The sequence below is a fragment of the Diadema setosum genome, chromosome 10 (assembly GCF_964275005.1).
Source record: "Diadema setosum chromosome 10, eeDiaSeto1, whole genome shotgun sequence".
Taxonomy (NCBI): domain Eukaryota; kingdom Metazoa; phylum Echinodermata; class Echinoidea; order Diadematoida; family Diadematidae; genus Diadema; species Diadema setosum.
The window spans coordinates 24,300,111-24,372,199 of record NC_092694.1 but is presented as its reverse complement, the minus strand read 5'-3'; the positions used below and the strand labels follow the sequence as shown (position 1 = coordinate 24,372,199).

The 72,089-nt window shown below is 38.1% G+C and overlaps 3 protein-coding genes and 1 pseudogene across 3 annotated transcripts; 2 read left to right on the top strand and 2 right to left on the bottom strand.

The window, feature by feature from the left end:
* Positions 1–2,196: 2,196 nt before the first annotated feature.
* LOC140234521 (syntenin-1-like) lies at positions 2,197–22,118 on the bottom strand. The gene is given in 11 exon segments (XM_072314563.1): positions 2,197–2,478; positions 4,322–4,352; positions 4,355–4,412; positions 5,317–5,417; positions 5,420–5,493; positions 6,855–7,030; positions 7,508–7,632; positions 7,635–7,692; positions 10,281–10,454; positions 12,312–12,410; positions 22,023–22,118. Coding segments are annotated over 10 exon segments (903 nt in total). The 5' UTR covers positions 12,363–12,410; positions 22,023–22,118; the 3' UTR covers positions 2,197–2,423.
* A 2,755-nt stretch (positions 22,119–24,873) lies between these two features.
* Positions 24,874–30,328, bottom strand: LOC140233694 (rRNA-processing protein UTP23 homolog). Its single transcript, XM_072313793.1, has 4 exons — positions 29,975–30,328; positions 28,747–28,977; positions 27,955–28,143; positions 24,874–27,125 (listed from the first exon to the last, which is right to left on the bottom strand). The coding sequence occupies exons 2-4, from the start codon at positions 28,918–28,920 to the stop codon at positions 26,706–26,708; spliced, it is 783 nt and encodes a 260-aa protein (XP_072169894.1). The 5' UTR covers positions 28,921–28,977; positions 29,975–30,328; the 3' UTR covers positions 24,874–26,705.
* A 1,361-nt stretch (positions 30,329–31,689) lies between these two features.
* On the top strand, positions 31,690–55,236 carry LOC140234008 (coiled-coil domain-containing protein 25-like). The gene is made up of 7 exons (XM_072314091.1): positions 31,690–31,802; positions 44,920–44,967; positions 45,500–45,539; positions 47,184–47,311; positions 47,979–48,082; positions 49,085–49,287; positions 54,207–55,236. The coding sequence occupies exons 1-7, from the start codon at positions 31,778–31,780 to the stop codon at positions 54,289–54,291; spliced, it is 633 nt and encodes a 210-aa protein (XP_072170192.1). The 5' UTR covers positions 31,690–31,777; the 3' UTR covers positions 54,292–55,236.
* On the top strand, positions 35,775–38,204 carry LOC140234287 (uncharacterized; annotated as a pseudogene).
* Positions 55,237–72,089: the final 16,853 nt, after the last annotated feature.

Below are 72,089 nucleotides of genomic sequence, written 5' to 3'. Positions count from 1 at the left end.
ATACATGGATACAAAAAGACAAAATAAAATTAAAATCATTCTCTGACATAAATCTTCATATGCTTGATGACCAGGCCAAGAATGTACATGTACACTAATTGAGCATACACACCACACAAACCAAAACTCCCAACATCAACGGACAACAAACACCTCCTTTTCAGGTCAGTTATAGCTGTAACAAGATGAAAGCCACATGGCCACTTTAATATTAGTTTCGCTATCATGCACGCTGACAGGCACATAGTAAAGAGGCATTGTCATCAAAATGCATTATCATCCAGAATATTCTCATATTTACATAATCTATCCTCTTTTTTTTTTCTGTTTCACAAAAACAAAGGGTACTACACAGATAACAAAGAGATAACAAATTGTACTGATGACATAAGTTAAGGCTTAATACTATGTTGAAATGAACAGCATTCACTACATCATTAGCAAGCAAAAATATAGATGAAGGAATATTACTGGTATGCGAGCACACAGCAAACCGCCTTCCATAAATCTACAAACATAAGATTTAACAACAGGTAGTCGTGTACTATAATGATTGTACCAGTTTATTTCAAATGATTATTGTATAAAAAAAAGTACTCTTATGCTATCATACAAAAATGTCATGCCACTAGTTAGTCACTGATACACAACATGATGATACATTTGTATGCATTGTGGTACATGTATAAAACTCCAGAATGTACAAGCAGCATTAATATATTCTGACACCAGAGTTATCTACTCACTCTAATGATAAACAAGAGATGGATATTCAAATTCATGAAAGTTGCTAGACTGTGTAGAGAGATTCATCAGTTGCAAGAGATGAATATTCCTCATGGCTTTGTCTAATTATTTTTGCCAATTCTGTGAGCCTCACTCTGCGTATCTTCATCATTTGTGATTAAATGTCTCCTTTAGTACAATGAAATGAAATAAAGCAGAGCAGCATGCACCCCCGATAAATCTCAAAGCATCTGTTATCCACTATAAATCACAGATATGAGTACAGTACACACCTTTTGCTTTCCATCTTTTTCATCCTAATGAAACTTAACACCTTGGACAATATTGCAACTACAAACACACATAAAGAATGTGATCATTGATGGCGATAGGATTCTAGAGAAAAGAAAATCATTCAGGACTTTTTGCATGGACAGGGATGAAAATCACACTAAATCAATTACATTTTGTGGACACGAATGTCATCTAGATTGCAAAGTAGGTGATTAAACAAAGGTGGGAATTACTATCATCTATGACAAAAAAAGAAGAAAGATATTCTCCTTTATTGATTTTGCAGGAGGAGTGCTTCAGTGCATCATTGTGCCAGAAGAATGAGAAAGCCTTCACACTGCTTGAGTCATTATCAAAGAAATTAAATTTGCCACAAACAGTAGGCTTTGGTTACAGGAACAAGGTTAGAAATGAATATATGCACCTTAAAGTAAACTTATGCATGTACACACGTGACAGTTGGCATTAGGTTGGTCAGCAGTGAGGGGGGAAAAAAAATGACGTACCGACACCAATGATAGTTGCACACCCCTTTTTCAATAATTTGTCCTTCAATATGTTTTTTTTTTTTTTTTCCACTACCAAGTGCCATATTGCACTTAAATCTATTTGTCACTGTACATTTTATGCAAATCCTGTGGTGATTAGCCACCCAATAGCAATGCTACAGTGACTTCACTCTCCAGCAGCCAAACCTGATGTGGTTACATCCCAAGTCAGCTTTTCTGCAGTCCCAGCATGCAGTTTTCAAAAACTACACACAAAACCCTGTGCAAAAGCATGTCTACCTGCTTCGGTATCAAATGAAATGTGCCTTCCTTGCCATAATGACAAATTATGTGCAGCAACAACATGAACATGGCATGGTGGAATGTCTTGGCTAAAGGTTAAAAACAAAAATCAAGTTTTGCTTGCTATTTACATATCGCAAAGTTAGTGTGTGTGTTTTCTTTTTCTATGTAAATAACTTTAACCTTTTTATAGCTTTCCCTTCGATTAATCTCGTATTAAGATTGAAAATATTTTAAACAATATACTGTAATTAAATCAAATCTTGTATCTCACAGCCGGATAGACAAATCCTGCACTCCTGTTCCATCCACATGGGCAAAGTTGGCATTACATGTTAATTTGTAATCCATACAGTCTCCTCTTCCTCCTCCTCCTCCTCCTCCTCCATTCCTCTTCTCCATCTTTCATCGGTGTGAGCCTCCCCTGAGAATGCCCTCCTCAAATGGTACACATTTGCGACGATATTCCAGCTCCGTCACCGAATGAGATCTGCATAAAATGTCACTTGTTCATCTTCACATGTTTCATGGGTCCTTTTTTTAAAAATCTCACTCTGTTCCTGCATTTCAATAGTTTCTTGCAATGCGGCATTCTGATGAGATGTTTCATCCTTAGATCTCAGGAACGGAGTGATCCATGGAACTCTTTACGAGTGAGGATGCCAGGCTAAGGGTTGAAAGAGATGGAAGAAAAAAACTAGATATATCGCTACGGCGACTGATATGCCTCCGCCATAATGCATGGTTCTCCTATAGGTCTATAGTACAATGTCTTGACAATGTGTGATGACAGTTTCACACAATTGGCAAAATATTAAAATGACAGGTTTGCCACAAATGTGCTGAATGTTCACTTTCCTAGAACTAGGTTCAATTGGATGAATTATTAAAATGTCAGAGTGCAGGTATTTGGGGAACTGAAGATTTTACTTGACTTTTGACCTTTTATAAGTTTATGCATTGAGTAATTTTCAAGGTATTGAGAAAAAGTATAATATCAGTATCAAACGGGAAATAGCATTATCTAACCTGGCCTTTGACCTTTGACTCACAGCTCCAAAGAGAATCACTGTTAGGTTGAACATGCATAAATATGTAAGTTTCATGATGATACCTTGCGTTACTTTTGAGATATGGAGGAAAAAGTGCAATTCAGCACTTTCACTTGACCTTTTGACCTTTGACATTTTGGCAAGAACTTCCCACAGAATACATATTGGGTAATACATGCATACATCAAGTTAAAACAAAAACAAAAACTTCAGGCATATTGCATTTTAAGGAAAGTAGTGATATTTTGAGGAGTTGACCTTGACCCCTGACCTTAACCCATGACCCCAACTTCCCTAGATAATCACTGCCCATCGGTACAAGCATATATACTAAGTTCCATGAAGATACCTTGAACCATTTGCGAGATATGGAGAAAAACATGAAATTTCAATTTTTTTTCACAAAATAACCTGTGACCTTTGACCTTTGACCCTGTGACCCTAAAATCCACACAAAGTATTATCCCCCAGTGATATACCCCATACCAAGTTTGATGTAAAACCACACGGTTCTTGAGATATCGACAAAAACAAAACGGGACGGACGGACGGACGGACGACCCGAAACATAATGCCTCTGGCCACTTCATTGCGGAGGCATAAAAAAGAGACAATGTCATATTTATGGTTTGAGCTATAAAGGTATATTGTGTAATTTTGAACTGGAGCAGCAGAAAAGTATGTGCTGGTATTTGTCTAGAACAGTTTTCAGCTGAATGTTGCTTGTAGCACATATTGGACTAAGGTGCATAGCAGTTCCTTATTCCATAAACCCCTCTCTCTTTCTCTGAACACCCCCACCCCCCTTACCCCCAATCTTCTGGTATTTATGGCTGCAAGCATTTTTCAACAATAGACATCTAGCAGCCAAAAAAGTATTAACATAAACTAAGGGAAAACAATGAAATAAATGACATAATATCTTTTTGGTAAATATATCACAAATGAAATATGGCTTTAAAAAAAAAAAAAAAAAGGTTTTTTGTTTCATTCAGGCGTGCTTGCACATTTGCTGAAGTGGATGACATTTTGTTTATTAATAACCTGAGAACACAACTCAACAAGGAGAACAGAAACAAAGTATGCTCTTTTCAGATGATGAAAAATCTTCTACACATTTCAGTAACACCATTTCAAAATTATGTATATTTGATTCTGTCTATTTGATTCATTGGTTCTTCTCAGACATGTGAACACATCTTTCTTTCTTTCTTTCTTTTTTCTTGTCATCGTCATTACAACAGTATATACTTGGAATGTCTTGAGATTAACAGAAGGTTCACTTCAAAATGAGTGTGAACACTGCTACCAATGGAATGTATACCTTGGGTAGATAGGTGGATAGCCGGCTGAAAAGACAGAGAGACAGCAAGAGAAAGGGTAGAGAAAAGGGCGGGGGGGGGGGGGGGGGGGGGGGGGAGGGGAGTGTCAACAACTGCTACAACGAAGTTTGCTCACCTCTTCATCATGTGGTCAAAGAACACATTAGCATGATGGTCAGCGTTACTGTCTGGCAAACGCCCTCAAGGATGCTTGAAATCTCCTTGTCCTTGTTTGCGGAAAAAAAATGGAAAATGAAACAAAATTTACAACATCTCATTAATGTATCATGAATCCCAATAGACTGCAAAGAGCACATTATATAGATGATGACTGGCGGGGAGGGAACATACCGAATGTTCCACCCGAAGGGTTTGAAATGCTATTGAGGGACTTATAGCCTCACGAGATAGCATTTCAAACCCTGAGGGCGGAACGTTTGGTACATGTTCCCGACAACAAAAGTCATCATCTGTTATATTACATGGATTAGTCATATATGTCAAATCAAAGATCTTATGATCTTTGGTCAAATACGTCAACATCAACCACCAGCAGCACAACGCACTCGAACCGCTCGCTCGCTTGCGCAGAGCCAAATTCACTGTGCGCGCGGTCCTAGGCCTTCTGTCATTTGTTATGTGAAAATGTTTCCCATGGGAGAACATTACAAGAATGTTGGCCCATGGGCGAACATAACAAATGTACCTCCATCACGTGACTGTGTTTAGCCAATCACTAACCGGTATTTGACTAACCCATTTAATATAAAGGAATGCTCGTTGAAATAGGCAAGTGAGGTAGTGTCTACTGAGTAAATGTACAAATTTCATAGAATTACAACATAATCACAATTATAATCTTCATTGTTAAAGTAGTGGAAAATAGCTGATGTATATCTTCAAAGTCAATTCTGATTGCACTTTGAATAGTTTCCTCAGCCCATATGGAAAAAAAAAAGAAGGGAGAATAATAAAAAGGTGCTGGTTTGGGGCTACATGTTCACAAAAAACAACAAAAACATCTTGCTGATGAGTCAGACCCAGCCTGCAGTATTTTCATGCAACATATTACTTTGCTTCTAGATACCACCAACATTAAACTGATCACAGGGAAAAAATAAAAGAAGTGACTTTACCTGTGAGGCCTACAACGTTCTGACCGTTGACCTCCAGGATGGCATGGTCGATGAGCAGTCCGTTCCTGGCCGCGGACGTATCCTTGGCGATCTTGTGATCTTACCATTCTTGTAGACGAAGCCCACGTAGCCGGCACTATCCTTCTGGAGTGTGATTGTTCTCTCAAATGGCCTGGAGTTTGTAGGAAGAGAAGATTCGAACTATCACCATTTATTGCAATTACCACAAGCTTTTATATTACAGTGGAACCTGATTATAAATGAGGTGGGATTTTAGCGAGATACCTGACATTACACGGTAATTCTGCAGGCCTTTTTCTTTACATATTCTTTTGCTTCTATTCCTGACATAACATGATACCAAAATTTCAGTGGTTCCAAGTAGCTTGTTATACTGAGATTCCCTTGTATTACTTGTAATGCTATGTACAATAGCAGTCATTTTCAATGACTGTGTGAATCCTCACTGTAGGAGAATTGTTAAAGGACAGTTCCATCTTCATGTACATGTGGGTTGTGTAAATGCAACAATATTAGTAGAACACATGAGTGAAAGTTTGGGAAAATCAGACAATCCGTTTAAAAGTTATGAATTTTTAAAGTATATGCGCAGTTACTGCTGGTTGAGAAGACTACTACAGTGTATGATGTCATATGCGTACGATAGAAAGAAAATAAAAAGAAAATTTCACAAAAATTAACTTTTTGAATAAAGTGAACACTTCTTCCACTTGTTACTGACATTATGTTGAGGGTAATATTATTCCCCCTGCCTTCTGAAAGAGAGAAGTTAAATGTTCTTTTGTTTTGCGAGAAAAGTGAAAATATGTGGAATTTTCTATATTCTTTCTTTGTATCATTGTACACATGTGACATCACAAGCTATGTAGTCTTCTCATCCAGCCTTGAGCGAGCAGAAACTTAAAAAATTCATAACTTTTGAACGGATTGTCTGATTTTCCTCAAACTCTCACTGATGTGTTCTACTAATATTGCTGCATCCACTCAACCCACATGTCTATGAAGGTGAACTTGTCCTTTAAATATCACAGCCTACAAGTTTTTTCACAACAACCAGAAAGTTTGCTCGGGCTTACTCAAACCAGCGATAACAACTGGATAGAACAGAGACAACTTGATTAGATAGCTATGGTAGTTACCTTGTTCTTTGCAGACAAAGGCAAAAAGAAGATTCAATAAATCAAATACTTAGCAGTAGATGCACTCGCAAGTTTCATATTGTCTCCGCACTATTACACTCCTAATTAACATTCATCTGACAATAGAAAAAACTTCTGATTAATAAATAGCATAAGTATGAGTGCATATTATACTTTTCTTGTAAACTGACTTAGAAAACGGAATGAACTATAAATATGGCAAGAAATTCAAATGGATAGGAGACAGTCATGGATGGCAATTAAAATAGAAATCAAAGTGAGAGGTACGTGCTGAAAAACTTGCCAGATCTTACAAAGTACAGCATATGTTCTGTACAGGGTTGCTCCCAGGGAAGCTGGGAGGGGTACCCACCTGTCTCTGATGGCCAGTCGAATGCTGTTGGGGCTTGCCTTCTTCAGGATCCCCATGGCTTTATCCTTGCTGTAGCCCGCAACGTTCTCACCGTTGATTTGCAGGATCTGGTCGCCGAACCTGAGCCCGCCCAATGCGGCCGGCGAGCCCTTGTTGAAGAAGGTGATGAATATACCCTGTTGTTGGGGGATGAGGAGAGAAAAAGATTACTACATGACATAGGTGATTTAAGAACTGATAAATTATGACACTACTGTATGCTGCCACTGTTGTAGAAAGTGGGAAAGAAAAAGTGAAAAGATTTGAGATACAACGTAGCAGAAGAGATAGGGAAAGCAAAAGAAAAATTTATGACTGATAACTGAACAGAAACAAAAATAATTCAGCAACAAAAATGTGAAGAAGCAGAAAGATATGGAGCAGGAGAAGGAGGAGAATAATAAACACAAGATTCCTTACATATCTAATCTGCCACACAACGTACAATGTACTTTCTACCTATGATGTCAAAACTCATTAAACAGTAGCATTCCTTCGCTAGGTGTTTGGCATTGATGAGTGGGCGTGACTACCATGAAAACAAGTTGTACAGAGGAACAAACAGAACAGTATCATCTTTATTAGAAAGAAATGACCAACTCTAGAAACTTTACCTTGCTAATGTCTCGCACACGTAGGCCGATTTTGCCGCTTGCGTCCTTGCACACGACGACCTCGCGGACACCCTGCTTGATCTCGGACCTGGCCACGCCCAGATTTTGACTGCCAGTCACCGGGCAACGGCAGTGTTCTGCGAGGGAACGGCAACGGTTCCAGCTGGCCTGGGTACTACTGCTTGCTGTGGGAAAGAAAGGAAGCATTTGACGCTTTGAGTACAGGCCTCTCACTTCTCATCATTCAGTACATATTGTGTGATGAAGATATGGTGTGAAACTATCAGCCCACTGAAACAGTAGGTTAATATCTTGAGTATGCAACATACACATACTTAACCTGTTGAGGACGGGCCTGATTTTGCTACAACACACATTTCCCATTGACACTTGCCCAAGTATACTTGGGACTCGTCCTCAATGGGTTAAGATGTGATACACATATGTGGTTTAAATTATAATGCCCTTTTCAGTGATTTTTTTTTTTCCCCAGACTGCAGTTCCCATTCTTAGACTGTATTAACTACGTACAATGTACTTCTGAAAGTAGCTCACTTGAGTGTCTGATATGCAACTCATACCCCATTATTTGTGTAGCATGTACATTGTACAATGTACATGCACACACAAATAAGGAAATAGCAGGCATGTTCATGTTGTATTTGAGATGGGTGCCCCAACGTGTTATCCCTGTACTCATTGCCACAGCTTCACTGCCATTGACAATAAAAATCTGTTAAATAAATTCCTAGTTCCCGCAGACACTGAATATGACATACATGTAAATGACCCAAATTTGCATAAAACAAGCCTAAAGAAGGCACAACATTGTACATTGTAGATTAGTGCAGGTCTGTACACATGCATAATTGGAGGGTCATCGGCATAATACATGTATATGTGCTGGGTCACACAAAGTTACGTGTATTACGCAGTCATAATTGCACAGTTGATGTGCTACATTATAAATGACGTGCACTGTACCTTGTAAATTTTGGCAAACATTGACAGTTTCACAGTGTATGACAAAAGATATTTCTCCTACTTGCCAAATTAGGATATTGGGCAAATTCCAAATTATGAGGCATGAGCCTCTTGACAAACATTGTATGCAAATGCCCATTCATTTCACTTGCCCAACAGAACATTTGATTGGCCCTGGGCAAGCATGTATAAAGTGGATTTGCAGCACCCTAATTTTGTAAAAATGTGTCAGTCACAGTACAAATGATTTGATCAACAAGACTAATGCCTTGTGCATTATATATACCTGGTAACAATCATTAAACATAATGCACAATAGGACATGTATACAGCTCAGTACAAAATGCGATGTACAAAATTGCAGAAGGGCAGTGCATGCACTTTTAATAAAAGCTAACACATGTAATAACAGAATGTAATTAAAGTAAAAACCAAGTGCCACATAGACAGAGAATACAAGTACAAATTTCAATTCTGCTTTGATTTTTCCAAACTTGTGTTAAAAATGCCCCAAATGTTCATGCTGCAGTATCCACAATTTGCAGCACTTCAAAACCTTTGAGGTGGAACTAATCTGAAGGCTTACATGTACAATGCCACTTGAGATCAAAATTAATTAGATGAAAATCCTGTGTATCAAGGCTACTATACCACATTCTCCTTCACTCCCTCCCTCCCTGAGTATATGCCGTACAATAGATTTAACCTTTACACAGGTAAACCTCAGACAGCCCACATGATTGGGAAGGAATTTTGGCTGCATTTCAAGTCAGCAATTGTCTACATTCTCTCTACAGATGTAGAATAGCAGTCACGCTCACGTGTGCAGTTATCTATTGGGCCCTGCATCAATTATAATGCACGAGTGTCACACTTGTGTGCCATACAACATAATAGACAATTGTACATGCACACTTCAGTGCGACCCTGGAAGACTTTGCCCTCTGTAAACATTGCTTTTCGTCCCATGACCGTGACTTCACTGGCTGGAAATACAGCATGACATTATACATGACGTCATTACTGGTCCAATTTAGAGCATTCGATAATAATTATGCATCGCCATGCCGTGATTACTGCTTGTAAGGAGGGTCCTTGAAGGGTACACACTTGTCAGCAAAACTGAAACCCATACTGCACTTGTTATTCCCAGACAGTGTCCCATGTACAGTGTGCATATAGGAAGAGCATTAGACCTGCTCATATTCAGTTATTCTACTTTTTATGTGAAAATTACATTTGACCACTCCCAACTGAAGAGTTACATGTGTACATGTACAGTGTAATTTAGTACAGAATCCATACAGAAGCCAAGCTAATTTTCAGGTAATCTTGTTGCACAGGCTGCACAAAAATATTGACTAAATGTAACTTTATACAAACACAAGCTGTAAGGGCCAAAAAAGAATTCATTTGCAGACTTTACAAAAGATAACAAAATGGTATTCTGTTTTGAATGCAGAACTTTGAAAAACCTCTTAATTCTTCATTTTATTTGAACAGACTGTTAAAATGGCATAACCTAGAAGATTTAAGTTCCTTTTTCTCTCTCAAATCTAAAAATTTTGTACCCCTAAGTTTCATCCGTTTCATCTTTCTATGAAACCAAATATGCAGCAAATTTCAAGGGTGCCAATTCCGTGACAAGAAGATAGCAATTTTCACTACAAAATTCCCAAACGAGTGGTATAAGGGTGCCAATTCGGTGATGAGAAGATACAATTTTCACTACAAAATTTTCAAACGAGTGGTACAGTTATGTATGAGGGTGCATTTTAATTGTACTTACTGCCTGTGCAGCATAGGCCTGGAGCTCTGCCGGAGGGAGACCCATCCACTCTTCAAGAGATGGGTAGAGGGAGCCCTGCGTCGTCACAACGACTGTGGAGCCGGGAGGAGCCGCTGCGATGGCTGGAGCGGCGGCTGCAGCAGCCTGGGCCTGTTGGTGGAAGTTGGCCTGGGCCTGATTTAGAAGAAAAGTGAGACAAATTTGTGTAACTATTCAGAACTGAAGTCATGAAGTGTTTCTTAGAAACAGTCCACTCAGAATACATTCATTTAGAATACTCTTTTGATGAAACCATTCACTCATTCATTTTTCCACCTAAAAAAAAAAAAAAAAAAAACCACATATCAAAATTCTTCCTCTTTTTTTTTTTTTTTAACATAAGATATAAGTGCATGTACATGTATATCAAAATTAAATTTATGGATACACCACCCTTACAGATTTATGGATACATGTAAAATACCAGAGCAACTTGGTTTCATCTGCTTTGACTGCCTGAATAACATGACTCAACACACCACGCTGGAATTGGCAAATTGATCAACGAGATCATTGTAATCTATATTGCACTTTTGAAATATAAAGCAAGTGAAAGAAAGCTGCTAAAACTCTAATCTCAACTTATATCTTTCCTTTGTCTTCTCAGTTTTTCTTGTCCTTTTTGATATTAAAAAACTAATGATAAAATGGCTTTAATATCAATATATGCTACACTATACAAATTGTATGCATAATGCACAATTGGCAAACTATCACAACAGGTGTATAAAGACATCAAGACTACACAAACTAACAAAATATGAAGGAACAAGAGACCCGTGGGTCTAGCGCTCACCTGAGTATCGCAAGTTCACCTTTCACGCAGTCACTAATCTAAATTATTCACAGCTCTACTAAAATTTGACCAGGCTTCTCAAGTAGAAGATGAAAATGTACAATAAGGGCCGAAATTTTTAAAGATTCCTTCATTTGGGGGGATTGGGGGCCCCCTGGGGCCCTCTGGGTGGGGCATGGTGCCCATTTTGATAAATTGAGATCCTGACCCCCTAGGGATGCTACCTGCCAAGTTTGACGAAAATCCATCATGAGGTTTTCAGGAAGAAGATGAAAATGTACAATTCAGGCCCCCATTTGGACCTTCCCAACCCCCCCCCCCCCCCCCTGCCCCCAAGAGGGGCACCCCTGGATTTGCTATGAACAAACTTGAAACTACAGTCATTAATGTACTCACTCATAGTATTATCTTAGCTCTATAACTTCTGATTCTAGAGAAGATTTTTAAAGATTCCTTCATTTTGGGGGGTTTGGCCCCGCTGGGGCCCCTGGGTGGGGCATGGTGCCCATTTTAACAAATTGAGATCCTAACACCCTAGGGATACTACCTGCCAAGTTTGGTGAAAATTGGTCATGGGGTTCTCAAGAAGAAGATGAAAATGTATAATTTAGGCCCCATTAGGACCCCTCCCCACCCCCCTCCCCTGGGTCCCAAGGGGGGCACCCCTGATTCTGCCATGAACAAACTTGAAACTACAGTCATCAATGTACTAACTCATAGTATTAACTTAGCTCTATCACTTCTGGTTCTAGAGAAGAAGATTTTTACAGATTCCTTAATTTTGGGGGGTTTGGGCCCCCCTGGGGGCCCCCTGGGTGGGGCATGGTGCCCATTTTAACAAATTGAGTTCCTAACCCCCTAGGGATGCTACCTGCCAAGTTTGATGAAAATCGGTCTTGGGGTTTTCAAGAAGAAGATAAAAATGTAAAAGTTTACGCACGACGGACGACGCACGACGGACGACGCACGACGCACGACGGACGCCGGACAAAGGGCGATCGCAATAGCTCACTTGAGCCTTTGGCTCAGGTGAGCTAAAAAGGGAGATCATGCAGAATGAGCACTGCACACCAAATGGCAAATCAAATTAAGTGCTGAAACGTACAGAATGAATTATCAAGAGCACTCAACTAGAATTTATACGTTTAAATACCAAAACGTAACTTGTACATTACAAAGAAATGCAATTTTCATACCTGCGCCATCTGGTCCACCTTCATATCCTCAAGTGATGGATACAGCGACATGGTGAATTCTCTTTGCGGTAGTTCTCTTCAAACGTAGAAATAGATAATCTATAATATGAAAAATGAAGATGAAATATGATTGCACAGCACTAGCGAATCGGATGAAGCTACACATAATTCAGCAATATGAAGACATACACAGGTCTACAAGATTTCAAAAATGCTGTTTAAAAAAAATCCCACACAAAACACACATGCACACACTGAAATAATCTGAAAACACACACCAGGAAGCAGGAAGTAGCCTAAGAATTGACCAGTTTCAGCACAGCCAGGCTAGTTGTGTTCTTTGCCTGAAACACTGCAAACCATAATAACACACTCTTCAAATCTACTTAACAGCTTATATTGCAAGCCGAGAGTGAGCAAGCTAATCTGTTAAATCCATCGTGGGTGGCAGGATTGCAAAAATGACTTAGGCGAAACTAATACATGTACAGCTTCACACTACATACATGTAGTAATCATCTTGTCACTGTTACTTTGCACAGTGACTTTGATGATTTCTCTTCCTGCGTCTTCCCCCCCCCCCCCACACACCAAAAAAAACCCCAACTTATTATACAAATAATGAAAATAATACAGGGGAAAAATTATAAAGGGAAGATAACAGGAAGAGAGGGAGGGGAAAATTATCCACTGGAAATCTCGTCATAATTTGACAGGAAATATCCTGCAGGCAAAATTAGTCTCCTATTCTAGACATGATTTCTTTTTTTTTTTTCTTCTTTTTTTAAAAAACTTTTTAATCTAAACTTTTCTTTGCAGACGTACAGGTTGTACATTAACATCGAGATATGAAAGGAATTTCCTGCTTTGCTCACGTGGCCAAATGCCTCTTCCTGAATTGAAAAAAAAAAAAAAAAATTTAATTCATTGCATTGGGATCAACAACACACTTTCCTATAGATGGTCATGGCTTGCATTACGCAGTACACAATATTTCAATATGTGGGTTTCTCAATGACTGTGTACCAACTGTGAGTCCACAGAATTTGAAGCTTAGAAGTCTGCAAAATAGTGTCAAGTATAGCAACTGTTCAAAATTCAAACATGTACAGTGTACAATTTCTAAAATAAATGAAGCTCATATTTTCCCTTTTCATTTTGCTAATGAAGCAGTTCTATACAAATCCATTACCAATTTGGTTAATTTTATTGTGCCAAGTCATATGAATTACACAGTTTGTATGAATGGACAAAATTACGTGTACATTATAGTTTGAACATTCCAACACATTGTATGCAACTTGGATACATTGTACAAGAGCTACCAAAAAAGTTTGCATATACCCATGCAGACAGGAGAACACAACAACTATTCCCTCAATATCAAACCCTAGTAAACCAAGATGAGAAAACATAGTGTGTACACATGTACATGTATTTCTGAGCTAGTTGTAGTTCATCTTTTTCAATGCCTTATAAAACCATTACACACAAAGAAAATAGTTTTGCTATTTAAAGAATGAAAGTACCAGAAAATGTACATACACTGTAATGTTTCACCCTTGCCCTCCCCCTTCTTGAGATGGCATTTTTTTTCTTCAAAAATAAAAGAGAGAAAAAATAAACAAAGAGCACACAATTGCTACAAATTAACTAGACTCGGAATTTGTCAAGACTGACAAATTAGGTGATCCGATTTTTTTTTTAATCAATGATTCGAGTCCTGATCGCAATTGGCATGACCATATAGGTTTCATCTGTGTTTAGAGACATTGGCCGTGTGATATTTGGATTCTCATTTAGAAAAGGGAGTCAGACCTGCCATCTTGGGTACCGAATTCCGTATACACTATCGAAGATACAGAATGAAGTATATTTGACCTTTGACCCCACTTTGCACCCCCAAGATGGCATCTGAGCAAAAAGTAGTTATTTTGTGAAATGATTCTTGTAACATGGTCTTTGCGTGTGCAAAATATGGGAAAGATAAGACATTGTATTCACCAAGATACAGGATGAAACATTTATGACCTTTGACCCTAATTTACATACACAAGATGGTGTCTGATCAAGTAGTTGTTATTTTATGAAATAATGTACGTAACATGAACTAAATATGTGCAAAATATGGGGGTCATAGGGGCTGTTTTTCTTGAGTTATTGCAAAGAAAGTTGGAAAAAGAAAGAAATATAAAATACATCGAAGATAAGCTTTAATTTCAACCACGTTTTTGGACGTGATCCCGACACCATTTGAAGACAAAGGGCACGCGTACGATAGCGCAAAGTTTCAGCTACAACATATTAAAATCTGGAAGGAATTCACGGAAGGGTAAGTGAGTTAGTGCTCGATAAAGACAATCATGTCAATTTTCACATCTAGAGAAATCCCCTCCCATAGACATAGCACGTCGCAACGAAGATAAAGAAAGAAGTACATATGACCTTTGACCCCACTTTGCACAGAGAAGATGGCATCTGAGCAAAAAGTGGTTATTTTGTGAAATGATCCTTGTAACATGGTCTTTACGTGTGCAAAATATGGGAAAGATAGGACATGTATTTACCAAGATACAGGATCAAACATTTATGACCTTTAACCCTAATTTACATGCCCAAGATGGCGTCTGATAAAGTAGTTGCTATTTTATGAAATAATGTACGTGACATGAACTAAACATGTGCAAAATATGGTGGTGATAGGGTATGTTTTTCTTGAGTTATTGCAAAGAAAGTTGCAGAAAGAAAGAAATATTTCAATACATCGAAGATAAGCTTTAATTTCAACCAAGTTTTTGGACGTGATGCTGACTCCGTATGAAAAAACAGAGGGCACACTTACGATAGCCCAAAGTCTCAGCTACAACATACTAAAATATGAGAGAAATTCACCGAAGCATAAGTGAGCTAGTGCTCGATAAAGATAGTCATGTCAGTTTTCATTTCCAGAAAAACTGCACTCCCATAGAGATAACACGTAAACTGGTCAAATTTGACAAGATTACTTTCAATCCCTTTTTACGAGGTGATGCCGTCATCCAATCAAAATGTTGTTATTATATGAATGAAAGAACATTTAATAAGCTACAACATATTGAAATTTGGATGAAAATCAAAAAAAGAATAAGTGAGATACGCTTGAGTGAACTTGAAATTTGATGACGTCATTTTGAAAATTTACTTTTTTTACTTTATTAAGAAATTCGATATCTTGTAATCAGTTTTTCAGCATTGCCAACCCATGAAATGACATGTTCAACTCATCAGCTTTCAAAATATGTCAAAAAAATGGGGGGTCACCGTTCATCTTGACGAGTAAAATCGGATTGAAAATTGGCGGTTTTTTGGCATAGTTGCACTGTATATCGCCATTGACGTGCGCGCGGAATTTCGACTTCGACGGGCCCGTATGACGTCATATTGAGTCGGATTGACTTGAAACTTGGTAGAAATATTCCTTGACATTTCAGGCATCCGATAAGTGTGCAAAAGCGGGAAATTTCTATTACACATGAGCTGTGCGTGCGTATATGTGCGCGCGCGTACGCGTCCGTCCAATTTTTTCAATTTTTCAAAAAATGCTCTAAATGGTCTGAAACGTGTGCAAAAAAAATTTGAGCTCGATCTGAGCATACAAATATTTCAACGCGCGCGTATGCGCGCGTATTAAGATAAATATGAATTCTGAGAATATGAGTAAAATGCGCATAAATTGAAATGTATTTGACGTAAATTTCATTGCAAAATTCTATTCCATTAATGAGATATGAATGAAAATGTGTTTTCATATAATGACGTCATAGTGACGTCACGGTCGACTGATCACTATGATTTTACAAAATTTGTCGTCTTTGGGACATGATACATATATGGTATAAATTTGAAATTGATAGGAAGAGCACTTTCTGAGCTAATCGATACACAACTTTTGAGGAGAAATAAAGAAGAAGAAAAAGAAGAAGAACACCCAAAGAATCCGTACAGATACAGAAGGTGATCCGAGAGGATACTCGGATCACCTAAAAAAAAAAAGAAAAAAAAAGAAGCAGCTAAGGAACAGACATGAGTTGCATTACATACACATGTTACTTGTAATGCAACTCATCGAGTATGTTCCTGATTACAGTGAATATTTACAAGTTTTCAGAGATTGCAAAGCAAACGAGTGCTTGTTAAGATCACAACAGAAGGTATGCAGGTACTCTTTAATAATGAAAAATTTTGTGCCCCAGCCCCAGTTCTTGCTATCCCAAGTTGATTCTAATGACCAGAAAAAAAAAAAAAAAAGGTCCGCTGAGCCGCTGCTCCCTCTGCACCTGTTGTCTGGACTGATTGCCCACTGTGATTGTGATGAGGTTCAGCGTAGCGCTTGAGACTTCCTACTGCCTCTTGTATAATGACAGAACTGTCAGAGACTATTCAATACACTGTGAAATATGTAGGCCTAGTGACATGACTCTCTTGCTATAGAGAGATCTACGATCGTCCCGAGTGCCTGTACAATGTATATATAAATGATTTTTTTTTTTTTTTTTTGTCTTTGTCTTTTTACCATAGAGTTCCACTTAGGAGAATCTCTGAAACTCTTTAGGCCTACAAGTATGACTTAGATGTACATGTACATGTAGGCAATCTATGAAAGAACATCAGACTATGATACTTTCAACACAGACAGCATAATGACAAGATGTTTAATAATACTTTTGTTTCACTGGTATCATTCTTTTCAAAATGATCATAATTACACTGTATGTGCTACATACATGTAGGTTTACTTCATTCACCTGTATACCTGCAATACATTTACATAAAAAGTACTCCAGGGCCCCGTTGCAAGAAAGTTTCAATCAATTGCAAATAATTGCTAATTTTGAAACAACCATTCTGATTGGCTCAGGGTCTGCCCTATTAAGAAGACATGCATGCAATAATGATTTTGATTGGCCAGTGACAATCAGTTGCAAGTTGCGTTTAAACGCAAAGTTTCTAGCAACGGGGCCCAGGGCCTATATAGTTATTACAGTCAAGTTCTGTGAAAAGCACAGTGGCTCAGCACTTCACAACATGAAGAGACAGAGATAAAAAAACAACAACTGTGGCTTGATGTGCTTTATCTTGAATAGTTTTCTAATCACTAACGTTGACTTACATGTAGATCCATTAACCTATATACTGTATCTGAAATAGATGACTGGCAAGTAAAGGAAACAAAATAATGACCAGGCACAACACGACCCACTGACACTAGTGAGTAGTGGATGTGACAGTCCAACAAAATATGTCCTCCTTTGGCAGCCCGAGGGTTCTGCGGAACCCCCTGAACCCCCCCCCCCCCCCCCCCATTATTGTACGTGCTTGACTGAAAGATCGGTCTGTATCTGGTTGTCAGGGATATTTTCCGCGAAGACTGCGTCTGGCTTCACAGATCCCCTCTGTCTCCGGAGGAGAGTGATAACGTCAAAGAAGTAAAAGACTCCTCCGCACAGACAGATCTTTGTCTATGTATGTGCCTGATGCAGCTTGCTCTGTGATCAAACAGTTCTAATGATAAAGCAGAAATGCCAAGTTTCGACCTCCCCATGCCAAAATTCAACCGCATACAAACGCACAAGTTTTACATGCAGCAGGTAATTTTGGACGGCATCATGGTCAAATCATGGGCAGCTTGCTTTAGATTCTAGTACATTTTTTTTAATTAAATAGACATACTAGAAAAGCTACAATGTAATTATCAATCATTAAAATGAAGATACATCAAGATTAACCTACAGTACAACGTACAACAACATCAGATGTAGACTCAAACTGTTAATGTTATTTCTAACATTTACCAGGTAGATGATTAATGCTAGTGCTCAGTTAGAGGGTCTGATCCAAAAATCAAGGGAGCGCGACGGGACGGAATTTGAATGGGTTTTTTATTTAAAACAAAAAAAGTTTAAGTGTTAGCAGCCATTTATTACTACAAATGTGTTAAGCTTACATGAAGACATCACACTGCACTATGGACAAGATCGGCATCTGTTTTGTTTCCATGGCAACAACAAATTTTATAAGCGCGACGGGACGGACTGAAAAAATCACTGGTTTTTGTGAAGAAAATTCAAAGGAGAATTAATTCAAAGTTAATGAGCAATACAGACCATGTCATGTGGTGTTTGTTTGTCAATGTTCCAAACATTACTTCCACAAATAGAGAAACATCTAGATCTAATAGATTTTATTTTTTAGGTGATTTTCTCAAAAGCTGTTGAAATCCGTCCCGTCGCGCGACGGGACGGACAAAAATGAACTATGTACACAACGAATGGGAAATTCTAGAGAATCGGCTAATTTTCATCAAAATGTATTTAAACTTTGGAAAACACAGTTTTATAACATCTTAGTGTAGATTAAGCACACCAAGATTCAAACTGCTAATGAATGCTGAAAAATTTGATCAACAATTATTATCATAAGGCCAAAAATTCTCATTTTACAAGAATTCTTACACTTTTGGTATGGTAATCCTTGATTTTCTTTCTCGAGGAAAATTACTTTTCATGAATGATAATGTTGCAATGGCATTTCATTTGCCCAAAGATTGAATCTTTCCACCAAGATTTGATCACCAATGCAAAGGCTGTCTTTAATGACGATCTTGGCAACTGTGGATACTCTTCATTTTCTCTTCCATTTTTTTTTTCCAATTTCCAGCGAGAAAAACAAAAATGTACCTCTGAGTCTGATCCAAAAAATCAAGGGACAGCAATGAGATGGAATTTAAGAGAATTTTTTGCTCACAAAAAGAAATGTTAGCATTATAGCAGCCATATGTATCAAGCTTACATGACAGCATGAAAGTGCACTATAAACAAGGCAGACATTTGTTTTGTTTCCATGGAACCAAAAATTTTACTGGCGTGACGGGACAGAATTAAAAAAATCACTGTTTTTTTAAACAAAATTCAAAGGAGAATTGTATCAACGTTGATGAGCCAGACTTGCCATGCTATGTGGCATTGTTTGCTACTATTCCCTACATTACTTCAACAAAAGAGCTAACATACAGATCTAATATATTATAGTTTTTAAGTAATTTCCTCGAAAGGTGTTGAATTCCGTCCCATAGCGCAACGGGACGTAACGATATGCACTATGTACAAAACGAATGGGAAATTTTCAACACTGACTAATTTTCATCAAAATGTGTTCAAACCTGTGGTTAACACAGTTTTATAACATTTTAGTGTAGAGCACCAAGATTTAAACTACTGAGAAATGATTGAAAATTTCAGTAACAGTTATCACTATTATAGTTAAAGATTTCCATCACAAAAAAATCCTTACACTTATGGTATAGTAATCCTTGATTATATTTTTCCCAGAAACATATTTTTTTGTTATGAGTGAAAATGAGACTCATACGTTGCACGTCATTTGCACAAGCTTTGATTCTACCTCCACGATTTGACTGACTGCTATAAAGTCTATACAAGTTTTCAGCAGCAACAACGCCACTCAGAGTAGTGGCAAATCATTTTGGGGAAGTAATTTTGTGATAATCTTAGTATCCAGATGCTGTTTTTTTTTTCAATTTCCATCCACAAGGGGTTGAGCATCATATATTAGGATCACAGTTTTTGACAACCATGCTGTAATTTTTCAGTTTTAAAACTTCACCTCTTTTTTGAGTTGCAGTAATATTGTGGACATTTCTTTTTTACATAAATTGTATTTTTTTTTAGCTTGTATGTCAGAAGTGTCTAAGAATTGAAACAGGTTTACAGTATGTATTTTTTAAAGAATTTTGAATTGTCAATTCCCCATGTGCATTCCAACATGGGCATGCTCAAAATCAATGTTTCAGTATTGAAATGCAAACAATTGTCTAAGAATGCTTTTTTCCCATTTTTCTCATAAACTTTTTGTGGCAATTTTTCTTCCCCATTTCTCAGACATGGTAAGAATGTGCATATTGATACATATGTAAATATTAATCTCAATTAAAAAAAAAAATACAGTTAGAACACATGAACAAGAGACTCAGGTTTATCTAATGCAGTATTGACTACCAGAGTAGACTGTGCATTTGTAATTTACAATTATTTTTTTTCAATGTCTAAATGGGAATTGCCTTACTAAAAATAAGTTGGTGAATTACATCATGGACAAATATGAAACAAAAAGTAAGCATAGATCTTAGTACATTACTCCAAACAGTAAAAGTCTATTCATGTACATGTAAAATGAATGCAACTACAAATCAGCAGAACATCAAACTTTAAGGGAGAGTACAGTATTGGTTGAGATGAAGATTGAGCTTTTACACTGATACCTTCCTTTGACCACATACAATGGTTACTCTTTTCACAAGTTTGCCAATTACATTGTAGTCTTTTTATTCTGTTCCAAGTTACGGACACTCTTTTTCTAGCCCATTATGGTATAAAAATTCTGTCCCGTCGCACCTACCATTGTTTACATGTGCAGTCCGTCCCGTCGCGCCTACCATTATATAAAGTCCGTCCCGTCGCGCGACGGGACGGACATTATGTTGGACAATTATAATTTTCTTATGAATAGAGAATTATTTAATTTAGTGTCATGGATATAGAGCCCCACTAATTCATTGATACATTATGGAATATGAGTGACCAAACTCAAGTCTATCATACAGAAAAAATAATAATTTTGTGTCAAAGTACTGAAAAACATGTTTTTTCAAGAAAAAATGAAGATTTTGACCCAAAATTTAACTATAATGAGAAAAATGAATAACAGATATGAATTGCTCCTAGGAAGGGTACTCTATTATAAGAATTGATGTTTCCCCTACTTTTGTAGTTTTTGTGCAAATTACTTGAAAATGTAAAGTCCGTCCCGTCGCGCAAAGAGGGCGCTTTTCATGTTTTACCGCTAATTTACGGAAAAGTCTGACGTCAAATATATTGGACACGTACTTTTCTGAAAACTGCAGATTCTCAGCTTTTATATGATATATAACATGAAATACAAGTGTCAATATGAAAATTTAGTCCAAGTGAACACTATTTTTGGATCAGACCCTAGATGAAAATAAACTTTAATATTAATAATTCTAACAGTAAGCATGATTCATTGAATCATAAATAACTAGATCTACTGTATTATATATCCCAAACAGATTGATTCTAATAAAGTGTGGGAACCACCTTAATATGATCGCTTTGTTTTACTTTGTTTTTTGGATGCTTCAGTTATTCCAAATCCGATTTTCATCAAATAAACTTTGAATTCCCTTTAAAGCACTCGCACTTGCACACCACCACATTTTCTACACCATTCTCACTCGTCAAAACTCTCTCGGATCACATCGCCATCAAGGACTTCCGCTAGGCGCTACAAACGAATCCTCACCATAAACCACTGCTCACTAACAACGTAAGCTCACGGAATACACACCGTTCCCATCCAGGTAAAACACCACTGTACTGGTCTGTAGATTACGTACTCAAGACGCTACGTAGAATAACCATACACACCATCTCATCAACGCAACCGAGTCGTCTCGCGCTGTAGGCCTACCAGCGGTCTACATCACCGACATCTACATAACGTTACACACTGTTACACACGTCACACTGAGGAGAGGAGTGCGACTTACTTATTATCTTCCTCTGAACAGTCAAATTTTGCAGATATAATTAACAACATATTACACGCGTCGTATCAACCACAGCATATACCAACCTTAATTCGTCAGGATCACAGCCTCTTGTGTTTGGTACCTGCTGGGAATTGGTCTTTTTACACTCACTCACTCGACTCGTATATACTCGTTATCAGATGACCAGTAAGTGTACATGACGTCAGAACATGTGATATGATGATGTCATTTTGTTACTATTTTTCAATCATACAGTAGGTTAGTCTTATATTCGCATACCATTTTGACCCATAACCTTCATCGTCACAGTAACTAATTACGTGATGAACATCATTTTGTTATCAAAATATTTTTATATAATGTACAAAATGGTATGAGTGTTGGAATGTTGTCATGTCTTTGCAGTAAACACACTTACGTCAGACAAACCGAAAAAGGGGACAATGTTCAATGCATTATATCCTAGAGCGGTGGATAGTGTCTAGACTAGTTAAAAACCCAAATTCAAGTGGCGCCGCCCCCAAATAATGACGTCATTATCAGCTGGTGCTAAGCCAAAATGCCACAGTATTTGGTGGTTTACAACGTAGGTCCATGTTTACAATAATGACTAATAAAAGGATCTGAATGATCAAGGTCGATTATGTCTGTCATTCCCATAATCACACATAGCTACCTCACCACTAACACATGCACAGGCCTATTGTTCAAATGAAGTAAAAACAAAAACAACTCAAAAAAGACAATACTGTCACATTTGTATGGTGGGTAAATCTGACATTATTAAGCACACACACACACAATTCAAAACTGCAGCTTTGTCACAAAGCAACATACCCCGTGTGGCATTCTAGGTGGAATTGCGAGTCTTTGGCAAATGAGTTCATCTTGAAATGATAATGCCAATTATTATTTCTTCTTTTGTTTTTAATTTGCCCACGCACCCCCCCCCCCCCTTCCCACAATATGCAGATTATGAACAATGTTCTTGAGATGTTTATAGGAGTCATCGAGGAGAAAACATTCCTGCCATAAAATTTAAGCAGCTTTTTTTTTTTTTTTTTTGTTTCTCATTCACAAATTATGAAAACAAAAACAAAAACAAAATGTGAAGAAAGGACTTTTGAGTACACAATAGGACACGTTTAACATTTTGAGGTCTCTTTGGCCCCTCGACATCACCTCTTCAATGCAGTTCATTCTCTTTTTTTTTGGCTCCTTCTTTTCCCTTTCCTTCTCTCCCCTGCTCTTATTTTGCAAATATTTCTTCTTTTTTTTTAATTGTAGTTTTTCTTTTTTCATTTGCAGAACAGTAGGCCTAAGCATTACAAAGGTAAGTGCATTTGCATTTGTGTGTCATGTACAGGTATTTACTACATATTTTTCTGTTGATAGTTTACTGGGTTATCGGTACTCCACAATCTCTGATTGAATGAGTGAGTTGGGACATCTCTTCTCTAGGCCATGTACAACCTGACATGATCATCACAGTTAGAAAGTGCCTTACTTCTTCTTCTTCTTCTTTTTTTCTGTGGGTTAGATGCTTTGCTCAAAGTTTGCTTTGCGCAAAGTTTGTTTATCTTCATTTAGCAAATATTTACAGAGTATTGATTATAGTGGCTGGGGTGTCTTGCAATGTCTTCTTGCTGAATTCTTGGCAAAAGTGTAAGATTTGTAAGATTTGTAAGATTTTATTGACTCTATCGACCCCCTCTCGGGGTATGAGAGTACAAACATAAGGAAGTGTACAATTTGTGCAAAGAAAAAGTGAACAATTTAACTGGCTGGCATCCATGTGGTAAACAACATTTTGCCTTTCATATCATTCATTTCAGACTGGGAAAAAGACTGCAATATGAAATTCTGGCAGAGGCCAATATACAGCAGACTTCACACAGAAATCCCTTCATATCTTGGAATTTTCCACCTGCTTTTCACTGCAGAGAATCATTCTCACATAGTTCTTGAATGCTTGAATGAATAATACATGTATGACTGCCAAAACAAACACACAAACAACAGAACAGCAATATACTCACATCGAAAGATTGTAACAGTGTAGATATCTTGACATGTTCAGCTGCTTGTCAAATTCAAGAACTCATTCTCAAATAACTGATTGTCAGTGAAATGGAAAACAAAAAGAAAGAAGCGCAGGGTTCAATGTTCAAACCACTCAAATCTTTGAATGTGATATTTCAGTGGCCCAAACTAAGAGCAAATTTAATCACAACTCCTTTTAATATGTAGCTGTCCGATAGGGCCACCAAAAGATAACCTTTTTGGTATTTTGACGGCCTGACATAAGTTTTTAGAAGCAGTGGGCCACCGCTAATGCTGAGTCCTGAAGTGTGCATTAAGTTGTAACCAGTCAAGTCTTTAATTGACATTTCTCTGATTTGTTCGTATCCAGGCAATTACCCCAAGAGGGCAAGGATTAGGTTCAGGATTAGGATTAGGATTAGGATTAGGGCCAGGGGAAGGGTCTGGGGTAATTGCCCAGGGGGTAATTGCCCTTGACCCGATTCGTTGCTGCATCCTGTAATCTTTATCATCCATGGCCAGTATTTCCTAAGGCAGAATGAAAACTTCTGTTTCATTTGGTCCTACTTTGGCTATAAATTGTTTAGTTTGGTTGCAGATTTTTCAAAAGTCTTCCAAGTATAATATCAAACTGCGCAATTCAACAGTTTAATCTTATAGTAAGCTGTGCGCACCAATAGTATAGCTTATGAACATGGGGGAGAGGAGGGAACACAGAGGTGAACAAAGAAAAAAAAATGAGATCCCTATTCATCACACAGTCCCCTTATTACAATTGCCGTCCAAGAAATCATAGGACGATGCATAGATACAATTTTGTATATAGTCATACACACAGTATGCAGCGGTGGATCCAGGAATTTCGTAGAGGAGAGGCACTTTTACAAAATTAAAGGGAGCGCACGCCATTTTTTTGTCTTTTTATTTCTTTTGTTTTAACAATAGGGGGCGCACGCCCGGTGCACCCCCTCTGGATCTGCCACTGGTATGTTACTCTACACAGATTAATATACACTTTGTTTGTTTATTTCCTTACAAAACAGAACATGTTATCCCTAGGCCAATTCAAAACATCCCTGAAGGTTTTTCAGAAGAAGTGGTTGGAGAACGATTACAATTTTCATGAAAAGATTTGTAGATTGAATTTTTATATAGTGATTTCTATTGCAGATACAGCAGTATAATCTACAAGTGAACTGCTACTTAGAAAAAGGTAAATTAGATAAAAATACATGCAGTTTTGATACAGAAACTAGATATATCGCTACGGCTACTGATATGCCTCCTCCATAATGCATGGTTCTCCTAATAGGTCTATAGTACAATATCTTGACAATGTGTGATGACAGTTTCACACAAGTGGTAAAATATTAAAAAGACAGGTTTGACACAAATGCGCTGAATGTTCACTTTCCTAGAACTAGGTTCAATTGGATGAATGATTAAAATGTCAGAGTGCAGGTATTTGGGGAACTGATGATTTTTACTTGACTTTTGACCCTTTTATAAGTTTATGCATTGAGTAATTTTCAAGGTATTGAGAAAAAGCATAATTTCAGTATCAAATGGGAAAATAGCATTATCTAAACCTGGCCTTTGACCTTTGACCTCACAGTTCCAAAGAGAATCACTGTTAGGTTGAACATGCATAAATATGTAAGTTTCATGATGATACCTTGAGTTACTTTCGAGATATGGAGGAAAAAGTGCAATTTAGCACTTTCACTTGACCTTTTACCTTTTGACCTTTGACCTTTCGGCAAGAAACTTCCCAAAAAATATATATTGGGTAATACATGCCATACTTCAAGTTAAAAAAAAAAAAAACCTTCAGGCATATTGCATTTTAAGGAAAGTACTGATATTTTGAGGAGTTGACCTTGACCTTTGACCCCCTGACCTTTGACCCATGACCCCCAACTTCCCTAGATAATCATTGCCCATCGGTGCAAGCATATATACTAAGTTCCATGAAGATACCTTGAACCATTTGCGAGATATGGAGAAAAACATGAAATTTCAATTTTTTTTTTTTCACAAAATAACCTGTGACCTTTGACCTTTGACCCAGTGACCCTAAAATCCACACAAAGTATTATCCCCCAAGGATATACCCTCATACCAAGTTTGATGTAAAACCACCACACGGTTCTTGAGATATCGACAAAAACAAAACGGGACGGACGGACGTACGGACGGACGGACGTACGGACGGACGACCGGACGGACAACCCGAAAACATACGAGGCATAAAAAAAGAAGAAAAGATGTTGATAGAAGAAACTCTAATCTTCAGATGAAAGTCTTTTTTTTTTTGTCAGCTTAAACACAAAGTCATGAATTAAGGCCACAAATGCATATACTCATCTACATATTGGAAACCTGATATACCAGGTTCCTGTATACCAGTATTACAAGTTGATGCTACAGCAGGTGTACATTGTACTAGGATCCCGTAAGAAATGGGTTTGATGGAAGTCAGACATTGTCAAAGGTTGAAACACTTTAGAGAGCTGAAATATCGTCCGAAGGCATTTAATCATGAAATCTATTTACATAATATGCGTCGGCTGTACCATCTTTGCTAGAACAGGGAAATCAAAAACCAAACATCAGAAGTGGCAAGTAGTTCAGACAAAATCCCTGACTATACTTTGGCTGCATGCAAGTCAATATGTTCCCTCCATCACAGCACAAGGGAAATTGTTCACACAATGTAATGGTCATGATGTGATTGCCTGGGCGTGGCTCATGTGTTCCTTCACATGGTGTGCAATCTTGATCCGTTTCCGCCTCCTCGTCCTCTTCTTCCCTCCACTCTCACCATCCTTATCATCCACTGATCCTCCCCCTCCTGAATGAACATCCTTCAACTTTTTCTTCTTCTTTTTTACTGAGAGGGGGTTTGGTCCTTTCGGTCCCTTTCTCTTCCTCTTTTTCTTGGGGTCCTTGTCACCCTCGCCCCCCATGAGTTCTGTCAGCATCTTCCTCTCGCTGTCTGTAGGGTTGACTTTGCGCGTGGTCAGAGCTGTCGCCTGGGTAACGGAGGACTCGGAGGGTTTCTCCAAGACGATGGCATTGAAGTGAATGTAGAGGAGGGGTGTCCCGGCCATCCTGTTCACGGCTCCACTAAGATCAGGATCCTGTGATATACAGCACAAAAAGGACAGAGAGTTCATCTCAAAGAGCATGTTCCAACACCAAAATATTTGTCAAAAGAAGAAATTGGTACTGGAACACCACAGCTCAATAACCAAAGGGTCACTGTGCAATTAAAAGACAGTCTTTTGCATAGCTTTTCCATGATTCAGCCACTACTCTGTGCAGTGAATACCAAAACAGGTGGATTAACTATATGTTACTAATATACACATATACCAAGTATAAGCAGTGCACAGGAATTTTTTTTTTTCTGTGATTCCTGGGTTTTTTCCCTTCGTTCCATGACAGTAATCATTGCAGGAATGCTGTAGGAATACAATGTACGTGATTCATGTTCTAAACTTCAGAATTGTATGCATTTCATAAAGAGGCACTAAATAAGTAATGTTCAGTACTCAGTTTTTCTATATAATCTTTTTTTATCTTTCTTTCGAACCTAAATACAGTGTTTTCCAATGTCATATCACAATTTCTAAATGTGAAGACATGTTATTGTGTTAAAATCTCTAAAATCTGTGCTGTCTGGAGCCCTGTTGCACAATAACCAAACAAAGAAATCTAAATGATAAGCTTGACACACCTGACCCACTGACACCTTGGTAAGATTAGCCCTGTTGGGGAAGTCACTCCACAAACAGGATGGTTTTATTGGAGCTACACTCACTGAAATTTCTAATCATTAAACAAAAACTAAAAAACTAAAAAAAACTTAAAAAAAAAAAAAAAAAGAATACGCAACCCAAATAAAACACCACACAAATGATGACACGACAAAACAAAAAAATAAACAACACTACAACTATGTCTGACCTGTGTGGCAACAAAGTAGTGGTTCTTGTTCTGGTCAGCTATCATGCTCATGATACAGCGAAAGGCAGACACTGGTTTCTCCTTGTGACCGCAGCGTCTCACCTGGTACCGCTTGAGGATGAGGTAGCCTCCGTAGACAGCCTTTCCTAGGGCTTCAACCTCAGAAAGAATGCAGTTTGTAGTTGTCAACTGTCCAGAAGAAACAGAAAAAAAAATCAAACTTACAAAGATTTGGATTACTCTCATTGTGAACAGATCCTTGATGATAACTGTCTGACTATTATAGGATAAAACTACTACAAAGTCTGTGATGTATTTTACAGCTCAGACACGGAAGAGCAGAGATTTAAGAACTCATTGTGATTGTTGTTTTCACCAAAACAATGCAGAATCAGTTATCTAATTATCCACTTAAACTTTATAGATGTGACAGCAGCATGTGGATGACTTCAAAACAGTTGGCTAATCACCACACGCTGAGACCACACAAATTTTAAACAATTACATGCACACATAAATGCTCGTGTACACTGTAGTGTACATACACATGAGTGAACACAGTATTGTGGAGAACTGTTGAAAAGTTATTATTTTCTCCTATTGCATCCCACAAGCATGTTGAAATCCAATGTAAAGGCAATTGTTGTATTAACGTAATCTTTTATTCTCTGCGCCTGACAAGTGAATCTACTAAACACACATTAGAAGCATGTACACACAGACACACACATACACACACACACATAATGCACAACACACACATAATCATGTATATGGACAATATGAACACACCTGAACCTCTCCACCCAAATACTTTGGCATTTGCTCCTTGATGTTGATCTTGCGAAGCAGTGCCATCTGGGTGAACGTCCCATCGACCAGGATCTGATGGGGCTCGCGGAAGTCGAAGTTGTTGCGGTAGAATCCGAGGTACTTGCGGGCATGCTTGTATCTCTTGACCTTCATGGTTACACTGGGGTGTCAGTCTCTTTTCTTCCACTGTTTTTATTGGATTACTTGATCCTGTGATAAAAGATGTGTGTGTGTGATTCCCACTGATATGATTTAAACAATAAAGTTTTCTGAATATTTAATTTTTCAGCTAGCACAATAAACATAGAAATAGAATGCTATACATTTGTATGACAAGTCCACAAATATGACAGGTGACACATGTTACATGGAATCTATGGTTCATTCATGTGCGTCTAATATCAATGTTGCATATTAAATGAATTGTACATCTCACTTGATGAATGAGGCAAAAGGGAGAAAAAGTTGTTGCATGACACAAGGCAATCTGAAATCATCGAGATTGGCTAAATGTCAAAAGGGTGTGAGAAGAGAGAAAAAAAACCCTGAAGGAGTTGAATATAAGTAAAATCATCTCTTGTCATTTCACAGATCCACTCAGCTTTTACTTGCATTGAAAGGACTAGGGCTTTAGGGATATTTTTGAGACGTCATGGGATAAACTGGTGCTACAAGGTATTTCAGAGCATGTGATACTAAAATCAAAGACTCTCCTTACTGCCTTGCACTGATCATAGTTGCAGTATTAAAATTCATGATTCATACAATAGAATTTTGATCAATAATCACATTCACAGCAATTCGACCAACTTAACTGGCATGACTAGGACTCGACTGGTACTGCTGAGAATTCGACATTGCAAGCTTTTTATTGCTAAGAACACAAATTGCTCTCGGCTATCCTGGTTTTTAGGGGTCTAAATTATTTTGGGCTGCTAACTTCAGCACAGGCATAGATACGGACTATGGAAAGCCAAAATGGTTTACTCAAGCTGAAATTAAGAAAAGTAAAACCAAAAACAGTCAAGTAAAGCAAAGTCAAAGAGCTCAATTGATTGTTGATTATACAGTAGTCCGATAATACTCAAGCGCAAGCCTGAGTCGCGAGTGATCCGCCAGTGCCCACACAACGAGGAAGTGTGAAAAACAAACAAACAAACAAAAAACAAAACTGATAATCGTCACAGAACATGAAAGCTTACCGTACCCGTACGACACAGTTTCAGTTGTGGTCGATGAGGGACTTGTGCTTGCGCTTGTGGTGGGCCATGCGATGCGACCAGAACACAGCGGTGTGCTGTAAGGATGGCAAGCCGAAGCACAGGGGCTCTTCTTCGTGAGACTTCCGTTGGTTTCTTCTGAGCCGCAGCCAGCGATTCTGAATTACGCGCGGTGTTGCCACTTGTCACTGTCGATTTTGACACTTTTCATGTCCTTCGAAACAATAGTTGTAATCTTCGTAAATTCACATCCTAATTAGAGTCTGTCGAGTCATCAACATTCATCAACGAAAGCAGTTTTCAAACAAAACACTTGGTGTTCGAGAGAGAAGTAACTGCTAGCTACAACGTTCCGTGTGCCAGCACGCGTCGCCCTATCCAGCTTAGTCCCACGGCCACGTGATAAGGCGCGATCGAACAGGCAGGAGTCGAAGTGTGATGGGCAACCCGGAGGCGAACGTCTTGTACTTGTATCATCAGACCTATCACATCACCAACTATACAAATCGCCCATAAAACTCGGCAGGAATAAGTCGACAGCTCCATGTATAGATTTGTGGAATTTACTGTGGTCTTGTTTAAGCAGAGAAACCAATACTCTGAAAAATCTTTAAAAAATTATTACACTGAACAATGTTGATGAGATGTAGAAGTGTAATTCCTGTGTAGAATTTATGCATGCCTTTTTCTTTTGTTCTGCTTCCTTGAGCCCCAACTCATGGTGAGGCTGTCAGTCATGTCATCATCCTTGTTCATTGCGATTTGTTATCAATTTTTGAAAATATTACATTTCTCATTACAATAATTTACCTCGGAAGTGGCACCAGGAAAAAAAGATAGAATGTGGTAAAAAAAAAAAAAAAAAAAAAAAAAAAAAACTCTTGCCGGTCGCACGTTGAATTTGGAGAGGGTAAGGCCTTTTTGTTTTTGTTTTTGTTTTTTGCTTGTCAGGTGGAGAACCTGGTTCAAGTGTAATCAGGAAGTTGTGCTGAAGGCATTTTTCTTTTCTCCCCCTTCCCTCCTTTTTTTTTTTTTTTTTGCTTGTTTAGCTGATGAAACCCAAAATATATACTTCCCCCACATACACACACACATACACACACACACTTTTGACAATGTGGCGCCAACCATGGAATTGGGTGTAAAAGTTTTCTCGCATCGCCCAAGAAATAATATGAAAAAGAAAAAAAAAATCAGACAAAACGGTATATATATAGACCTAGGCCTATTATGGCATAGAATTGGGCCAATTGTTTGTTTATCCTCATCTACGTTCTCACTCGGTTATGGTTGATTGTGATACTGTAACTCACCCTGGAGCGTGAAGTAGAGGTGGACGGATGCTGAGAAAAAAGACATGGCCTTTGGACTTTGTGGGGTCACGTTGAGACCATTCCAGCTCATCCAGGCATTAGACACTGCACGCACAGAATGTGGAAAGAAAGTGCCAAATTGGGACAAAACAGAAATACATTCCAACAAAAGGAGCAAAACGAACATCTCAAATAAAAAACAGAGAGTGTCGTAACGAATCACCATGTACAGTATACCCCCGCCCCCGCTACACGTTGTATAACAAAGATAACCGGCTTGGGAGGTGTGGTACCTCCCTTGAGACCGTGAGAAAAGCTATCGGTATGGGTCGAGTTTTTCTACCTGTACCTCGGCGCGATTTGTACATAGGTTGACTTGACTCCGTCGCCCTTCCTGTCGCTGAATGGAGCATTCTGCTCATCACGTTGGTAGGCCTACATCTGACTTAATTGAAGAGTTTATGCTGTACAGTCATCATGGTTTTCTATTTCACCAGTAACGGTAAGAAATTATGGCTTTATTTGCAGTTGATGTTTCCAGTTTTTCTTGACGAAACATTCCGCGACCGCACTAGATGGCATAAGACAGGACAGGTGTGATGGTAAACAGAACATTGTAGTCCCACCTGTTGAAAATAGCGTAGGGGTCTATGTACCATCTGTAACTGTATTAAAGTGAAGAAGCTGATAAGTTAGAATTCTACGCAAGGAATGGCAATACACATGACAATATTTACATCTCTCATACACACACAGCTAGATCTACAGTTTCTTTACAAAAATTATGTTTCTAGAAGTCTATATATAAGTCTATACTGTGTAGAAATGGGCCCAACTCAAGGATGTGAATAACCGCAGCAGCGACCCCATACCATGCATACGGACAAATGTGTTATGAATACAGCACCCCGCGACGGGGTGAATTCTAGGATGTGAATTGATATGGTTAAGGTTGAGCTTCCCTGCCATCACCGGCACTGATATTAATCATATTATGGGATATGGTAAATTGCTTGTGCAGTAAATTAATAATTAAATCTAGAAGATCTAATAATTTACAGTAGATCGTGAAGTGAAGATCGCACTCGCACAACAGTCACACCTTGTCCTAACCCCGGTGCGGGACGCTGTAACGTAGTAACAGCTTTACGGTACGTATTTGTCCGTATGGGGTCGCTGCTGCGGTTAACCTTGTCCTAACTATACACAGCCCTGTCGCTGTACACAAGTGTGGGGTCTGGTCGGGCTAATGCAGCTGTCATTTGTATGACGCACCTCTTGACCCCCGGGATAGGTGCGTCAAAGTACCAATGTGCGTCATACCTTTTAGGTACCATGACGTACCCTCCGTCACAAAAAGTGACCCACCTTTATGAGACATTGACGCATTAACCAGTCAAAATGGTGACGCACCTCTTCGTGAAAATGACTGACCCTTGACGCACATGTTATTCGCAGTACGTGCCAGACTGGAATGCTGCAGAGCTCTGTGTGCGCTCACGCAATTCGCTGCCTGCGAACTGTGTACACCGAACGGAACTTTGCCCGCGTGAATCCCTGTCGCCGACGGACCCTGGCTGTTTACTTCGATCGCCGTGGTACTGTATCCCCATGTTGTGGGCGGCTGGGGAGCGTTAGTATAGTAGCTTAGCTGCACACTGTAGCCAGCTGCCACTACACTCCAGTACCCTGTTTCGATTCGAATCGGGGTAGAAGCGTTCCGTTGTGCAATGTCTGCTTCTTTTTCTCTTCTTCTTCATCCGCTTGTCCCTTGCCTCCCAAGTATAAAATGATTTTTAGAGTGTTGTGTGTGTTTTTTGTAACGTTTATATTGCATCATTTTTCTGCAAGGAAGAGGTGAGTTTCTGTTTGTGTATTGATGTGCACTGCAGTATGTGCAGGTGAAAAGCGTTCGAACTGTCTTTCCCCGAGTATCGTGGAAGCTCGATGTATTTCTCGGCCTATCAAAGGAGATCTCATACAACAGAATACTTATAACAAACTATTTTCCGGTCAAAATGAATTGATTTCCTTTGTTTTGTATCGTTTATTGACTTGATCCTAAGGATCGTGTCGCAATACCGAGTTTCCAATGTGTATTTATTTTCACCTTATTTTCGCGTAGCTTTCGGTGCTGTAAACTGTTGCTAGGGCCTAAGCCTACTACTAAACTTACCGTTCTCCACTGTCGTTTCTCACACATCGTTTGGTACGATTTCTTCCATTTTATATCACTTTATCCGTTCCCTTTATACTTTGAAGTATTTGACGTAAATTCTTTCAAGTGTCTCGCACTGCTATTTTCGTAACGGCGATTTCTCCGCTTTGCTGCAATACTTTTTCGAATCGAAGCGACGAAGTTTGATACCAGCCGCTGTAGTGTGCCGTGTGTTGTCTTTTCTAAATATTTGTGTTGTTGGGAGGTGTTGATACTTTGTATTTGTTATTTATTTTTCTTAATGTTGATAGGAAAAGGCTAAAATGGTCCGAGTGATGTCTGATGGTGATGATGATAACTATGCTGGTGTAAAAAGACGGCTTACTGTGAATGCTGAGCGTACGTGCCGTTCGTTCCATTTTACTTTCCCTCTTATTCTTCTTTCCCCCTTACTCTTCTTTTCCTTTCCAAGAATGATAAAAAAAAAGAAATTACATACACCTCACAACAAAATAGAACCACGTGCTACCAACCTTCGTAAAGTTAAATCTAAATGTTCAATATCAGCAAAGAATAAGGGGAAAGCACGAATGACAATAAATTAGAGCGAAGAGATTGTTTTACATGCAGTCTCTTCGGCTCGAAGAAACTTGACACCCCACCCCTCTCCCCTTGTGGAAATTTCCACAAAAGCAGGTGCCACACCCAGGCGTGCCAGACGAAAGAATGCGCGCATTGGAATAAACAGCGTGTAAATATCATGGAAATATCGATCGAAGAACCAGCTCATTAGTTGAATTAAAGGAATCATTGCAAAGATATCGTGATTCTATAGCCTTTCTTTTGGCGCATAGTAGGAAACATCAAACAGTCGAATATAATGTACTTGATCGAATATCTTATGTTCCCTGAACAATAAAAAAAAGATCGATTAATCAGTCAATTAAAAATGCAACTGAGCCAGAAATACTTAAAAGGTCTCGTATGCCCAGAGAAATTCATTACGAGTAGGTTCAATGAGATGCAGTCATCACCTGGTTAGACAACAAAATCATGACAATTAATTTCAGTTCACGCTCATGATAACTGCTTATTACTTATCAAAGTTTTGGCTATCAACATTCGTTCGTAGGTGTTTTTTGTTTGTTTTGTATGTTTTTCCTCGTGAAAGACGTAATGATTTCTTCGTATCGAACGTAGACTGCATGTTTACCGTTTATCCAAACAGTAGGCGCCTAGGCGTACTTTCTGAATATATTCAGAAATTTCTATCAACATTTTAAATATATTACAAGACTCCCAAATACCAGTTGAAAAAAATTAAGAAATCGAATTTTTTAGATATGAACAACAACAACAACAAAAAAAAAAAATGCGTAGGAAAAAACCACTTCAACCTCGAATGACTTCGAATTTCTCTAAACCGTTCCCTAGTTCATGGACATCCCATAGAAACGCGTGTTTGATATACACGTTGCTATGGCAAACTATCTAGTTTCGCGAAACTACGGCCTGGCCACAGTAATTTTTTCCGTAACCTCCCGCCTCCCCTTCCCCGATTCGAAAACAGCTTGATTGAAGCCCCTGCCTATTTAAAGGGCGGGTCTTTTAGGATGAACATTGGGGCTACAAAGACTCTATACAGGTCCACTAACACGATTTCGACATTTTTAGATTTTAAAAAGTAACCAGTAGTCAGAAATCGCTCTAAAACCACCCAAATGTGGGAACGCCCCCTAAAATTGTCCGCTGATTGGCTAGAGTGATTTGACGTACCAACAGGAAGCCCCCCGCGAAGGCAAGAAGTTCTCACCATTGCCCTAGCGTGTCAATGATAGATAGATTTTCTACTTTTGAATCACAAAATACACAATTTTTGCAAGTAGCACATCCCAAGAAAGGATTTAAATTTGTTGTTTATATATTCCAGAAGCGACTTAATGGCGACTCGGACATTTTTCGAGTATTTTACCTATAATAATTTGTCATTTCGGATCATGTTTACATTTTGGGAAAAACTAAGCATTTCCTTCAAGAAACAAGACAAGTAGGCGTGTGTGACAGCCTCTTAACTGCTGAATGTACATTGCAACTGGTGAGTGCGTGTGCAGGTCGTAACGACATATTGTTACGGGTGACTGGTTAACAGTCTAAATTTATATCGATATCTCGATCCAAAAGGTAGGTAGATGTTAGAATGTTATATCGATCGTGAGTATCTTATAGCGCTAGCGCTCGCCTCAGCTCAGCTCTAGCTAGCAGCTCTAGCTGTCGCTGACCTGTGTAGCTTACTAGTTCTAAGATACGTGTGAATAAATGATGGATTCAGACGACGAGATCGAGTCGCCCATTTCATGCCCCGCTACCGTTTCGAGTGAGTCAGGGAGGGAGTCAGAGTCGGATGTCGAGCGAGATGGTGAGGACGAAGATCCCCGATCAAGCAGGAGAAGCAGCTGTTGGCGTTGGTCGGCCTCAACAGCGATTGGGTTTACTCCCGTATAGCATGAACCAGACGCTGCACCTCCCGCCCCCGGAGTAGTCGGCGGTGAGGAAGCTCAGGGGACGGGGTGATGACAACGAGCCCGCAAGATTGGGGAATAACAATTGGTAATTATCTACTTGAGAGTCTATATTATTCTATATAACCTTAGTATCTCACTTATTTTAGTAGTATATCTATAGGCCAGAAAAAAAAGTATAAGTCACAAATGTTGGAAGTACAAAACTGCTGCTTGTAAGTTGTAATAATACTCTAGACTCTCTACAACGTACAAGTTTTTACCAATGCCACAGTTAGTTACTGCTTATTGACTTACTGCTACGTATTTGGAATGTGTGGACAAGACAGTAAAGTCACTAAAGACTAAAGTACTGAAGAGGCTGGTGTAGATCATGTAGATGTAAATCTCTGTGGCAATAGTTGGCATGTTGAACTTGAAGGATTGGTCTCAATTTATCATTGTGTGGCAGCTCAGTACTACGTGTACATGACTAAAACTAATTAAGTTACACAACAAGTAAACCTGAATTTACCTGTATTTTTTTCTTCAGGTGCCAATGTGGGAACTGTGTGCCAATGCCTACAACACGGGAGTCATTGTGCTGTCACAAGGCTGACCCGGTCTTAGAGGAGGTCGAGCAGTACAACGACCGGCCGACATGCAGATGCTCAAATAAACTGTATAACAGCACACCCAGGATTTTCCACCGTTTGCCTTGGTGAATGGGTGTTGGAAGCTGCTTATCACCAATATGCTCAACAGTATGGAGAAGGTGCCAGAACGGATGCCACAGATAATGAGTGAGATTGTTTGTCAAATTTTTCAATTTTTCTTCTGAAATAATGCAAATTTGCCATTTTATATATATTCCCTTGACAATATGCTGTTTATACTGCCAATTTGCATTTGCACCCATCAAAAGAATGCAATATCTAATTCACCATGTGTGATTTCAGTCCTGCACTCCAGTAATTTATTCAAATATATTGGACCTGTCTTCGTAGATAATGCAAAAGTACATGTAGCCTTGTAGGATATATTTGTATAATTTTTTCATTTTTTATTTCTTGAGTGCATAGGGACATTATCACTTTGTGTTATGCGCTGTATAAGCACTGTCAATTATTACACTATTATTATTATTATTATTATTATTATTATTATTATTATTATTTCATGCTGCCATTATACAGTTGTACCAGGTACCCAAAATAATGACTACCATACTCCATGGGTCCCATTCACATTGTCTAATTTAAATCCTATTCTCAAGATAAATTTCTAGATGAACACATGATGTCATATAAAAGGATTATCAAACTTTACTCCTTTTGCATTCCATTTCGTTTCACTTTTGTTTCTATATCAGGTGATCAAGACATGTTGCATACACCGGCAACTGGTGAGATGATGCTGGAAATTTGTGGGCCAAAATGTGAGAGTCCTACTGCCATCGTCTGCTGTGAGGAAAATGTGATAAACTTATCCATCAGAAAGAGTGACACGTTTTCATTTTGCATAGGCTGTAATAAGACTGTATATGCAGCACTGATATTGGGTGTAGAATGTGACTTGTCACATTGCGATCTGCTTAACGGGAACGTGGTTGTAGAAATGCATCAGATAAGTTTGTACATTGCGAAAGTCACATGCATACTTTGTCAGACACCTTGTCCATTATGTCGTCATACTGATGATATGCAGCTTCCAACACCCACTCATCAAGGCACACAGCTGGGAAACATGCTGTTGGACTTCAGCCTCTCTGTACAAATGATCATGTATTATTTTGTTGTAATTTATTGATGCATGTTCAGTGGAACCTCAATATTATAAGCACTGATATGACAAACTGTAGTAATAACAAGATCTTAATATATATGGGGGTGATATCTCTGGTCCCATTGACCTCATTATAACAAGGTTCGACTGCATGTCAAATGCACTCTTGTCTCAATTCTTACTCTTGCTATGCTCTCCCTCTCTCTTTTGTAATGTAGACCTACTGCATGTTTTAGCAATTGGAAAATCACACTTTCACAACCATACATTGATACAAGTGAAGATAATTTTGATTGTTTAGAATTGACACGTTGAACAGCTATGTTGTCAGTCATGGTCAGAAGAAATAGATAATGATCTGATACAATTAAGATGCTGTGGCCTTTCCGGCAATAGCTTCACAGCCTCTATTTAGAGAACAGGACCAAGTCTAGTTACAAACTCATTGAACTGGAATGTAACTGGCTCATATAGTAATGTTCTGTCATGAACCAGTATACATTTGTCAAACATTCCTTCCAGCTGATTACACTAATTATATTTTGTGAGCAAATGGAAAAAAAAAGTGTGTTGTGTTTTCTATACATACATTTGTAGTTGTAGTAATACAGTACATGTACCAGTAGTGTAAATTTATCCTTATATACAAAAAGAAATAGATTAGCTTCATACAGACCCATGAAAATGCAAAAACATACACATATACACACACCCTCAGTACACTCATGCATACCCAGGCCTGGCATATCAGATACAAACATGCACAAACACACACCAACATCAGACACACATAGGACTAATATATCATTGATATCTTTGCCCTATGTTTGTCTGATGCCCCCTTCATGGAATGGATATCCCCTCATAGATATGCACATACAATGTATTTGCGTAAGATTTCTCTGAAATTGTACATCTGGCTGTATGTAATTTGCATATTGGTGGGATGTTCCAATGATGCCTGATTGAAAGTATTTGTGGGTATGTATGTAGTATGGCAAAAGGTGTGTGTGTGTGTGTGTGTGTGTGTGTGTGTGTGTGTGTTGATGTGTGTATAGATAGGAGACTAAAGAAAATTAGTCACAGGGAATGAGGAAAAGATGGGGGAGTGTACTTTACAGGAATGAGATTGTAAAACCCTACCAGTGTGTTATCTCCATATCCTAATGTTGGAACAAAATGGGATTTATTCCACTGGAACAATGGCAGCTGGTCAGTCAAGCATGCATGAGTGACATCCACATTTGAAATCAAATCAGCCCAGAAGAGTTATCTTTTGCACATATATGTACATACTGTATATTTCATATCAATACTATGAGACATTCTCATGTAACATTAAATCAAAAGCTTTGTGATTTTATTCCTCATACATAAATCTATCAGTGAAATTACAGAACTCAAATTCAGGATAACATAATACATGTATTGCACATGTAAATATACAAAACAGTACAGGTGAGTGATGTTATTCAATCTTTCACACAATATTTTAAAATGTGTAAAAATGTGTGAATGTATGTGAGCATAATCTATGTGCATGTGGGTGTTTGCTTGTGTGCACGTTTTCAAAAGTACCTCTGCATGCAGATGTGATATGAATGATTATGAATGTCTGAGTCCCAGTCATAGCAAGATCAATTCATACCAAATTTTCTTAAACTGAGTGACCTTGCAACTGTTCTTTCATAAAGAGACCTTACACCATATTCATAAAAAAACAATGCTTATTTAACTTTTAATGCTTGACTTCAATGATTATGTATGGAGAACCATTATAGAAATCAACAGAATAATTCCCCAACTAGACTTAGCATTGCATTATGAATTTGGTCCTCCCCCCCCCCCCCCCCCCCTGTGGAGGCATTCCAAGTCTCAGAACTTGAGTAACAGGGCCCCAGTCTGCTTCAACATGTCAGATGAAGATTAGGGCCTATATAAAATGCTAATGCCTTACAGACACACATCTTGTGCTCCTTTTTCATAAATTTGTGAATCATATACCAAGAGTAAATTATTGCATTCCTTCCCAAAACTACAATTTTTTTCTCCATCTCTTTTTGAGTGTGTTGTGTTCTATAATGCATACACATTTTATTCTAAATTACCTTGTCAGAGATATTAATATTTGATCATAAGAGTGAGCTCTAATCTTAACAGCAAACATTCAATGGTAAAATCATAGTGTGGGACAGCATTCATGTAGAAATCTTCTAAACTTGCCATTACAACACTGAATATCTCTAGAGAATTGTGTTAGCATGCAAGCTCATCTGTCCATAAAAATGGCCATGTATGCTTCAAACATCAAAAAAAAAATACAGTTTTCCTTTTGTATCCACATGACTGTTGTATTGTAAATGAATTGTGATTTTGCTATTAAAAGGACAATATTCAACTGGCAAATAAATGATCTTTGAAACACTAAATCAAGTTGGCATCATATTGTTTGTGATGAAATGCAACATACACGTTATACAGACACAATACAACAGTGATCTTATCTTGTCTTTAAATGATCACTCATGAATAGAAGGTATAAGAATGCAGGGTATGTGTAACAAAATTTTGAGTGTTTGTATCTACCATCTGACAGAAGAACAGATGAAAATAGTCTTCTGAAACATCATTCTGCAACAATTAAACACTATTTGCACAGTATCATGTATTGAATACATTGTATGAACTTCAATCTCAATTGCAAGGATTCCTGAACCCATCAGATCATTTGCCAGACTGTGCAAATTGTCTCCTTTGATGTTCAATAACTTCCTCCCTTGGATGATACTCAAAGGCATTCACAAGGGGAGGCGTTGAAGGCTGGCAGGGTGCAGGAGTTTTGTCATTGTACTCCACAACAGCAGAAAGGACATTATCAACCTGTGCTGTAGATAATTCAACAGAAAGAAACAAAGGGACACACAAAATAGATATGGAATTAAGTTGTTTGCACTGGTTTTTAGCAACACATTTCTTGAGGTGTCATGAACAGACACCAACACTTTGATAATGACATCAAAAATCTTTGCAAATTCATATAAAAATTGGGGTTTGCCCTCCTCAATGCAAAGACTTGACTTGAGAATGCATAAGTAGCCATTGGTCATGGCAGGTGGAGTGTTGGTCTTCAGAATGGACAACTGACTGCCTCCCTTCTATGACTTCTGATTAGTGGAACAGGCATAAGACCTGCCCCCCCCCCCCCACCCCCCAAAAAGAGAAAATGTATAGCTAGACCTTTTAAAATTGATCATTTTATGTGTACTCAGTGGTCAAGAAAGCCATGCTTCTACAGAGACAAACAAATAATAAAATGTGTAGTTGACAAATTGTGCCATTCTAATATTTTCCTCTGAGTAATGTGAATTCATTTTCTTCCAATATTGCATAAAATATCTACGCTGTTCTTTACGAACCTTCACGCTAGAAGAGCCAGGATTGTTCGTCTTCACAATCCGGTAGAGCAGATCTCCTGTTGCACCTCTTATCGAGCTCACTGCCTGTCAGAATTTGTGTAGTACACTGTAGTGCAATGCTGCCAGATGAACCCTGTAAGTACATGTAATAATGGCACAGAGAGGAATTGAATTTTTTTTTCAATTGTCTATGTAGGCCTGCAAGAATGTGGTTAACTAGATGCATGTAGGAACTCTTGGGAAAAACAAATACCGGTAATCACAAATAATGACTGCCATTAGTACCGGTACTTCCCCACATAACCAGGGCAAGTGAAATTGTAATGATGACAACTGAAAATAACTGACTGCAGACAGTTCCTTGTCTGATAGGAAAGTGACTTTTTTTTTCCACATGTAAAATATGAAATCGCATTACATTAGTCAACTAATATAAGCAACATTTTGGGGCAAGAAAAAAAAATGGACATTGAAGATTTCACTTGCCTTATGGGCAAGTGAAGACAAACAATAATGGCCAGTCCTGGATCAATTCAATCTAATAATATGTTTTGGAACACACCATCCAACCATTCGGCTACAAGTTTTAGAGCTCAATGGGGAAGCAAGGCTGTCATAGCAGAAGTCAGAGTCATAGAATTAACTGTTACTGAATATGTATGATTGATAAGCCTTCTAATGTAGCAGCGATGAAAATATACAGAGCCAGCCAGCCCGGCTGGCTGGCTGGTACGCGGTCTCAGTTGGTAACTGTTGACCCCATATGCCCATGCAAGTACTACGTGGTATCTAGAATCGATAGCTACATGCAGGTACCGATGTAACTGTGTTGTAGTGAATGTCTTACTAATCTTCGATAAATTTTAGGTCTGGTATTGAACGTTAGAGGTGTTCACTTCATAGTATAGTACGATTTAATGAGCACACAACTTGACTTATACTAGTACATTAAAATCCCTCCATGATCTTAATTTTACTGACATTGAGTGATGTTCCACTCAAAACGCTACAGACGAAGCTTATCAACCTATCGAAACCGTGAAACTGTTAGTAGTGATACAACAATTATAGGCCGACCAGACGCCGTGCGAACCCTGTCGCGATTATTGCAGCGACTGGGCTGTGTATAGTTACGGTACATGTACGATAGCTACTGTATAATAAGAGTCGTCTACACAGTGGCAAAACATACCCGCTTTCTCTGATCCAGCTTCAGAACTGCTGATCCGCTTTGTTTTTCAGCTCTCTGACGATGAGTTTGGCTTCCATTTTCCAGCTTGGATGGGCTGCAGGATCCTCTTTTTGGGCGCAAATCCTAGCCGAGTATACAGCACTACTTAGCTCCACTACAAGCGATCACTCCATACGAGGCTGTACAACCTAGTGCGTAGTAATGTACATCGTAGTAGAAGGGACCTATCCCACTGGGCTCGCGTCAGCAAATGATTCTCAACGAACCCAATTTTTTCGAGTAGCGTCATCTTTAGGGAAGTTGTGCAGACTTACACCCCATCTTTTGTGTCTTTGCTGCGGTGATGACGGCACACTTCCTCGGCATTTTCTTGAAATACTTTCTCCAACTTTCCTACAAATACCCCGGTACACAAGATCCCTGCACTGTGAAGTACAGTTTAGGCGAGACAGTCGCACTATGAGTTCCTGTTGGTGCGTCACAGTGTCACCTGACAAGGCACGTGACCGGTCCTTGCTTTTTCTGGGGGCGTTCCCGACTACCCGAAAAATGAGCGATTTAGGCGATTTCAACTGAGTTTTTTGAAGTTCACAGATCTCTTTGAAGAAAAGTATATGCGATTTCTAATAGTATTGACACAGTATTTTCATATGATCATGCATTATAAAATTAAAAGACCCGCCCTTTAAACACGAACCTTATTAAACCCAAGTTAGGTACATGGTTTATATGGCTAGTGTTTAAATAGAATTTACTATTTTAAGTTAATGCAGGTTTTAATAGACTCTCAGTAATGTTAGTTCCATAATCGTTTGTATGTGTTTTGGGGCCTGGCCTCTGCCATGCCTCGCCTTCTGTATACGTACGTACGCGTGTACTGTATGTATACATGTACCACATGGTCGACATCACGCACGTGGTTTTGCTGCAGGTTCCACGGTCGACGGTCGATGCTACACTACAGTGAATGCGATTGAAGGATAGCGAGCTTCGCGATGCCGCGGGCTGTATGTGATGATTTTAATCACAAATCGTGTTTGGTAGTGTGGTTTTGGAGCAAATTTGTACTCAAACTTTCTGAAAAGACCTTTAGTCTGACATCAGATAGAAAAAGAAGACATACGAGAATGAAGTGAGTATCAGTATGTTATAATAAAACTGATTGAAAATTGTGTCATTTTCGCGTTTCCAGGAGCCGGTGAATTCGGCCGACTCGCGATCGCGAGTTTGTTTTAGATGTTACGGAGGGATACCATGCCCCATGCAAGAAGCCTCGCAAAATTACATGACGGTCCCATTAACGAACCTTTTGACACACTCTGGTTAAATGACCGACTATGACGCACATAATGGGTCAGTATTGTGACGGACATTTTGCTCCCGTGACGGCACCACGCGTCATCAAATTGGTGGTACTTGACGCGACCATGACGCACATTTCCCGGGGGTCAAGAGGTGCGTCATACAAATGACAGCTGCATAACCTTGTCCTTGCACTGTGCAGTTCAATTGCCCCATGCCTGTCGAGCTGTCCTATGGCTGTGCTGTGAGAGACTAATCCATGTTGCAATTTTGTGGAAAATTTTGCCAAAATTTTATTTCTCTAGTCTGAAATTCTACTTGAAAACCCAACTAACATTAGATGTACATGTATACATGCAAATGCCATATGTACAGATAAAACCGGAACAAACATACATCTTTTTGATAGACATGACTTTTTAAAAACATGCAAACTCACACAAAAATAATGAATTAAATAGACTCTTAAGTTGATTTTGATAACTAAATCATGTAAAGTGATGACTGATGTATTCAAGGTCCAAAGACGAGCAATCATGGTGAAAGCATAGCTGGTAAATTGCTTCTACCATCACTAGATCACCACAAATGCTGATTGCCACCAGCACAGCACATGTATAGAATGTAGTGAGATCTAGTTTTCTTGCTGTTTTATTTAACATTATTCCCCCCCCCCTTTTATTTTTACTTTGAAACTTAGACCTAATGTAATAAGATTTCCTATACTATAGTGCAATAGTAAGTTTCAGGTATTTTTTACTAATCTCACTGATGGAAAATGATATCCAAAGTCTAGATCAAATGATATAGAATCTAAAGTTACATATTTTTGTAATTATAAGGGAAAACATCTTTTATAATACACATTGCATCAAAATGCATGTTGTATGCGCACAATACATTTTGCGAAGTTCAGGAGATATGTTTTAGACTTTTACAGTGAATTGCATTGCAATGCACACGTGTCATATGTATAATTAATGTATGTATTAGAGTATGTATTGCAAACAAGTTGCCTGTATAAGAAAGATGTGACCAACAAAAATTAATTCTGTGTGAAATATGTTATAAACTTGATGTAACAAAACTGGAAACATGATGTAAAAATAACCAATTAATGAAGAAGACAATCATGTCTTTTTCACAACCTTTATGATTAATTCAGTGCAAGCTAATCACAGAACCAAATGAATTGAAGTAATTGAATGTAAAGCTTTTGATTTTCTGCTGATTCCTTTTTTTTTTTTTTCTTTTTTTTAAATGTACAGTTGTATCGCCACCATACACAATCTACGTGGGAGAGGACAAGTATGAAAGTAAGTTCAAATTCAACTAGTCAGTAAACACTGATTTCTCCACCTTCACTTTCTACTGCAGAATGCTAAGCATGCCAAGCTTTTTCATCAGCAGCCGGTAATCCTTCCTTACCTTGTTTGTAGATTAGCAAGCCCACACCGGTGAAGCAATGTACGTCAGTCTAACAGGCAGGCCATGTTAACACAGTTGGGATTAGGGAAATTAGATTTTTATCCTTTTTCATTGACAATTCAATCTGTGCCAATCAGAAAAGAAAGCACTCCAACATGCATGCCACTCAGTGAACACAGGACAGTAACTTGGGTAATTATCAATATTGCCCTCTGTCAGTGGAAGATAACAGTACATTAAAGGGACTGTACAGTACTGGTTGAGGGAAGGATTCAGGTTTATAACATTCCTAAGTAAGATAATGAGAAACCTCTCATGAAATATGAAATAAATAACGATAATGCAAATGTATTTTAATGTCTTCCATATATTATCTTTCTACATTTTGTATCTGTCGCTCTCTCTCTCTCACTCTTACAGATGAAGAGCTCATCAAATATGGCTTCCCTGAAGATGTGTGGTAGGTGTAAAACCGAAGTTGCCCTGCGCTACTAACTATGTACGAATCGTCAGCAAGACATTTTAATATTGCAGACCAAATGTTCACAAATCTGTTTTCTTGCTGAAACCAGGATGCATACAGCCACCAAGAATGGGCAAACAGGAGAGCAAATTTAGCAAACAGTGTGGCTTCATGGAAAACAAAAACAAAAAACAAACAAACAAACAAACAAACAAAACTTCCAGAGTAAACCTACAGCAGGTAAAAGCATAATATTCGTCCTGGTTTGTTCCAAAATCTGTATCAAATTTTATCACATTTCAGTCCTTCACAAAGGAAATTTGCCTTATTTCATCTCAGCCTTATTCATTCCAAATAGATGAAGATTTTAAAGAATAAAATCATAATAAAAGATAACTGTATCATGATATGCTATAATTATTTATTTGGTTGGTTGTTTGTTTATATTGCAGTGACGATACAAAATGTAGATATTTGTACCAAGTGTCTCAAGACAAATTCTCTGATGTTTGATTTGTATCCCCCTGCAAAATGCATAACAGATTTATCTAGAAACCTTAGTCAAGTTGCCATTTCAATGAGATTAAAGTGGTCACTTTCATTTCTACAATGCAGATACAAGATCACAATCTGAAAAAAGTGACAAAGACTATAACAATGATATGAAAAAGTATAAGCAAGCAAAGCGAAAGGGAAATCTTTATGCCATTAATTACATTAAAGTGACATATATTATTAAGATAAAGACTGAAAAAGAGGCTCTGACCAACATGTATGTAGCTATAAGTTCAAAGGAAGAATCTGGGCTATTTTGTGAGCTTAAAGTCCTGGGGGGGGGTATGAATGCCCCCCCCCCCTTATGATCTGAGCCGCGATTCGCGCATTCATTACAAAAATTGGCACACATGTCACTCATGACGCAATCTATAGGGCTGTGTCGTTAAATTTCAATAAATTGCTTTATGTTATTTTATATGAATTAATATTATTTGATATGAATTAATTATGTTAATTTATGCATAAAATTAGAATTTGGCTGGAAATCATTAAATAAAGCCTCAAACTTCAAAATTTTTTACTTGAGGACTCTGGTGAATTCTGATTTAATTTAGGTCAAGAAAAAATTGGTATCGATTTTAATTTCTTATCTATTTTATTGTTTTTATAATTTATGTATTTCTCTGTTTTTTTACTTTTTGTTTTTTATTATTTTTTCAATGGGAATCATTGGCAACACTATTTCAATCATAAGAAACATAAAATTAATTGTTTTCAATCACTAAAAGTAAAAATAATGATACAATTATGAATTTCAGATAGAAACCTGATTTGCATTGGTTTTGTACACAAAATCATGTTTTTGAGCAATTTTCAGTCTGACATGCACTTACATAATGTTGGGTAACTTTGAAATCGCGTACCTGGACATCGCAAAAGTTGCGCAAGGCTTCAAGGTAAATTGTCATGAATCGCCATGTGGATGCGTTCTCGCGTTGCGGAGATGTCGCGCGAAGTGTTAAGGGGGGGCCATTATGCCCCCCCTAGGTAAGTTAGGGTTAACAGTATGCACCATTGACTGTGATATCTTGACTCTAATGTTACAGCTTTTAAAGGTGAGCAATGATTTTCCTCATTTTCCAGGTTTCATGTGGACAAGCTCTCCTCTGCCCATGTGTACCTGAGGTTAAAAAAAGGCCAGACGATGGACGACATACCCGGATCAGTGTTAGAGGACTGCGCTCAGCTGGTGAAAGCAAATAGTATACAAGGTAGTTGTTCAGGTGGAAAGAGTAGGCAAAGTAAACTTTGATAGAGATGCTGATACAAGTGTACATGTACATGCCAAGCAGCCTGACATCCTATGTAGCAGTGTTCTTCATTTGACCTGTGTGCCACTCTTGGCCTTTGATTGCAGACTTACCATGTCTAGCGCAACTAGCATAACATTCAGAGCTCGATGGTCTTAAACCTTGTATTTGTGCAGTTGGATGTGCTATGTGATGAAGCCTTGCAAAATGACTCCAGAAGATACAAGCGTATGCTGTATAAAGTATTCACATCAATTGATCATACTCTGTAGTGATAAAAAAAAAAAAATGATTGCTGGCCCTGTAATATGATGAAAATGGATCAATAATGTTTAGCTGAAGCTATAGTCTTTGCTCAAGACATGTGGCAATTTAGAAGAGATCATTATGTAGGAATATTAGGCATATTGGGGCTATTTGGGTGTTGATGGTTTCAGTATACACCATGTATTCATTCTGGGATGTGAGTGTGGTACTGAAGAGAACCTACTGATTCTCGACATTTCGGTAAGCATGTTCAATACCATTCTCATAACCTGAGGAAACCTTAAAAAAAATAGATCAAGGCTAACGGTGCAAAAGATGAACTGACCTCTGTCCCTGGCTTATTGTTTCCTTCATTGTTCAGGGAGTAAAATGAATGACATCGCTGTGGTCTACACTCCTTGGGAAAATCTCAAAAAGACGGGGGACATGGCTGTTGGACAAGTGGGCTTCAAGAAGGCCAAAGAGGTTTGTAGTATTCCCTTCATTTTATTTTCCACTCATGATAGGTTTCAAGCATTGAGAAATGGAACAAAACAAAGCAAAACAAAATTTTGACTGAAGCTGACCAGTGCAGCTGGAGACTATTTGGTTATTAAAATAAATGTCCTTGTAGGGATGTACAATGTGCCTCATAACTTGCTAAACCATTTGATAGCATGTGGTTAATGCTTGCAAAACTTCAATGAGATGACAAATTATGCAAGTCACTCAAGCATAGTGCTGCCACAGTCATCTATGAATAGCAATGCCGTGAGATACAAATTAGGCAAGGCTTGATCCTAAATGGTAGAAAAGTTGCATGTGAATAGAATACAAACATAGAAACCAAAACGGTGGGTAAAAGTCCAGTTTGGTCTAGTCTAACACTTACTATGTGTTGTTTGTCAATTGACACTAATGCTGGAGTGCTTTCTTTGCCACTTGACGTGGATGTCTGGAAACTAATAGTCAGTCGACAAAGAAGACCAGTTTCCTATTATATCACCATGGTCTTCCTGCTGGACTGAGTCATATCACTACAGAGTGGGCTTGCTGGTGTAAACTAGGCCACGTTGGATGGATAACTGAATGCTGATGAAATTTTTGGTATGTTAAGCTATTCAAACGTGCTTTGCACATATATACTGTATAAGCTGTTATTTTCGCGAGGGTTTAATTTTCGCGAATTTCGCGAATCACAGTTGGACCGCAAATTTAACAACATGCAAAAATGTCACCATATGCTAAGGTACATATGTAGTAGTGCGCTTGTAGAGATCTCTGTGTCAATTCGCGAAAACAACATCTCGCACAAATGTCTGTGACCTCATTCGCGAAAATATCTGTACGCGAAAATAACAGCGTATACAGTATGGTTAAATATTGCCAAATGATATCCCCAATGGAGGCCTTCAGACACCCTACAGATTGGTGCATTTTATTATCTTTATTATTTTTGTTATCATTTTTATTTTTATTTTTTTGCAGGTTAGGACGGTAAAAGTGGCAAAGAAAATAAGCGAGATCGTGAACAGACTCAACAAGACGAAGAAGGAACTGAAGCCGGACCTGAGGCTAGAGAAGGAGGCAAGGGATCGCGAGGAGAGGGAAGAAGCAAAGAAGGAGCTGAAGGAAAAGAGGAAGCAAGAGGAGGAGATGTTAAAGAAGAAAAAGGAGCAAGCAGAACTTAGGCAAGCATTCTTTCATGTCCTTCATTTCAAAGTCATCTGTTCCTTTACACCACTTTTAGCCAGTTTAAATTTGCAGTTTGGAATATAGTCGAAACTCGTTATATCAAGGAACTTGAAAAATACCTTGACATATCATGTTTCTTGTTATATATAAGGGATTACAAACAACCGTACATGACAAAATTACTCTGTTATAATACTTTTTTGTCAAATCAAACTTAAGAACATCATTACACTGTATACAGTTAAACTCGCATAAGTCGATCTTCTCGGGACTGAGCAAAACACATCGACTTAGGCGAGTTTCGACTTGTACGTAAGTCGAAAAAAATCGACTTAAAGTTACACCACACGTACATATAATGTACATGTATGTTGTCTACTCTGGAGCCGAGAGCTGGAGCGGTGTGCCCGATATTTGCCCTTCAGCAAGACACTTTATCCACATGTATGCAGGCCAGGGCTCCACACTAACTTTTATTTTAGTGGCCTCAAAATGATTGATTTTTATTTTTTGGTGGCCCAAAAAAAAAAAAAAAACCCAAGCAAAACTAAATCGGTCCTACGTTCGGTCCGAAAGTTACCGTTATTTATTTCTGATTGTAAAAGCAATCATCCACCATTTACAAGTATTTTAACACCTTCCGGAGCCGAATGTTGCCGTTAATCATTTTCAAACGTAAAAACAAGCAACCGACATTCATTCTAGGATCTTACGGAGCTGAATATCATCCTTATTCATTTTTGAACGTGAAAGCAAATATCCGCTTTTTATTTCATCATCTAAATGAGCTGATTGATACCGTTAATTATTTCCAAATGTAAAAGAAACAATCTGTTACTTATTTTAGCATCGTATAACGGAGCAGAATATTACCGTTATTCGATCTCCAAATTCAGAAGTTGTTACTGCTGTCCACTTTCGAAAAGGAAATGAATCATCTGACAATTATTTCAGCATCGTAAGGAGCCGAATGTTATACTGTTATTCATATTCGAACGTCAAGGAAGACATCGACATTTACTTTACCATCAAACGCAGATGAATGTTATTGTTACATTGTATTCATTTCGAAATGTTAAATAGCAAATGTCTGATATTTATTTTAGCATCTTAATTATGGAGCAGAATGTTACTGCTATTCACTTCCGAACGTCAAAGGGATAATTCAACATTTACTTTAGCATCTTCCGGAGCTGAATGTTAATGTTATTTACTTTCGAACGTAAAAGTAAACATCCGACATGTATTTCATCATCGTACGAAGTTGATTATCATTGTTATTCATTTCCGAACGTCAAAGGGATAATTCGACATTTACTTTAGCATCATCCGGAGCTGAATGTAATTGTTATTTACTTTCGAATGTAAAAGTAAACATCCGGCATTTATTTTATCATCGTATGGAGTTGAATATCATTATTTTTCATATCCGAACGTCAAAGCAAACATTTGACATTTATTTCAGCATCTTCCGGATACTTTTTTTATCCTTATTCATTTCCGAACGCAAAATCAAATATCTGACATTAATTTCAGCACCGTACGGAACTGAATCTCACCATTATTCATTTCCAAAAGTATAAGCAAACATCCGACATTTATTTTAGTATTATACGGAATCGAATATTACCGTTATCCATTTCCAAAATTAAAAGAGCAAACATCTGACATTTATTCAGCATCTTATGGAGCCGATTGTTACCGCTTCATTTCCAAAACGGGAGGCAAACATCCGGCTTTTTTGGTGGCCCGGCGTGCGTTTTTGGTGACCCCGGTCGCAGATTAACCATTCGCGAAATCGTGATTCGATTCGCGAAAAGACTCCGCTAAATATATAGATATATAGATCGCTACACTCGGCAGGGGCAACGTCGTCCTTTCACCAGGTCTCGTTACAAAACCAAAATCTCGCGTGAGTTCTTGCGTTACCTATCGTTAATGTTAACGAAACATCGTTAATTTGTGCTAGGGATCGTTACTCATCGTTGCTACAAACGTTAATTTTCCCGATCGCTAGTTTGTGTTACTAACGATAACAGGTGAAACCGCTTACGTTAATGAAACGTTAATGTTTATTTACGCAGTTTCTTTTGGTACATACTGTATGTAAACAAAAACTGGCGTCTCGTGATTTTGACAGTGATTTATTACACAATAAAATCTTATTCGACTTAGGCACAGTAAATTCAATGGTTTTTCCGTGAAAGTGTTCTTGGAATTTCATTGACTTAAGCGAGTATTCGACTTAAAAAATTCGACTTGTGAGTGAATTAATACACGTAAGTCAATGGGGAAAAATCGGGACTTTTTAAGATTATCGACTTGCGCGATTATTCGACATATGCGATGTCGACTTAGGCAAGTTTAACTGTATGTTTTTTTCTTTGCTATTAACTGTGTAATCATTGTGAAGTAACTGTTCAGGTGTTACATTGGTTTTAAGGGTTTTGTTATCAAAAGAAAATCCACTCCATGATAATCATAGTTTGCCTGCGTGATAATGAAATAAACATCAAAGAAGCAGAACATTGAAAGTCTCATCACAATACACGTGTATGATAAAAAATAATACAGTACACCTGTTTTCCCAGAAAGTGACAGCTCTCAAAGTCAAATGTCAAAAATGTCATAACCTCACAAATCTCCCGTCAGTCTGCTTACATTTTGTGTGTGTTGAATATCTACTGCTGTTCTTGTTGGGCTTTTTTTTTTTTATAAATAACATTAGCAAGATTATTCTGCTTATCAAATAGTACTTGGACAATGATTTTTTCCTTTTCTTATTTGCACGTGTGGATGGCATAGAGAAGAAAGTTTCACAAAAGATGTTAAACTTTAATTCTATATTATAAACTTTCTTTAGTTTTGTCTTATTTTGATAGAACTCTTACTGCTGACTTGGACTTCTTTTTCTAGTTACAGTCAACAGTGAAATTCCTTTTAAGAATAAGGAGTGATCCTCATTATGATGAGTAATGCATCTAGGTGGAAGAAACATGAAAAAGAGAGAGTGTTTGGGCAAATGAAAGAAATAAAAGTACAGAAGGAACAAGCAAACTGCTGTCTATGTGAAAATAGACTATTTTAATTCCATAAGTTTGCTTATTAGGTGATCCGAGTATCCTCTCGGATCACCTTCTGTATCTGTACTGATTCTTTGTCCTTCTTCTTCGTCTTTTTCTTCTTCTTTCTCCGCAAAAGTTGTGTATCGGTTAGCTCAGAAAGTGTTCTTCCTATCAATTTCAAACTTATACCATATATGTATCATGTCCCGAAGACGACGGGTCTAATAAAATCATAGTGATCAGTCGACCGTGACGTCACTATGACGTCATTATATGAAAACACATTCTCAATCATATCTCATCAATGGAATGGAATTTTTCAATGAAATTTACGTCATATATATTTCAAGTTAAGCGCATTCGACTCATATTCTCAAAATTCATATTTTCTCTTAAAACGTGCGCGTACGCGCGCGTTGAAATATTTGTATGCTCAAATCGAGCTCAAATTTTTTTTGGACACGTTTCAGACCATTTGGAGCATTTTTTGAAAAATTGAAAAAAATGGACGGACGCGTACGCGCGCGCACATATACGCACGCACAGCTCATATGCAATAGAAATTTCCCATTTTTTCACACTTATCGGATGACTGAAATGTCAAGGAATATTTCTACCAAGTTTCAAGTCAATCCGACTCAATATGACGTCATACGGACCCGTCAAAGTTGAAATTCCGCGCGCGCGTCAATGGCGATATACAGTGCAACAATGCCAAAAAACCGCCAATTTTGAATCCGATTTTACTCGTCAGGATGGACGGTGACCCCCCATTTTCTTTACATATTCTGAAAGCTGATGAGTTGTACATGTCAATTTATGGGTTGGCGATGCTGGAAAAATGATTCAAAGATATCAAATTTCTTAATAAAATAAAAAAAGTAAATTTTCAAAATGACGTCATCAAATTTCAAGTTCACTCGAGCGTATCTCACTTATCCTTTGCCAATTTTCAACCAGATTTCAGTATGTTGTAGCTTATTAAATGGTCTTTCATAAATGTAATAACAACATTTTGATTGGATGACGGCATCACCTAGTAAAAATGGATTGAATGTAATCTTGTCAAATTTGACCAGTTTACGTGTTATCTCTATGGGAGTCCAGTTTTTCTAGAAATGAAAACTGACATGACTGTCTTTATCGAGCTCTAGCTCACTAACGCTTCGGTGAATTTCTCCCATATTTTAGTATGTTGTAGCTGAGACTTTGGGCTATCGTGGTGTGCCCTTCGTTTTTTCATACGGTGTCGGGATTACGTCCAAAAACTTGGTTGATATTAAAGCTTATCTTCGATGTACTGAGATATTCTTTTCTTTTTGCAACTTTCTTTACAATAACTCAAGAAAAACAAGATCTATCAGCCCAATATTTTGCACATGTTTAGTTCATGTCACGTACATTATTTCATAAAATAACAACTACTTGATCAGACACCATCTTGGGTATGTAAATTAGGGTCAAAGGTCATAAATGTTTCATCCTGTATCTTGGTGAATATATGTCTTATCTTTCCCATATTTTGCACACGCAGAGACCATGTTACAAGAATCATTTCACAAAATAACCACTTTTTACTCAGATGACATTTTGGGGTGCAAAGTGGGGTCAAAGGTCAAATATACTTCATTCTGCATCTTTGATAGTGTATACGGAATTCGGTACCCAAGATGGCAGGTCTGACTCCCTTTTCAAAATGAGAATCCAAACATCACACGACCAATGTCCCTAATCTCAGGTGAAAACTCGAATCATTGATTTAAAAAAAATCGGATCACCTAATTTGTCAGTCTTGACAAATTCCGAGTCTAGTTCATTCCTGTTTTCTCTCATGATGTTGTGTCATCCAGGAGTTACAAGTCACTAATGAGGGAGGAGAACATGACATCGAACGCAAACAACACGGAAGAGGATCTTGAGGACGACTTCATGTAGCGAATGGCAAATCTGTTGTCACTGTGAACAGATGGACAATGTTGTCTTGTGACTTCTGCCAGCAAGAACAAAATTTGACACCGGATTCAGATATTCAGGAATGATCCTCGATCTCCAAAGTGGCCTGCACGGAACAGTGAACCTTGCAAAGACAAAAAAAAAAAAACAAAGCTACTGAGCTCGGGATACTTCGTGGTGCATGTTCCACGGTAGAGGCTCCCGGTCATAGTTGTCTTGCATTTTGTCATCAGTGCAGGAATGCAGTACACTCTTTCAGGAGTCATTGTCTTTGCAAGATGATATAAATCTACTCTTTGCATTGGAATAGGCAGTGTTTCAGTTTCCTGGTGAATGTTCTATAACAGTTTGGAGGCAAAGCTGTGATTATACATGTGGAAGAAAGAAGGTGACTGCCACGGGTGCTGCTTTACCTTGTAAATTTGTTACAGACGGACAAAATAACAATGACATCAACACGTTCCTTATCCAATGTGGAAGTAGTGATGATGCATTTGTACAATATGAGATTATAAACAAAGCTAGACAAAAGAAAACAAGATGGCTGCTTTAATTGATGTTCTGTGATCACTGCATGGTTACCATCAAATCTTGAGTACCAGTAGATTAATGCATTCTGCAGGTGGAAGAAAAAATGGTGACTGCCATGGTGCCATTTTGCCTTGTAAATCTGTCAAAGATGCTGGGCAAAGAAGCAGTGGCATCGCATGTTCTTGATCGAATGTGGATGTAGCAGTGATGCATTCATATATGAGATTATAAAGAAAACTAGGCAAAACATATCATGATGGCTGCTTTGATTATCATTATTTGTGATTATTGATGTTTCTGTTTCCAGTAGGATTCAACATTCATGAAAGATTGGTTATTATACAAATAGTGAATGGTCACGAGTGCAATGTTACGAGATTTCCCACGAGGTGAAAGATAGAGGCGTTCTATTCAACGAGGCGAAGCCAAGTTGAATAGTGCGCCTCATCTTTCACCGAGTGCGAAATCTCGTTCCATTGCACGAGTAAAGACCATACACTATTTGTTTTATACAATGTCCAAGTAGATCTTTGTTATTTGGTTGGAGGATTGTTGGGTAGGTCTAAGTAGGCCTAGAAGTCTACAATTTGTATATATGTATGAAAAATATAGCCATACTTACATGTGGATCCACTGCGATTCTCTTTCTGGCTTGTGCAATCAGTGTAACGTTAGATACAGGTCAATACTTCAAAATCGGCCAAATGTCTGAATCAAAGTGTTGAAAGTTCAACTTGAAACTCATTTACACTTGCAGTAAAGCCTCAACGCTCGTCATAACTCAGCTGAAGTCAAAGTCAAAGTTCCAGTACATTTTGATTTTTCTCAATTCTTAACGTTAAGAGTTGAAATGTCAAACACGAACACATACATGCACAATAGCAGTCCATAGAACTTTAAGTCTTGTTGTAAAAGGTAACTGGACCATGAAAGTGGAAGTGTTGCACCGAAGAGGTTGACGAGGCACTTTGAATATTGAAATTTGATTCGCTCAAAATTAACTGTTCTTGGGAATCTGTCAGAAGGCTATCCAACCCCTCCAACACATTATCATTTGATTGTACCTCAGGCTCAGCTGGCTTTGGAGCATTTTCACTCATTTCGTTAGCTAGCGCTTTACTCATAAGCTTCTTCTTTTTGTCACTTGTATGGGAATAGTGCTTCAGAGACGATTCCGAGCGATGTCCAGTGACTGACATGATGTGTCAATTCGGAAAGCCAGCTTCATCCAGCACTGTGCATGTTGTGGCCCTCAAACTGTGGTTTGTGTACACTCGCGAACACCCAGCCTTTTCAGAGATCTCTCTCATCTTATTTCCTATTGTGTTAATCCCTAATGGTGCATTCCTGTACCATGGAGAACCGTCCGTTGGTGCCTTGGCTTTTGGACGTTGCCACATGCACTTTTCAGCCAGGTTCAAAACTTCTTTCAAAGCAAGAAACGATCGGACTAGACATCGGCTTGAACCAGGAATTTCGTACATATGGCCACTACATTCCTCGTCCTCACATTCACGTCTTGATTTAGTCATAGTATCACGAGGGGTAATGTAACGCAAGTTCTGTTCATCAACCTCTAGATCGAAGTCTGACATCGACATACTATGCAGATTTTCTCTCCCACGGTTAATACCAAAATATGTCATTACGTCAATAAAGACTTTATTCTGAAGACCAATATTGGGGTTGTTGCATCAAGTGAATCAATGATCTTCGTCATGTCTTCTGCATTCACCGCTTTCTTGTGCTTTACGGCTCCTTTCCCACTTTGCTTGAGTTTAACCATCATAGCTTTGTAAGTCTTGTCACTCTCTTTAAACATGTCACTATTACAAATGTCTATGTCTTTGGTGGTCTGAAAGTGACGACGAAGTCCATATCGAATTGCGTGCATAGACTTCTTCGTATACAGATCTCCACTCTTTCTCCGTAACCCACCTCAAAAACGAGACAGAAACTTATCGAGTTCTGCATTACCGTAGCCTTGTACTGTAGCCAAAGACGTTCCAGCACATTCGGCAAATGCTTCCAGACAATGCACAGCAAACTCTATTGTTTTTTTCGTGTTCGTTGAGTCCGCGGCATCAACCAATTCCGCAAGTTCGTCGTCATTTAACAAAACGAAACTAGTTTGAACAGCCGCCATTTCTGACGTCTTGTTTACAAACAAACGAGATTGTGTCGTCCGCGACTCCTGCGTTGTTGCAGTTACAGCTAGCGCTCACTAGCACTACGTAGGCCTGCATACGCGCATGCATGTATACATGCATGTGCGTATGTATGCCGCACACGTACACTGCGCTAGCTGCATGCATTCTCAATATGCAACACACAGTACATGCAGTACCGTACAATTTCTCGAACCGTGGAATAGAACGAAAAAATCGAACCAAGTTGCACGCAAAAATAGAACCAAAATTGCACGGCGCGTTGAATGGAGTACTTATTGAATATCACGTCACCAACAATCCTCCAATCAAATTACAAGGATCTACTTGGACTTTGTATAATATGGTTTAATATCCAAAGACTTGTCTTTCTCAAAATGTCTGATGTCATCCTTTGCTTTGATATAGCTATCATTAGTCTTGTTTTGTCTTTTTTTTTTTCAGAGGGGTGAGGGAGGGGAATGTGCCTTACTCTTTGTTTTACAGAGGATCCAAATGAGCTTGTCCAGTTGAATTTTATTGTTTGATTCTTGAGGTAAAGGCAAAAACCATTAATGAGGATCCTGCAAAGAATATACTCAGAGGATTTCACAAAATGAGGGTACCTGTGAGCACAAGCTACACTGTATGTTGTTTTTTGTTTAGATTTGTTTTTGTTGTTGTTTTTATTTATTGGTATATTATTGATTGTCTTTTCTTCATTTATTTTTTTCTAAAGTGGGGGGGGGGGGGTATATATCCTTACCAAAGCATCTATTAATCTTATGCTAATATGGAACTACTGATTATTTCATATGTAACAGTGAAAGAAAGTCTTATGAAGCGACAAATCTGCTGTAAGAGCAATGAATGGCAAAATTATTTGATTCATGCAAAAATTGTTTTTCTGGATCCTATTTTTAGAACCTCTTGGCATTAGTATCATGCAGTTGAAATGGCCAGTTCTGTATTGTACACATTGTGTGCATGTACTTCTGCATGTTTTTGTCACATTGGAGAGTAAAGAGTCAGTTACTCAATAAACATGAATATCTTTGTATGTGCATACACCTTGCAATGTGTGACACTTTCTTTATAAGGTTGGTTTTCAACATCCATTATTTGATATAACTCTGTGGTTATAGTTTTGGTTTTTTTTATCCCAGTTTTTTTTTTGTTTTGTTTATGAGGGCATTCATAGACAAGTATGTGAAGAAGTATCATGTAGACAAAAGTCATGTGACTAGTGAATTTACATTCAACAGGTACTTGTTTCTATTTTCTCATAGTGTCTTCTTTTGTTTTGGTAGTTATTGAGCTTTGCAATACATTGTATGATAATTACATTTGTACAGTGCTTTTATAATCTATTTTATTTATTTGTTTCCTAGCACTTTACATCACGTCATCATCTATGAAGCTGTTGTTACATAATATAGTACATACATGCACTTTATGTTTACTCAATTTCTCTTTAAATGATACAGTATACACCCAAAACAATTTCACCTTTAACAAACCCTATTTTATTTTCATTTTAACAAAAGAAATACATGTATGTCCGAGCCACTAGGATACAACCAAATGTCTACAAACTACATGGAGACAGTTGTGGAAACTTATCGTCACTATAATCATTATTCCCACCACCGGAAAAAAGAGGTCTGTCTTGAAAAAAAATAAGAAACACCAGAACAAAAACAAACAAAGCAAAACAAAACAAAACAAAACAAAACAATCAAGCTCCTTAGGTCTGACAGCAATGAGGATTCCACTTTGGAAAAGATTGTAGATTCAAGCAATTCTTGCAATTAGTGACCAATGGATGTCACAAAAACACTCTTTTGAGGACGAGGACTTTTAGGTGAATGCCGAGTCGCACAGCAGCACAGTATTCACCTAAGTATTTTGCGAGACGATTAGAATCCCTGCTTCCTTGGTTCCGTAGCCTTCTCAAGAGTAATTTTAGAGATCAGCTCAGAGAAGCTAACATTAAAAAAGCCCCTATCATAATAGTGGAGCAATTCAAGACAGGTGTTATTTGCTGAAGCTTCTGAGGATGGTAGACACCAGTATACAGTGTACATGTACAATGTAGATACAATGTACAATTCACTCTGTAGTCTCAGCCATATGTGCTTATGATGGCTCTCTGTTTGCAAAATAAAAAAAACAACAACAATATAATAATAAATAAAAGAAGGCTACGGAAATAAGGAAAATCGGGGATTTTCATCATAGCAAAACATTTCCAGGGATGATATGGTATTGGTTGAGGTGAGGATTCAGCTTTTAACTTTTTGCAAAATATTTAGATACCACTTTATAAAATGTAAAAAAAAAGAAATAGCAAACATACAATTCTATGAAGAAGTTTATTTGATAAAAATCGGTTTTGAAATGGCTGAGATATCAAAAACAATGTAAAACAATAATGCTCTTTCATATTTCATAAGAGGTTTTGCATTATCGAAAAAAAAAAGATAAACAAACATCAAAAAAAGAAAGAAAAAAAAAATGGAAACCTGAAGACCCATCTCAACCGAAACTGTACCATACCTTTAACTTACCTCCCTAGCAAAATTACTAAAGGTTGATAGAAGTCTTTAAGGGATGGTACAGTTTCGGTTGAGGTGGGGCCTTCAGGTTTCCAGCGTTTTTCGATGATATATATATATATATATATATATATATATATATATATATATATATTAGATAGTTAGAAACCTCTCATGAAATATAAAAGAACATATAAATCTATGAGGCATTCAAAGTTCATTTGATGGAAATGGGTTTTGTAATGGCCGAGGTCCAACTGACGTCCAACTAATCTCGTCCCTCCATTTTGTTACTTTCCTGATAATGCAGTCTATACACTAAAGTTCTTGTATAGTCATTCGCTCTACCTCCTGGGTATATCCCAGGATGTCGATACAGGCGACTCCCGTTATAACGAATTCCTCGGGACTGATATTTTTCTGTCCTTACATAGAATTATCGACCTTTCGTGGCAGCCGAAAGTAGAGCAAGACAAGTAGTCTCTAATAATAACAATAATAATAAAAAAAAAAGATATATAGGTAATGATTATGGGACCTGAATCTTTGCCTAGTTGTTCATGGGAAATTTCGTTATAACCGTGTTCGTTACAATGGAATCTCAGTGTTTTGCTGTTTCCTTCTGGCTGAGAATTCAGCGACGTCTTCCAGGTTTTGGGGGTCCAGACATCTGATTCCCTTCCCCGTGCCATGAACCCGACTTAAGGCAAAATCATTTTCACTGACATTTGGATTGTCATACCGCCCTCTTTTGATACTGTAGTAATCTTATTATGGAGCGGTACGCTTCGTTAATCCTAATACGAGCAGTTTGATCTTATATATATATATATATATATATATATATATATATATATATATATATATATATATATATATAATTATGTATATATATATATATATATATATATATATATATATATACGCATGCACCTTCTTCTTCATTTTCGGATTAACGAATTTTCAGTATAACGCACAAATGCCTGGATCATTAAAAATTATCATTTTTAAAATGTCCCATTTTCGAGTTTACGAACATTTAGGTATACGGAATTTCTGTTTGGGACTAACAAATCCTCGGAAAACCAACCGTATTTCATTTTCGGACTCGGATGGCTGCGGAATAATGACAAAATGAAAATCACCCAGCCGTACAATCTTTCATAACTGTACAGGGAAATACAAATTACTCACTCACCTCCTTTCAGTTTCTGGTATCGTACTCGCACTCGAAATTGCTGCCCGCATTTTGTCGCTTGCTGTCAATAATACTCAGTCATTATTGCGTCAGTCCCAACAAGTCTGTGTAAATAATGTGATTCTGATTTGATTTAATAAAACATATAAATATATTTTAAAAAAAGTCTCACAATGCGTGAGACTCACGGATGTGCGCGGGCGGGGTGGGGGGATCGAGGGGGGCTCTTTCACTCTCCACCCCACAAAAAAACATGGATTTTCAACCTTGTAACAAAGTCACAATTTGAGACAATGTATATTTATCTTGAAGTCAGAATAAGCCAAATAAGCCAAAATATTTTACTTTAGTATGTACTAGTAAAACATCGCACGATTTACAGCGTAAAGATTCTTAAAAAGTGGCAGCGGAGACACATCTATATCTCTCCCGCTCGGTCGCTTCACTGGTACATCGCCTTGGTTTTCGCACCGCATTTTTTTTTTTTCATATCACACAACAACAGCCTGCTGTCTACAATGGCTTTTTAGCATCTGTAGATGACAGCCGGAGGTGGAGCAGGAAATGGATTTCTCTCCAACTTAATGAAAAGATGTAGGGAGCCTACATAGTCACGAGCCACGTTGTATCAGACGCTAAACTACTATACGAAATTTTCATTATTTCCCATGAAAATTTATCCGTTATAGCCTAAGCTTCTTCTTCTTCTTCTTCTTTTTCTTCTTCTTTATCTTCTTCTTCTTCTTCTTCTTCTTCTTCTTCTTCTGTCCTCTGTATTTTTAACAATCAAGACAGGACGCATGGAAGAACTCGCCTATGGATAATGTAGGCCCCTATTTATAGCAAGTTAATATTTTGAAAGACGGATAACAAGATTGTTAATACGAGATGACTTCATGGTATAGACACCAGTCCTGACCAGTTATTCATACCTCCCTTATCTATATATTGGCATTGCTTTCTTACAACAAGATTGAACAAAGGGGTCCTGGTGGGAGCTATGTATTCTCAACCTTGCAGGCGCACATGATGATCTATTACTATTGCGATGCGTTCGTAGACCATGCCTTAGCGGAATACATGACGTATATAAGCCGATTAATTCTATCATACGCTTTTGCATTTTTTTTTTCTTTTTTGGTGCTACTTCCGGGTTTCATCAGTTAACAAGTAAAAACATGACAAACCAAAAGAAAAGAAAAACACAAACAAACAAACAAACAAACAAAAAAGGCCTTCAGCTCAGCTTCTTGGTACCACTTCCCCTTTGTTTGATATTTCATTGGCTGGCGAAAAGAAAAAAAATCGCTCTGGTATACAACTTGCAATCGGCAAAAGCTTAACCACACTCTTTATTTGTTACTGGTGCCATTTCCGGGATGAAAAAATACTGACATATTATCTCTAATGGTAATATTATTCCCCTATATTTTCTCAAAGAGGAATTAATCAAAGTGAAGTGTTTTGCATAATACTGAAAAAAAACACAACAAAATAACAATATTGAGCTCTCGTTGTTCATGCGTGACGAGTATACAAAAATCAAGATGTAGTCTTCTCATCCAGCAATATATACGACGGCACAAAATTTTAAAGACTCAATCATAATATTTTAAAGACTCAATCATAATATTTTAAAGGATTGTCTGATTTATCTCAAACTACGAGTTGATGTTTACTTTCAATATTGCTGATTTTTCAGTCAATCCACATGGGTTTCGTGGGGGGGGGGGGGGTCGCTTCATGTCTACGAATTCAATGAATACACGAAGATCAGTGGTAACACTCTTTGGGGATAATAAAACTATTCATGAAAAATGGTGAATTTGAAAGTTTTTGTGAACTGTGTAGGACTACACGTCGCCCTTTCCAGATGGAGAACAAATTATGTGATATCACAATACTAGTATGCCGCATAAATGAAAATGTAAGAATAAATGTATGAAAGAAAAGGGGGATATTTCAAAGAAAGAAAAAGAAACGGTCTTTTCTCTGGAACATCTGCAGTTGGCCTATGTTATATAGGCTATGTTATAAAAGTAAACCAAAAATAAGAACAAATAAACATCAAGCTGGAAGATTCCCTCACGATTATTAAAGGATATTTTGATATTTGGATATATACATGCCTCAAATTGATATTAAAAAAAAAAAACCCGATGTGTCAAAACCTGTGAATTTGCATGTGTGAAGGGGCCTTCATTTAGGGAAGATTGCCAGTGGAAACGTTGCTGTCCCTTTAGTTTGACCGCTGGTGCATACTAGCGTATGTTGATAGAGATATAGGTAGTAGTATATAATCATCAGTTCTTAGAACGCATAATACCATAAGATATAGTCTCTATGCGTGTACAAAATTAATGAAAACAAAATCTGTCACATATTTCTCTATTCAAACATATAATCAACAATTATCAAAAAGATGAGTTTTTAACACAGATTTGAATTTATCAAAATCTGTAATGCATCTAACTCTGAGAGGGAGATTATTCCATAATGAGGGTGTTATTTTTCCAAAAGCCCTATCACCAAATGTCTTAGATTTGACACTTATTTCAGAGAGGAGTTTTTTTTTTTTTTTTTTTTTTTTTGAGCGCAGATTACTACCAGGATGATATGGCTTGATGAGTTCACCGAGATATGCAGGGCATTTCCATGAAAACATTTGAATACAAGGGTCAAAACCTTAAACGTGATACGAGCTCTTATGGGCAACCAATGAAGACTACGAAGTGTTCCGATTTTTCCTTTTTCCATATAAACGCAAGAAGCCTTCAGAAAAATTTTGATTCTTTTAACACACTTTTATCCTCCCTCTCGGCTTGATTTTAATTTCAGTGTTATAGCAGTTTCTGAAACATGGTTTAACACAAAAGTGAATTTAGGTTTGTATGATATTGATAATTATTCTCTTGTTCATATTTGTAGACCAGCTGGAAAGATTGGCGGTGGTGTAGCTCTTTATGTAAGAAATAAATATCAGTTTGTATTACGAACCGACTTATCATGTATATCAAACAATTATGAAATGCTCTTTATAGAAGTTAGCGTTAATGACAAATCTATTGTTGCATGTATTTATCGTCCACCAAACACTGACATATCAGATCTTACTTCCAGAATTAACGATATTTTTGAAATACTGGAAAATGAAAAGAAAAAAATCTATCTCCTGGGCGACTTCAATGTCGACTTACTAAATTCTGGTTCCCATCACAAAACAAATGAATTCCTAGACATGATGTATTCTTTTCATTTTTTTCCAATGATCAAAAAACCAACTCGCATCTCAGCAAATAGAGCCTCTTTAATTGACATTCTAACACCCTTGAAAAAAATTCTTACAGTGGAATCATCTATGATGAGCTTTCTGATCACTTTCCAGTATTTGGCATAGTAAAAAATAGAATGAGTATTAAACATAACATTTCAAAGAAAAAAGAAGTACGTAAAAGAATTATTAATGATACAAACCTTTTGTCATTTCGTGAGAAACTAAAAAATGTCGATTGGTCAAATGTAAAAGAATGTATAAATGTTGACGAGTGTTATAACACATTTTTTGAAAAATTTTATGATATATATGATGATTGTTTTCCTTTTAAGATTATTCATACGAATAAGGTGGATAAATGTAAGAAACCTTGGATTACTAAAGGTATTCCTAAGTCTATAAATCGTAAAAATAGATTATATAAAGCAAGTTTAAAGAATCCAGACACAAGACTGCTTATAAAGATTATAAAAACAAACTTACAAACACCATTAGTTATTCTAAATATAGATATTATAATGAATTGTTCTCGTCTGTAAAAGGTGACTTAAAGAAAACATGGTGTCATATAAATAGTATTTTAGGTAAGAAAAACATAATTTAATGCCAAACAATATGTATTTTGATAATTGTAAGTTTTCCTCAAAGCAAGACATTGTGAATCAATTTAACTCTTATTTCATTAATGTTGGCCAAAAGTTGTCAAAATCGGTATGCAGCCTATCACATTCATTCCAAGAGTTTGTTTCATGTGAGAACGCTGAATCATTTTTTGTTAAACCCACTACTATTCATGAATTGTTAAAATTGTCTTCTCTTATGAAAATTCCAAAGGCAAGTGGGCCTGATGATATATCCCCTCGTGTTGTCAAGGATTGTATACATTACATAGTTGACCCCTTATGCGATATTTTTAATAAATCTTTAAGCACTGGCTTTGTACCCGAAAAATTAAAGACAGCGAAGATTGTACTTTTGCATAAAAAAGATGATCCAAAATATATTGATAATTACAGACCTGTTGCTGTTCTTTCAATTTTTTCTAAACTTCTAGAAAGACCTATGTATGACAGGCTCTACGAGTTCCTTACTAAAAATGATATATTAATTTCTGAGCAATTCGGTTTTCGCAAAAATTATTCTACTTCACTCAGTGTTATTTGTTTTACTGACTACATTTTTCAAGAAATTGACAAAGGTAATTATTGCTGTGGTGTATTTATGGATCTCTCAAAGGCGTTCGACACCATCGACCACCACATCCTGCTAACGAAACTACATCTCTACGGAATAAGAGGTTTACCTCTACAATGGTTTGGTAGTTATTTATCAAATAGACGGCAGTATGTGGTGGTCGATGGTGTCGAATCCACTCAATTATTAGATGTAACTCTTGGCGTACCGCAAGGTTCTGTACTTGGGCCCATTTTATTCATTGTATATGTAAATGACATAATTAATTGTTCAAAAATTTTGAGATTTTCATTTTTTGCAGATGATGACTGTGGTATTTTACTCTCATGAAAATGTTACTTCACTTGTACTTACATTGAATAAAGAACTTTGTATGTTAAATGAGTGGTTTAAATGTAATAAATTGTTTTTGAATTTTAAGAAAACTAAGTATGTTTTGTTCCATTCCAAAAGAAAGAAAATACCACAAAATCTTTCTCCAATACAAATAGAAAGTGCTGTTATAGATAGAACTGAATCAACAATTTTTTTAGGTATTTTAATCCATGAGTCTCTCGATTGGAAGTGTCACATTACAAACATCACCGCTGAAATATCGAAAAGTATAGGAATTCTATCTAAACTTAAATCTTTTTTACCAAGAAAAATATTGCTTTTCATTTACAATGCTTTAATATTACCTCACCTTAACTATTGCAGTGAAATTTGGGGCAAGACATACAAAGTTCATATTGACAAACTGTTCAGATTACAAAAACGTGCGGTACGGCTTGTAACAAAAAGTGATTTTCGAAGTCCGAGTCTACCTCTTTTCATTAAAAATTATTCCTATATTTGAACTTGTGCAACTTAATGTATTGGTATTCATGCCATGTTTAAGTATCATAAAGGGATACTCACTTCCATTTTTCAAAACATATTTAAAACAAATTCGTCATTCCATGCATACTCAACCCGTTCTAAAGATAATCTTCGAGTTCCAAGTTGTCGCTTAACAACAATGTCTCATTCTATTCGATTCACAGGGGCGCATGAATGGAATTTAATTTCTTCTGATCTTAAATCCAGTACTACACTTACTCGTTTCAGAACCCTATTCAAACGTATTACATTTAAAAAACTATCATCCTTGACTGAGTAGACTTCAACAGCTGTACTTTTTCTTCTTTCTTTATCTTCGTTTCTTCACCCTCTTACCAATCTCTTGCATTGCATTTTTACTGAGTGTATGCTTGCGTATGTCTATGTGTATATTGTAACGTAATTCTGTATTTTTTAATTTACTACTTATGACAGAAATTTCGATATATGCTTAATTGCATTTTTGTTATTGATTGTTTAATTGCTGCAAAGGGGGCCCCATAACAAGCACTAGTTGCTTACAAGGGGTCCCGGCCTTTGAATGTTATGTCTTTTATAATGTGCAATTTTTTATGTTGTATCATACAGTTGCCGAATAAATTGAAATTGAAATTGAAGAATGGGAGTTATATGATCAAATTTCCTTTTGCGTGTTACAAGCCTTGCGGTTGAATTTTGTATCCGTTGGAGTCTTTTCAGCTGAGAGTCTGGTACTCCAATGAGCAAACCATTATTAGAATCCAAATGACTAAAAATAACGGATGTCTGTGTATATGTCTTAAGTGTGTTTGAAAATGATAAATATTAGGCCTATGTGGTGATGCACATGAGCTTCGATGTTTGTGTTTGTGTGTATGTGTCCCTGGCATGTGTGTGCGTGTGTGTGGCTTTCCAACTAATGTCATGGTAATATTCTGTGCGTGCTCTTTATCCACAGAGGACTATCATTATGTGTTATGACTTGGTTGGGTTGTTGTTGTTGTTTTTTTTTCAAAGGCCGTGGTGAAATAACTTAGTCCTCAAACTATTTAGGAGATTAGGGAGCCGGGATGCTTAATTATGATGGAGGTGATGATAGTAGAAATGGGCCTAAATAATCAACAGTAAACCTTGTTGAATCTTAATTTGCCTATGCTGACATAATTTCGTCTCCTTTTTCCACCATTGTCATGCGCCGTTGCTTACATTAATGTGAATGCATCCCGACAACAAGTAAGAAACAATAGTTATGAAAGAGCCGGCGCAACCGGGGGGGGGGGGGGTCTGCTCGGGCCCCCTACCCCCACTTCTTTCTTGTGTTGATACATAGGAGTTTAGGGTGTAACCACTTGGGCCCTAAGTTCTACCCCTGAAGTGGCAGCAGAAAAAAAAAAATAGTTTGCTTGTCTGCTGGAGAAACCGGAAGGGGCAGCAGAAAGTTGAAGTTGCGCTATATTAACTTATTCTATCTATTTTTTTTTTTTTTGGGGGGGGGTGTGCGGGTTTGGTTTTTGCTTTTGTTTAATCGTTTGTTTGTTTGTTTATTTTTTCTGTCTTGTTTTGTGCTTCTTTTTTGTTGTTGCCCTAACAAAAAAGTCCTGTGGTACTCCCTGTGGTACTTGTCGGTACCACACAATGTACCACACACTTGTAATGTTACCACAGGAACTGTGTGGTACTGTACCACAGGCTTGTAGGGTACTCCCTGTAGTACTTGTCAGTACCACACAATGTACCACATAAATAAATGTTACCACAGGAACTGTGTGGTACTGTTTTACAGGCTCATGTGGTACTCCCTGTGGTACTGGTTGGTACCACACAATGTACCACACAAATATATGTTAACACAGGAACTGTGTGGTACTGTGTCACAGGCTCGTGTGGTACTCTGGGATGTACCACAGGGCAGTACCACAGGACATTACCACAGGAAAGTACCACAGGACAGTACAACAAGACAGTATACACACAAATTGTCCTGTGGTATTTTGGGACGTATACCACACAACAGTACCACATGAATTGTCCTGTGGTATTTTGGGACATACCACAGGAGAGTACAACAGGAAAGTACCACAGGATACTACCACAGGACAGTACCACACGACTTGTTCTGTGGTATTTTAGGACGTACCACAGGACAGTACCACAGGGCAGTTCCACAGGACAGTACCACAGGACAGTACCACAGGACAGTACCACAGGAGACTTGTCCTGTGGTATTTTGGGACGTACCACAGGACAGTACCACAGGGCAGTACCACAGGACAGTACCACAGGACAGTACCACAGGAAAGTACCACAGGATAGTACCACAGGACAGTACCACACGACTTGTCCTGTGGTATTTTGGGACGTACCACAGGGCAGTACCACAGGACAGTACCACAGGAAAGTACCACAGGATAGTACCACAGTACAGTACCACACGACTTGTCCTGTGGTATTTTGGGACGTACCACAGGACAGTACCACAGGACAATACCACAGGGAAGTACCACAGGACAGTACCACAGGAAAGTACCACAGGATAGTACCACAGGACAGTACCACACGACTTGTCCTGTATTTTGGGACGTACCACAGGGCAGTACCACAGGAAAGTACCACAGGATAGTACCACAGGACAGTACCACACGACTTGTCCTGTGGTATTTTGGGACATACCACAGGACAGTACCACAGGACAATACCACAGGACAATACCACAGGGCAGTACCACAGGACAGTACCACAGGAAAGTACCACAGGATAGTACCACAGGACAGTACCACACGACTTGTCCTGTGGTATTTTGGGACGTACAACAGTGTAGTACCACAGGACAGTACCACAGGATAGTACCACAGGACAGTACCACACGACTTGTCCTGTGGTATTTTGGGACATACCACAGGACAGTACCACAGGAATTGTGCTGTGGGAGTTTGGGACGTACCGCAGGACAGTACCACAGGATAGTACCACAGGACAGTACGACACGACTTGTCCTGTGGTATTTTGGGACGTACCACAGGACAGTACCACAGGGCAGTACCACAGGGCAGTACCACAGGACAGTACCACAGGAAAGTACCACAGGATAGTACCACAGGACAGTACCACATGACTTTACCTGTGGTATTTTGGGACGTACCACAGGACAGTACCACACGAATTGTCCTGTGGAATTTTGGGATGTACCACAGGACAGTACGACAGGAATTCCTGTGGTAATTTTCGATGTATACCACAGAAGAGTACCACGGGAACTGTCCAAAATCCCACAGGAAAATCATAATATGGTGCTATTCCACACAGAAGTACCACACAGCAAATTAAATTTGTAAGTACCACAGAAAAATGCTACAGGATATTCTTTCTTTTTTTCTTAACATTTTATACCAGAGGACTATCACATCAGGAGAATATCAAACAGCAGTACCACACAGGAGTACCACACAGGAAATTGTAAGGCAGAATCAACTGAAATCTATAACAAAAATACAAACAAAACAGCACATATTAATATTCCTCAATTAATTGATAGATGACTTATGCTGTGAATTATAACAATTGATTTGCCATTACTTATCCTGTCCTATACTCCTACAGTATTACCTATTTAGTGAAAGTGCTGATGTAAAGCATGAGAAATTTCATAAGGACTTCTGTGGTACTCCTGTGGTACTCCTGTGGTACTCCTGTGGTACAAATTTTTACATAGCTCATGAATATTCATAAAAAGCACTCTAGATTTTAGAAAATACATATATGACTTAAAAAGTCAAAGTATTAATGATGGAACTTACTTTGAACTTTATGAAAGATTGTCTAATTATGTTATGTTATTCCCAATATCATAGATATCGTTATGAAAGTGTAATTTCATTTCTTGATAATAAAGTATAATCGAGTTAGTAACCATGCCTTAATGCTTTACGGATAGACGGCCATATATATGTGTACTGATACGATCGATGGCTACCTAGGAATAGAATATGACTATATAGATCTATTATAGAACTAGATTGGCACTTGGCCATTAGACTCTCGTTTGAGGTTATATATTAGGAGTAGGACAGGTTATTAAGTAGGGCCATGTTTGTCCTGAAATCCATCATTCACCTATCAGGAATATTCCTTGAAATGTGGCTAAAATTCTCCCAGATTTTTTTTTTTCGATCTATCCTGTGTGGTACTCTCCTGTGGTACCATGGAAATGCTGTGTGGTACTGCCCTGTGGTAATGCTGTGTGGTAATGATCGACCTGTGGTACTGTCCTGTGGTACTGTCCCAAAATACCACAGGACAGTTCCTGTGGTACTGTTCTGTGGTACTAGTCCTGTGGTACCGCCCTGTGGTATGTCCCAAAATACCACAGGAATTCCTGTGGTACTGCCCTGTGGTACGTCCCAAAATACCACAGGAATTCCTGTGGTACTGTTCTGTGGTACCGGTCCTGTGGTACTTTCCTGTGGTACTGCCCTGTGGTACGTCCCAAAATACCACAGGAATTCCTGTGGTACTGTCCTGTGGTATGTCCCAAAATACCACAGGACAATTCCTGTGGTACTGTCCTGTGGTACTGTCCTGTGGTACCGTCCTGCGGTAATTACCACAGGAGTACCACAGGACTTTTTCGTAAGGGTGCATTTTGTTGTGCTTTTTTTTTGGGGGGGGGAGGGGGCGGGGGGGGGGTTGGTTTTTATTTTGTTTTTACTTGTCACCAGAAATGTAAATAACTGAACCCCCCCCCCCCCCCACTTTTAAAAACGTGGCGCCGGCCATGAGGATGATGGACTTTTATGTTGTAAAATGATAATCATAAGCGAATCAGATCCAAGAAAACACTATAAATCATACAGGCCTAATGGGTACCATGAAACTGCAGTTACCATTCATTTATAGTTTCATGCAACACTGTATGGGCCCTGGCCTAAAACTAACAGATGGTTTTGATGTAGGAAGCTATATAGCTCTCGTAGTTACATTAAAGCGTTGATCAACTGCGTAAACACAACGATCAACTTATCGCCAAACCAACACCTTTATCGTCGGATGTGAAGTGCGTCCAAATGATCGTATACATTGTAGTTTATCAGCACAGGCCGCCCGAGTCTTTGTTCGTGGCAAAGTCAACAGGCACTACTCGCTTTTATTAGCACGACGCTTGTAGACACAACTGTACGGATTCGCCTATGATGCGTGCACGTGTCTGCCGCGGCCGCCCTTGAGCTTGCACATGATGATCGCTGAGTCTATCCGTATTCCATATCGCCGCAACATTATTTACAACAGCCCACGTTGTATACACGGTACTATATGCATGAATTTGTGCGCGGGTGAACAGCACACGTGGGTATACCTGTCCAGGCGTTGCAACCGCACCACACAAGATCATTAAAGAACACCGATAGTATACGAAGAATTTTCCTTACCAGAAATAAAGGTAAGTAAAACATTGATCGGGTCTAATGATGGCCACGTGATAAAACAAAAAATGCAGTTTTTGCACCCATCATGCCGCGGGCTACCATTTCAACGTACTGCATGGCAGTGAACGGGTGGATTTGGAAATTGGCATCATAGCATCAAGGTTTCCTCCATCGATGCGTCTGCAGAACCAAAAATATACATTCATTATAATTGTCCACGCCCTTTGGATGGGTTTGGGGATCCCCCTACAATACCGTCTTGTCTTTTCCTTCACCACAGCGAAACTTCAAGCAAGCTAAGGTATTTTAATACGCTTTCGCGCATTGATCGCACGCTTGGAGCCGTGTACAGCGTCATACTGTATGCATGTGTGTGTGTGCGTGCGCTGTATAGCGCATAGAGTGAGATGGAAAATAAAAAATACGTGTATAGGAAGACGCAAAATTGTGGGAGAGGGGATTTCCCCCTCCTGTCGGTCCAGATCCAGGGCGGACGAGCTAAGCACGTGAGCACGTTCGAGATATTAAATGGTTATTCAAGTACGGGTACCGTGCGCGATACATTGTTGAATTTATGAAAAGTAGTCTGCATAACGTTTTGCCCTTTAGGACATGATC

Excerpts from the sequence above, each read along its gene's own strand:
- LOC140234008 (XM_072314091.1), top strand. The coding sequence starts at position 31,778 with ATGGTTTTCTATTTCACCAGTAACG. Across the intron at positions 45,540-47,183 it reads GGCTTCCCTGAAGATGTGTG|GTTTCATGTGGACAAGCTCT; the intron begins GTAGGTGTAAAA and ends CTCATTTTCCAG. Across the intron at positions 47,312-47,978 it reads GAAAGCAAATAGTATACAAG|GGAGTAAAATGAATGACATC; the intron begins GTAGTTGTTCAG and ends TTCATTGTTCAG.
- LOC140233694 (XM_072313793.1), bottom strand. The coding sequence starts at position 28,920 with ATGAAGGTCAAGAGATACAAGCATGCCCGCAAGTACCTCGGATTCTAC. Across the intron at positions 28,144-28,746 it reads ATTTGGGTGGAGAGGTTCAG|TTGACAACTACAAACTGCAT; the intron begins GTGTGTTCATAT and ends TCTTCTGGACAG. Across the intron at positions 27,126-27,954 it reads ACTACTTTGTTGCCACACAG|GATCCTGATCTTAGTGGAGC; the intron begins GTCAGACATAGT and ends TGTATATCACAG.